Source organism: Zingiber officinale, chromosome 4B (assembly GCF_018446385.1).
Source record: "Zingiber officinale cultivar Zhangliang chromosome 4B, Zo_v1.1, whole genome shotgun sequence".
NCBI lineage: Eukaryota > Viridiplantae > Streptophyta > Magnoliopsida > Zingiberales > Zingiberaceae > Zingiber > Zingiber officinale.
The window spans coordinates 128024800-128095644 of NC_055993.1; the positions used below are offsets into that span (position 1 = coordinate 128024800).

At 37.6% G+C, this 70845-nt stretch overlaps 7 protein-coding genes across 10 annotated transcripts in view; 3 read left to right on the top strand and 4 right to left on the bottom strand.

Annotated features, from left to right (window-relative positions):
- Positions 1–2943, bottom strand: part of LOC121976618 (E3 ubiquitin-protein ligase RMA2-like) — a 3846-nt gene extending 903 nt beyond the window's left edge. Inside the window, exon 1 of the mRNA XM_042528862.1 lies at positions 2791–2943. The gene's annotated coding sequence lies outside the window, so the exon portion shown is untranslated. The remainder of the gene's footprint in view (positions 1–2790) is intronic.
- A 1453-nt stretch (positions 2944–4396) lies between these two features.
- On the bottom strand, positions 4397–13070 carry LOC121976619 (DEAD-box ATP-dependent RNA helicase 6-like). 2 transcript variants are annotated; one of them, XM_042528863.1, is made up of 10 exons: positions 12461–13069; positions 9525–9585; positions 8612–8846; positions 7976–8214; positions 7518–7769; positions 7258–7438; positions 6493–6581; positions 6044–6117; positions 5812–5961; positions 4397–4790 (listed from the first exon to the last, which is right to left on the bottom strand). In XM_042528863.1, the coding sequence occupies exons 1-9, from the start codon at positions 12715–12717 to the stop codon at positions 5883–5885; spliced, it is 1467 nt and encodes a 488-aa protein (XP_042384797.1). In that variant the 5' UTR covers positions 12718–13069; the 3' UTR covers positions 4397–4790; positions 5812–5882. The 2 variants fall into 2 exon arrangements, with proteins under 2 accessions (XP_042384797.1, XP_042384798.1); XM_042528864.1 differs by lacking the exon at positions 4397–4790 and having other exon boundaries at positions 5819–5961; positions 7253–7438; positions 12461–13070.
- Positions 13071–14096: 1026 nt separating this feature from the next.
- Positions 14097–20408, top strand: LOC121976620 ((+)-neomenthol dehydrogenase-like). Of its 2 annotated transcripts, none has more exons than XM_042528865.1 (6): positions 14097–14166; positions 14240–14483; positions 15690–15755; positions 16073–16255; positions 16341–18646; positions 19926–20408. In XM_042528865.1, the coding sequence occupies exons 1-5, from the start codon at positions 14120–14122 to the stop codon at positions 16722–16724; spliced, it is 924 nt and encodes a 307-aa protein (XP_042384799.1). In that variant the 5' UTR covers positions 14097–14119; the 3' UTR covers positions 16725–18646; positions 19926–20408. The 2 variants fall into 2 exon arrangements, with proteins under 2 accessions (XP_042384799.1, XP_042384801.1); XM_042528867.1 differs by having other exon boundaries at positions 16079–16255.
- On the top strand, positions 18334–20408 carry LOC121976621 (thioredoxin 1-like). Its single transcript, XM_042528868.1, has 2 exons — positions 18334–18646; positions 19926–20408. Exons 1-2 carry the CDS (start codon positions 18403–18405, stop codon positions 20237–20239), a joined length of 558 nt encoding a protein of 185 aa, XP_042384802.1. The 5' UTR covers positions 18334–18402; the 3' UTR covers positions 20240–20408.
- An 827-nt stretch (positions 20409–21235) lies between these two features.
- On the bottom strand, positions 21236–28758 carry LOC121976622 (SET and MYND domain-containing protein 4-like). Of its 2 annotated transcripts, XM_042528869.1 has the most exons (15): positions 28515–28758; positions 28312–28446; positions 27800–27886; positions 27027–27098; positions 26268–26478; positions 25892–26010; positions 25301–25702; positions 25066–25200; positions 24267–24404; positions 23158–23313; positions 22797–23030; positions 22550–22713; positions 22357–22471; positions 21915–21995; positions 21236–21596 (listed from the first exon to the last, which is right to left on the bottom strand). In XM_042528869.1, exons 1-15 carry the CDS (start codon positions 28641–28643, stop codon positions 21381–21383), a joined length of 2394 nt encoding a protein of 797 aa, XP_042384803.1. In that variant the 5' UTR covers positions 28644–28758; the 3' UTR covers positions 21236–21380. The 2 variants fall into 2 exon arrangements, with proteins under 2 accessions (XP_042384803.1, XP_042384804.1); XM_042528870.1 differs by lacking the exons at positions 28312–28446; positions 28515–28758 and having other exon boundaries at positions 27023–27098; positions 27800–27877.
- Positions 28759–29850: 1092 nt separating this feature from the next.
- LOC121976624 (pentatricopeptide repeat-containing protein ELI1, chloroplastic-like) lies at positions 29851–31863 on the top strand. The gene has a single exon (XM_042528871.1). The coding sequence runs from the start codon at positions 29980–29982 to the stop codon at positions 31861–31863; it is 1884 nt and encodes a 627-aa protein (XP_042384805.1). The 5' UTR covers positions 29851–29979.
- Positions 31864–31922: 59 nt separating this feature from the next.
- Positions 31923–32886, bottom strand: LOC121976625 (ethylene-responsive transcription factor ERF105-like). The gene has a single exon (XM_042528872.1). The coding sequence runs from the start codon at positions 32840–32842 to the stop codon at positions 32057–32059; it is 786 nt and encodes a 261-aa protein (XP_042384806.1). The 5' UTR covers positions 32843–32886; the 3' UTR covers positions 31923–32056.
- Positions 32887–70845: the final 37959 nt, after the last annotated feature.

Sequence of the window (70845 nt, forward strand, 5' to 3'; positions counted from 1 at the left end):
CATACATCTAACTTCTACTATTTCTAGCTTAAAGAAAAGTCGTTGAAACATATGGAACAATGATACGAACAAGAAGATGCTCAGTTATCAGACAATAATGAAAGAAGTAGGGTAAGCATTTATAACTCAAAATCTATGAATCAGACCCAAAAGAATAAATAAAAAATCATTTTATGGATTTATTAGTTTATCAATTTGATTTTCTAATTGACATGCTAGGTAAAAGTATTACCTTCAACTTCAGTTTAAACCTATACAAATTGTTCTAGCCGAGCCAAAATATTAAGGTTTAGCTTTAGCATAAATATATATAAAAATTGGTAAATGTTAGTAGGTTCTCTGTGATTATCTATTTTATCACTATAGTTTCAAACTCAGTTAAAACCTAACTTAAATTTCTTACTGAACTGATAATCAACCATATCCACCACTAGAAACCAAGATAAGAGTCAAACAAGTGGGGTTTTCTTACAGCATGAAACAGCTATATTTTTAGAAAAGACAATAAATTGGCAAAATAATGGGTGAGGTGAGAGCGACCTGCACTAGGACAAAATTTAATGGAGATCATAATGAGGAGAAGCGATAAGGCTGATGAGGGCAAGATGGAGTGATGGGAAAGGCTATTAGAAAGGTAAGAGAGCTTAACGTATGCAATGTTCAATGGCCTATATAAGGAGATAGATTAAAAAAAAAACGCCATCTATTCAATTCTATCCACTGGACTGCAAAAACAGGATTACCACCCACGAGAACAAGGATTAGACAGGCTAAAATCCAAGGAAGCCAGTGCTTTGTGCGATCAAAGTAGGGAGAAAAAGGAATAGATTCTTTGTACAAATCAACAGTTGAATTCAAGGCGAAGACCTAACTTGGGACCCTGCTAAGGATTCTGAGTTCAGCCTATTTGGATCCACTCCCATTCGGTATACCAAACTATTATTCTTCGTCAGTTGTTTCACCAGAAATATGCTTGAGGAACAATATTTTGGATCAAATTGTGCTAAAATTGGCCTAGATGATACTGAGACACGCAAACATGAGGACATGCTATCAGGAAAGTGAATCCCACAATTTTTTTGGTTCATAAAGTAGATTTTACCAAAAACACTCAAATATAATAAAGACAATTTGTCAAGAGTGTGAAATTCCTAAATCTTCAGTTCATCAAACTGTTTCACCAAAAAAATCCTGAGCAAGCATAAATAAGAACTGGATTGGCTCCTTATCAGACCTCAGCATCATGTTTAACAAAGATGCTAATAAGAACAAGGAAGATGAGAAGTTGATGTGCCGGAGATAATAACAAGTAATGCATCGTTGTTAACACAGGCCAAGGTAATGAAAACAGTTGTTTCTTTACTGCAAACAAATTAGTAAAGAAAAATCCAAAGAAGTTAGGTTTAGTCAAGGGAAATGAGAATGGTAAATTTACTCAATTTCTAATCTTGATAGCAACTTTGTTTAAAATAATAAACTCAGTTAGTCTCATTGACTATCTTTGGGTGACCGGCCCAGTCCCACGGAAATTTTCCACCGACCATCAAGGTAAATTGGGAAGCGCACATGGTGGTAGCCCAAAAGCCCAACATCCTTTGATTGCGTTCCTCATTTGGAGGAAAAATTTCAACAAATACACCATAGTTGGGTATCGAACCGCGGGTGCCTGGGTGACAACCTAGATGTCATACCATGGCACCATAACCCCAGGGACAGCAACTTTGTTTAAAATGAGTACATACTGTATCACTCAAGGACAGATTAATAAAACAAATCGAAGAGGAGAAAATTGCCAACATCAATGAAGAAAATTCTTAGATATAAATATAAAAACTATGAACTTATCTAGATTGAAGCATGCAGGAAGGATATAGTCAACTGTGAATATTATTTAGCTGAAATTCTTCATGCAAATTTACAATCAGTCACTTCTAAAGATGCATCTAGGAAATCAGATAAAAGGGAATGACCATTTTGAAAGCATCGATCTCCAATAGCAAAAGGTCTTAATTTATTCACTTACTAAATTAATTCACTGATTGATTGCTGGACTACATGATATAGGCATTCGAAAGATGTCTTATCAACAACGAAAAGATAAGCTTTAATTCCTAATATGACTCATTCGAGGAAGATAATTTCAAGTGGAAAGATTCATTTGAATAAATTTGTTTCTGGATCATATCAAAGTCTATCACCAAAACCAATAAAGCAGCTCTCCACCGTAAAGGAAGATCTGAAAGACAATGGGAAACCAAAACTGACTTCCACCACTTGGATTTGAATTCATTTTCATCTCTTAATTTACAAATCCAGATACTGAAATATTAACTTTGTCATTCTTTTGAAAGAAGAAATAATCTACGCAGTTAGAGATTTCAGACACAAACGAGAGAGCTTGAATCCCAGAGACATCATCAGACGAAAACACGGCAGCCTCAAAGAAATCAAATCCATGTATTAAGAACAAGATAACTTCATCAAAAGAAAGCCAAAGAGAAAACTGCTCTTGAAGAAAAATGAAATATTAACTTTCCCATTCTTTTGAAAGAAGAAATAATCTACGCAGTTAGAGATTTCAGACACAAACGAGAGAGCTTGAATCCCAGAGACATCACCAGAAGAAAGCACGGCAGCCTCAAAGAAATCAAATCCATGAATTAAGAACAAGATAACTTCATCATAAGAAACCCACAGAGAAAACTGCTCTTGAAGAAAAATGATAGAACAATGACGGAAAAGCTCAAATTTGGGAATTTTTTTCCGTCATGGCTATGCGAAATCTCTAACCTTATTCCTCCTCCTCGATTTCCCAGAAGAGTTGACAGTGCGACGATAACAGGAAGGAAAAGGGTTCAAAATTCGGCGATGAATGAAGCGGCGAATGGGAGATGAGGAGAAGAGTGGTTGATAGGATGCGGGCCGGTTCTTTGCCAGCTTCGCTTGACACACGATAATAACAATAAAGATAACTGATTAATTAAAGGTTTTAATGTTTTTTTTCTAAAAAAAATATTATTAAAAATATATAAATATCGGGCCGGGCCGGGCCGGGCTTTGTTCAGCGTGCCTTACCTGCATACGGCCCGTTAACGCATCCAGCTGTGGTTATAAAAACCCGTTCCACTTCAACGAAGCGCGCAGAACCGCCTCTGTCAACGGGAAAGAGGAAGACGGCGACGGAGAATGCGGTCTCGATTCTTGAACATCGACTACTCTTCTTCCCGATCCTCGATCGGAACCCTAAGCCGTTTCCAATTTCACCCCCTTCTCGCTCCGCTTCTTCTTCCCGATCTCTATCGAGGTGGCATTAGACGGTACGTCTCTCGACCACAGGATCACCTTGGTAGTAGCTCCCTTCGTAGTAGCCCTAGGAAGCAAAGACTTGACACAGGTGAGACGAAATCTTTATTATTGCCTTTTTCCCCTTGTTTTTTCTTTAATTCGCTTCTTTCGCCCAAAAGAATGGATCTGGATTCCAATTTCTCCACGTCTTCTAGTTTTAGTTCCTCTTGGTTTGATTTGGTGGGTTATGGTTTAGATCTGAGGCATAATGAAAAAAAAAACTATTGGGCAATGTTTTTCCAGTTGAACAGGATGTTCTCCCATTTCAACTGAAAAATCCTGCAAAAGGAGGCTAGTTGGGTTGCCAACCCTCGCCAGTCTTACAAGTACTCAGCGGCACCTAACTGAATCCAAGCAATATCAAACATCATATTGTTGAAGCGAATTCATATGATGGTTATTTGAGAGTGGTTTGTGTTCTAATTGATTAATGTATTCGATCGAATTCATATGTTTTTTAAAATTCTATAATTTTCTGAGAAGTTAATGTCAACACTGCAGGCTGTGCTTAGCATGACACAACTCTACTAGATCAAACCAAATAAGACAAAAGCGGAGTTGATACATCCTGAGGTTGCATGTCGACACCTCTATTTCATAGCTAACGTGAAATAGAGATGCAGCATATCCTCCGCACTGCAATTTTGATGAAAGAATTTAGGTTTTTGGTATCTGAATCCTTGTGCTTTGCATTGCCTTTGCGTTAAATAGAATGGCATGATAGTAAAATACCTGGTCAAGTGATGAAAACATACCAGCGTATTCTTTCATTTCTCTTGTTAGACCTTACAAAAGCAAGAGCCCAAAAACCTGACTCCTTAGCTTATACAAAATCGAGAGTTCAAACACACAAAACTTGATTGTTGCCTGAATTCGAACTTCTATAAGATGTGAAACCAATTCCGAAATCTGAAATTTCAAGTCGAAGCAATTTCGAAAGCAACAAAAATAGCTTAAACCTATTTTTCTTCCCCAGGCCCCAGCAAGCAATTCCTTGGAATATTAGACACAAAAAAACAATTAACCTATCAGCAGGAAAAAAAAAACACAGTAAAATAATATACAGGACTTCAAAATACAAAACAAAAACAGGTTCAAACAAGGGTTTATGTCATAATCCTACAAAGCAAGATAATATTCTAGTATTTCGGTATTCAGGATTTAACACACTACCCATTCAATCCACAACTTGGCGGTCTTTAACTGTCTGCATTTGACAGATAACATGAAGCAACAATCAACTCTTTGCCAGTATATGCACAACAGTTTAATGCCTTTTCCTAAACTGTGAGCTAAGAGAATCTATTTCTGAATACAACAACATATTAAGTTAATAATGGCCATGATCAAAGTTGCCAAATAGCCAAAACTACGAGGGGGGCATAGTATCGCCATTTAGCCATCAGATTCAACTAGGGCAGCAATACAAGGTGACAAAAGAAACCCTGTGCGTGCGCAAAGAATGAGTCAGGTAAAGTGGGCATGAAGACGAAGTTATCAAAGTTAATCGCAAAAGTCATCAAAAAGAGACTATCAATAATGCATGATTTATGATGCACAAGTAGTAGCAATAAGTTAATTCAGTGTTGCACCTTCATATATAAGATAACTAGGACTAGTGGGAAATAGGATAGATCTAGGGAAAGCAATGCGAAACTTAAAAATGAACCCAAGAAAGATTCATAGGCTGCAAATTTGAGATACGTTGATATGAGATGCATCAGATTATAAGCTAATTCTCCAGAGAAACAAATAACTAACTAAATAACCAAGATGGAATATAATAAAATTGAATTTGATGTTATTTTGCATTATGAACCTCAATGTTTAAACATGGAACTTCCAAAAATTAAATTGTTGTTCAAACGTGAAATATTTATTCCATTTCTTTACTGTTTTACTTATTATCTAATACTTAAAAATCTTTAAAAAAGCTTTGTTTTTAGTCTAATCTCAGCAACTTTCAACTAGCTAAACAATATGGGCTATTCTCAGCCAGAATCATCATCCACTTTGGATAAATTATGCTGACTAAGATATAATTAACGAGTTCTGGAAACTAAGACATCTTTTATGTTTGATAATACATAAAAGAGATTTACTGAGATAGAATAAGCCAATTATGTAGAAGTTGTATCTTTCACTGGCAAGATAGTTTTAACTATCAACGGCCACAAACATGCATGCTCCTCTAAATAGCCTTTAATATGAATTTTGCTAAAGGTAAAATATGATGATATGGAAGTAGTGGGACGTGAATGCAATAGCACAAAAGTAACACAAACAAGCATGCTAGTTTAAAAATGACTTTCAATAATTTTAAACAAAATTTTCATCACTCTTTTGTAAAATTTTAGTGGGATTATATTATCTTGCATCACTTTATTTTGGGAGAAAGCCATATGACACATGTATTCTACACTAATTTAATCTGAATGAGGAAATATCAGAGTTAAAGTTCCATACTTGATGTGCCAATGTATAAAGGTAGCTCTCTAATTATTCACCGTGAAAATGTCACTCATAACTGTTGCAGATCACCGGCAGTATATAGCCTGATCAATCTGTGGAGGAATCTGTTTTATTTCTGTTCCAAGTTCTTGTTCAATCCGATGCCTGTAGTCAGATTGATTTTCATGTCATGAAAATAAAATGGAAAAAATGCATTAGAATCTTGTGCATTGACAAATAACCATACAAGTTAAACCGGTCCTCATAGGTGATAAGATTGACAGCTAAACCAAGGTGACCAAACCTTCCTGAACGGCCAACCTGAAATCACCCAACTGTTAGCCTAGCAGAACATATTCCAGTACAAAAGAAAAACTTGTGTACACAGTCAAGTAGCACGACCGGTTTGATGATGAATCAATTCAAACATGAATGTCTAACTTGGGGCCTCGTATTTTTGGAGAAAATTAAGGCCAAATGTCATTCTCTTTAAAAATAAAAAAATAAAATAAAAATAAATAAATGAAATAGGCCACATAAAAATGTCATCTTAGATTGATAGTTCGTCTGTAATTTATTTATGTTTTCAGATGAATCAATAAATAAATGACAAGTAGTTCATGTTCCCTATAATATCTCTAAACGAATTGGTGGCATTTATAGTTAGCTAATATAAACACAGTATCAAGATCATACTCTGTGAAGATATGTTTCAGCGTTCTTTGGGAAATCAAAGTTAATGACAACATTAACAGCCTGAATGTCAATTCCCCTTGTAAAGAGATCTGCAACAGCAGCCAAAACATGTCAAAAGAGACAAGCATATTCAGACCAAGATATTGAACATGAAAAATTAGTCCAACTTCTCAGTATTGACTAGCATTTTAAGAAATATGCTCAATCTAGTTTTCCAGTCAAATATTAGCATGTTTTCCAAAAATCAATAAAACATTTCACACAGTGTATCAATCTTTATGATGCACAATATTAACCTATCCAAGAACTTTTAAAAAACTTGTAAAATCTAAAATTTCCATGTAAAAATATTTCCAAACAAAAAGTTTTTAATTTTAAACCACAACTTTCTCAAGAAGAATAATAAGATGAAGACCACAAATGAGGATAAGGCATTAAACTTGGGAAAGCATGACATGATATTGGACAAAACACAATTAGAATAAGGCTCCCCCTAATTTCCTTCCACTCCCATTAAACTTCTTTTTTTCAGCCAAGGTGGTACTTTTCTTGCTCCCCTTTGTCTAGATCTTAAAATCATGCGTGCATCACTCGAGATAACATGATTCAACAATGACCAATGCAGAAAATTATAAAGCCAAAAATTTCACTAGTTGTGCATGGAGTTGCCAAAAAACTGAGGTAATAGCAGTTATGATCATAACAATGAACATGCTTGATTCCAAACAAAAGCAAATGGCAACTCAAAGTAAAACATTACCATACCAGTGCAAACAAGATTCCTGCATGCACCATTGCGGAAGTCATGGAAAACACGATTTCTGTGATCTTGCAACATTTTAGCATGAATATAGAAGCAAGAATAACCCAGCTCAGTAATTTTCTTTGCTAGTAGCTCCACCCGGTTAACAGAGTTACAGAAAATAATAGATTGATTAATTTGAAGCTGTAAAAAACAGATAAACCCGTCATTCAAAGACTAAGGAAAATTTTGAAACAACAAAATAGTCCAAATAAGGATAAACCTTTGAAAAAAGGGTATTGAGGCAGTGAACCTTCTGCCTCTCTTCAACAAAAGCATAATATTGTGTTATTCCCTTCAGTGTGAGTTCGTCCATGAGATTGATAATATATGGTTTCGGAAGGTATCTGTCCTTAAAATCCTTAACAGTTACAGGAAATGTCGCTGAAAACATTAAAATCTGCCTATTAGCAGGAAGAAACTGAATAACATGTTCTATTGATGGCAGAAACTCTGGAGAAAGAAGCTTGTCAGCCTGTAAAATAAGAAATTTGGACTTGCCAATAAGAAAAGGGGATGAACAGGGAAAATCCAAAATTTGTTATTGCAAGAAACAGACCAGAAAGATGTCTGAGAAATATAGCATAGTCGTTAAGGATAAGGGAATATAGAATAAAATAATATCTTCAAACAATCAAAATTCCTCAATTAATCTAGCAAGATCAAACTTCAAAACATTACCTCATCCATGATAAGCATTGAGCAGTCCTTCAAGACACAGACCCCTTTTTTTGTAAGATCAAGTATTCGACCAGGAGTTCCAACCAGCAACTGGACAGGTTGATATAAACGCATAATGTCATCCTTCAGGCTAGTCCCGCCAGTAGTAACCATAATTTGAATCTTCAAATGCTTTCCAAGTTCCTTACAAACTTGCGATGTCTGAAGAGCTAATTCTCTAGTGGGAACCAATATCACAACTGAATAACAAAAGTTGTCAATTATTGGATGAAAAAACATTCAGACTACACAACTAACGTTAGTGTATAGTACATGAAGGGCTTCGTGGTATTAATGAGCTATATAGGTGGCTCTGTGTAGCATTTTATTTCCTTCATGTGCCGACAATGGAGATCAAGCACACTACGTAAAGAATAGATAATGCACAACAACGTAACAAAAATGGTGGACCGCATAAAGAATAGACAACGACTTTAAAACAATGATGTTAATGAGAACATAGAAAATATGAACTTGCAACTAGTAAGAAAAATGAGCAAGGAGAAGACTAATGATCACAACTACAAATGCTCATATCTGAGCCAAAATATAAACCAATTGCAGTTACAATTACTACAGTGGAAAAAAAAGTATGACCTTGAATTGCATTAAGATCTTGGTCAATTTTTTCAAGTGCAGGAATACAAAATGCAGCAGTCTTTCCTGTCCCATTTTTAGCTCTAGCAAGAATGTCGCTGCCAGTGAGTGCAATAGGAATGCTTTCTTCTTGAATAGGTGAAGGCCTTTCGAAACCCTTCTCGTATATGCCCATAAGAAGTTCTCGCTTCAGGAAATAGTCCTCAAACTCATTCCCTTTAGTTGCAGTTACATCCTGGCAATTATATACCCACAATTATTGCTAACATAATAGTCTTATAGACCAACCAAAAGATAACATAATGTATAGTTCATGGTCTACTTCATTGACAGATGAGGTGATGTGGGCAGTCAAACAATTCTAACAAACAAGATGGAGGAGTGTCTTTGAAAATTATAGAAAGGTGCTGCATATCATATACTGGCAGAATAGAGAATATCATACATTTTAATCATGCATTCAGTAATATGTCACATCTGGGAGGAAAAGAATTTATATATTAGTACAGAAATACATCTAATATGTAATACATAATCTTCAACTTGTTTAGATTATTACTTATGTTTATATATTTGAAATAACTGGAGATCCATTAGCATGAGGCGTTCCAGCAATTGGCTGCTCCAACAAAACACAAGATCAAGCTGGCTTTTCTTGTGAGTTCTCCAGGTGTCAAAAGCACACAGATAGTCTTGCCGCATCTAGAATTACAATATGGAAACTATCATACTAACTTGACAACGCTTGAGGATACCTAGCTAAGATACTAGCTCCACTATCCATACCTATTCAACTTTGTAAAACCATAGTAGCAATTCATTGTATTCATTAACTAGAAATGAACATGGAAACCAACTTCCAGTATGATATTCCTTTAGCCTAGTCATACAGCTAGAAGAACATAAACTTTACCTCTGTCTTGTAGCGTGTATCAGAAGGTGGTATGTTCAATTGTGCCTTCCAATCTTGGGAACTGAAATCAACAAGGATAAAATTAGTTTAAAATGTAAAGAAAATACGTGTTGAAATGATGTTGTGACAGTGACACAATGACTTTCCTAACTGAACTAAATAAGTGAAAAAAAATTCTTAACTATATGATACCACCAACTACATAGAAGACCATAGTCACTATAACTTACCAAAATAAGCTACAAATGATGCTCTAAACAATCACAAAAAATTGGGACAAATATGGCATGATAATGATGTTTATGTTTCTTAGAATGCTCTAGCATTATGCTCATAAGTTAAAAATAAGGAGCTGAGAAATTTTGAGAGCTTATTAGATCAAATGAGATTCAAATAGCATATGATCATGTTTTGTTTAGTTAAGTCATGAATGTGCATATTTAGTTTCCTTAAATATCGAAGTTGTTAATGATCTCAGCACAACTTTCCATATCTCAAATAGAAAAAATGGCAAATCAGGCCTGCTTGTTTAGCTAAAATTAAAAATAATTTGCATATTTAACTTCACTTAAACTCACAATTTCTCAAAATGCAGTCAAGGCCAACCGTCCTTGTCAATATAAAGTAAATTTTTCAAAACATAATTTCCGGAAGGAAAGAAGTTTTATCATCAATATACCCAACACCAAATAGTTGGGGCTAACACAGCTTTTATAAAATTGCAAATAGGTTTGTCAATATTGGATCATTTAGTGAAACCAAAATACTTATTTTAGTGTAATGTAATTCTATTAGTTTTAAGTATGTTGAAAAAATAAGCAGATCATGAAGGGAAAATATCAATTCATTTTCTTTTTTAATGATTCTTACTCATTTTACATCAAATGCAAGTCTAGATGAACTCATATAAATTCTATTCCTACCAATATGCTTCCACTTAAATTGAGGAGAGTATTTTATGTGACCGTAAAGGATCTCTAAAACTTAAAAAAAAAATTCTACAAAATGACAGTTAGACCTACTATGTTATATGGAGATGAATGTTGGGTTATGACTCGAGCACATTAGCAGAAAATGAGAGTTGTAGAGATGGGGATGTTATGGTGGATGTGTGGACATATGAGAATGAGCAGAATAAGAAATGAGAACATTAGAGAGAAAGTCGGAATTGCATCTATTGAGGGAAAACTCTGAGAGACGTTTAAGATGGTATGGATATTTACTTAGACGACCAATAAATGCTCCAGTTAGACAAACAAGCATATCAAACGAGAAAGAGGAAGACCAAAAAATAATTGATTAACAACAATAAAATAAGATAAAATTTATTTAAGTATAAATAATGATATAATAGTTGATAAAGCTCAATGACGTAAAAGGATCCATATAGCCGACCCCACTTAATGGGATAAGGCTTGGTTGTTATTGTTGTTGTATACTTCCAATGAAATTATTTACTTTTTAAATGATATTAGATTTTAGACAATATAACAAACAGCTCAGTAACTAACGTCTTTAGGCAAGTCATTGCTGATGTTAGCAAACTACATGGAATTTGATTTCAATTTTCAAATATAGTAGACAAATAAATGTACTATTACAGATTAATCAATTAGCATTGAATTTAAGTATAACAAATCCAAATCAATTTGATTATGTTGGCTAGGAAGAAGTTTGATTTCAAAGATCAACAAACTAAAAAACGAATTTCAGTTGATTAATTCAAAACACAGAACAAAAATTGAAAGAAAGGAAAAATAGAATATTATAAGGGGAGAAAAATGAAAAGGTGCTTCTAGAGATATAGAAGAATTTGTTGGTTTCTCTTAGTTCTCTAGATCAAGTTTTGCCACTAATGTAGCATTCGAAAACATGGGAAAATGCAATATAAATAAGGGGAGAAATGAAAAGGAGCTTCTAGACATAAAGAAGAATGTTTCAGGCTCTCTGAGTTCTCTACAAATGAGATTAGCCACTAATAGGAGGTAAAGAAATAGGTTAGAAGAAACATCTATTTTTTCTTTGCTCCTTGTTCCACTCTTCAAAAATTTTGATCTTCCACAGTACATTGCCTCTATAATTTTAGAATTTTGACATTTACTCCCTGTTCCACTCCTGAATATTGATAGAAAGATAAAAGGGTTGTCAATTACTAATTTTGGAGCATCAAGTGTGAGCTTATTCATAAAGCTGCGTACTCGTTAAATAGGAATACCTTTGCTTAAAAAATCCTAACTTTCACACTTTGTTGGGTTAGGCCCGGCCCCACAGAAGTTTCCCACCGGCTATAGAGGTGACCGGCCCGGCCCCACGGAAATTTCCCACCAACTATAGAGGCTCATTCAAATAGCCAACATTCTTGGGTCTGCTTCTCACTCTTCCCAGTGCGTCATAGCTGAGACTCGAACCTTAGATCCCTTGATTATCCATTGGAAGGCCAACACATAGTTGTTGGGTTCTTCCAATAAACTATGTAGTGTTATAGACTATATACGATCATATCAATTGCATAAGGCCTGACTCCTGAGGTAGATCTACCAATTATCCAGAAAAAATATTTTTTTTTTCAAATCATATAAGAATTGATCGATGATCCCAGTTTAGTAAACACTTAATTTCATGAACTGTTCACACTAGTCCTACCAACTCGAGAAGATACAACTTCCGAGATAACTGCATAAACACGTGACAGACACTTTCCAAGATATCCTAGCACAAATAGAAACAAAATCTTAGCGTATACCACATGAAGTATCAAAGAAAATCACCAAAATCAATAGCTGACATATATGCTTATCATCAGTGAAAGCAATTACTGAACTAAAAGAAGTAACTTCTAATTGATTTATCTAGATCTCCAAAAGAGTTGCGAGTGTTGAAACTGGCAAATTGCAGAAAAAAGAATCGAAAACATAAATGCTCGCTTTCTAGTTTACCTAGAATCAATCTCCTCGGATTGAACAGATTGCGCTGGTTCCCGATCACCGGAGTCACCTCCCAGAAGGTTCCTCCTCGACCACTGCTGCTGCTGATACTGGTGCTGGAACTGCGGACCCGGCTGCCCGTGCACATGGCTCCGCAGCACGTACTGCTGCTGCTGAGGAGTCCTCGGATAGAAACCAGGGTTTGCACTTCCGCTACCTCCTCGGCCATTCCCCATCCCAGGCGGAGGAAATCTACCACGAGGATTCATCTTCTACACAAAGCAATCCTCCCGCGCGAAGACGGACGAATCAAAGGCAAACCAACAAAAGATCTCTCCTTAAAAATCGAGAGATGAACAATACACTTAAAAACCAGAAAGCAACGACTAAATCTAGGGTTTTGCGATCGGGGAACTTCCCAAAAAAGCGCGAAAAGGGAGGAATTATCTGATTTTGCAGAAAGCGAGAGAAGAATAGCTTCCAGATCGAGGGTTTACTGCGCTAACGCAGTGATCTCTCTTCCTCTCGATCCCTCTCGAATCGAACTGAAGACGAGGCCGCGAAAGGAAATGGCGAAGCAGGTCTTCCAGAATGGAGACCAGTGGATGACACATATGCCCTTGTACATCATTTAATGAGACTATTTTTTTTTAAATATAAATGTCCCTTAAATCAATCTTTCAAATATTTATTCTATTTAAATTTTAAATTATATTTTTTAATTTATTTTTTCTTAATTCATATATTAAATAATTTTTAAATACATATTCAAAATATTTATTCTATTTCAAATTTAATTTTTCTTAATTTTTTTATTTTGGTTGACCTCGCATATATAATTTACATCGACTAATTTTATGGTGACTGATTTAATTATACAGAAATTTTTGTTAACTATTTTATTATCGAATATGTTCATCCCAAGCGGCCCAGTATCATTAATACCATGTTAAAATATAGATAAGTAAATCACAAAGGTATTTTTATCCTAATACAACGACAAAGATCCTTTATATAGAGGAGATCAAACATCTAATACGGTATTTTGCACCGATTAAGAATTAACTTTTAAATATATTAGAGCAAATACTTATGTATGTACCAACTGTGTCAATCTTGAGATAATTTTTTCATTATTATGTGGCATAAAGATGATAGCGCTCACACTAAATGACCCGATATCATAAGAATTTTTTTATTATTATATTATATATTCATAGGGTATTTTGATCCTCCGTAAAAGATAAAGTTATCACTTTAACAACCCCTATAGAATTATCCTATACTCTCTGAAAAAAAAAATAATGTAAAGTATTTACTCACAATAACAGTTTGTATAAGAGAAACCAGACACCCAATAAAATAATACCAATTGAAAATTCTGTACTAAGTGGCAATCATTTTGATCCTCTTATTATTTGTTAGGAAGGTCATAATTTTTAAATATTATTATAATTTTATCTTTATAATATTGTTGAGGTGAATTTAGAATATATAATAATTTAATATAAACTTTAAATTTAAATTTTGATTTTGAAAAAGTAAAATTTTAAAATTTTTGATTATCTGAATTTGAATATTTTTTTAAAAAAAATATTACAAATTGGGTGAAATTTATTTATTCGAATTAAAAATTAAAAATGTCAACTATTTGTAGTTCTAGCGACTCTGATGCGATACGGAAGAAGCGATGCGATGGACAACCCAACCCTGCAAAAGTTTGAATCGCTCCCTTGCAATCCCATTCGATCCTTGCTTTGGATCTCACCTCTCTACTTCTTTCTCCGGCAGGGTTGCAGTGGTGACAGGGGCCAACAAAGGAATCGGGCTCGAAATATGTAGGCAGCTCTCCGCCAGAGGAGTCACGGTGGTGCTAACATCCAGAGACGAGGAGAGGGGTCTCGCGGCCGTCCGCAAGCTCGAGGCCTCCGGCTCTGCCGATGTGGTATTCCATCAACTGGATGTCAATAAATCCGCTAGTATCGCTTCTTTGGGGGATTTCATCCATACCCGATTTGGAAAGCTAGATATACTGGTAAGAAGAAGAAAAACTGTTTTACTGTAATCTGAAGGTTACTCATCATCTGAAATTTTAATTAAATGTGTAATCAGAACAATTAGGGGTTTCCATGCTCATTAGCAGAAACACCCACGCTTCCACTGATTGGCCAGGATTTTAGACTGTATATTTGGTACTATAGTCATCAAGGATTTTGTTAGCATTGATATATGTAGTTGAAACATTATTAGCTCAGCGTTGTCATATCCTCCTTAACAAAACCCAGAAAGTAGCCACATCAATTTGCTCCAGAGTTAATTTTTTAGCTTCGCCAGCGGATATTAGAAAAGGTGATATAATCATAGGACTTACCTTGGAACATCCTAATAGCTACTTGTAGAGTAAGATAGAAGTAGTGCTCAATATTTCAGTATGAATTGCATTCCTTCTCCCTTTATTAGCAACTGTATAAAAGAACCTTTGTTCTTTGCATCACGTCCATAAAGCCATTTGTAACTTGGCAGTTACTGTCAAGTTCTGTTTTTAGAGTTTTGAGCTTCTTTCTCTCAGCTTCATTTCTGTCGTACAATTTTAGGAGTAGTAGTTGCTGATAGAGTTGCAGGTATTGAATCTTTGAGGTAGCCCTATAGACATTTTAGCTTCTCCACCAGGATGCAACATTTGCACCTAAACTGTGTTCTAAGAAACTCCTGAACTAGGGATGCTCAAGCCACAATTTTTTGGCTCTGAGAGGACAACGAGGGCTGTTGTAAATAGCAAGCAGGGAGTTGTCTGAGAGGACAATAACGAGGGCTCCCAAGGATCAGTAGAAATGGACAGCTCAGTAGACCAATCAAAGTCGTCTACTAGAGTGCTAAGCTCCCAAGGATCCGCATATGCTTAGGAGCTAAAGTTCAGCTTAGGGAAAGGTTATCTGTCACCCATGAGGAAGTCTTGCTTAGATAAACGTTGCGTTATTGGAGGCATTCCCCATGGGAAGAAGGACCAAGCCATTAGGGGAATTCAAGCTAAGAAAAACAGTATAAAAAAGTGGGATTCATCTATCAAATCTGTCTAACGCTTTGTAGAGTCTAATGTTAGAAGATGGCCAAATAATGTCGTGTCCAAGGGAAGAGTTGACCCTTACACTACTGAAAGAATACTGTTTGGAAAACATGAAAATTGAAAGGGTGGAATTTCATATCTCCTCTTTGACTATCTTGGTGACATTGTTTTTTCCAGGTGAATAATGCAGCTATTGGGGGAATAGCATCGAATACTCAGCTACTGGATTCCTCCAAGCAAGCGGTAAACCAAATCAATATCTTGAGACTTAAGGCACCTCAAGCATGTACAAGTACACTACTGGAACACAATTAAGACTATGTTTCATATTTTATTTTTTATTTCCTAAATTCAATATAGAAATAAAACCCTTAAAACACAAAAGACCACCAATTTCAGTCTTCCAATGGAAAGGGAAATAAAAACGCCAGATTGAATAGAGAAAAGAAATAGAAACATTATTGAAAGTGGTTTGTTGAACTGTATTTTTCTCTTATTTCTGAGCATTTGTGCTTTTACTTTGGTTGTGTATGATTCTTTCTCTGAGGAAAACGTTATAGATGCAGCCAGTTAGCTCATCAGGCCTGGCAAATGCAATTGTAGAGACTTATGAATTAGCCGAAGATTGCATCAACACAAACTATTATGGTCCAAAAAGAGTGACAGAGGCATTTATCCCTCTGCTTCAGTCATCCCAATCACCAAGGATAGTGAATGTATCCTCACTCTATGGGAAACTGCAGGTACAACGTCCATTATGAAATATACAATCTTTTTCCCTTCTCCAATCTGCAACTTACTCTACTGTATTGTTCTTCCCCATGTCAGTACATCCGCAGCGAAAGAATCAAAGAAGAGCTAAGGAATGTGGATACTCTTTCAGAAGATAGATTGGATCAACTGGTGCAGGCCTTCATGAATGATTTCAAGGAAGGGAAGTTGGACCAAAATGTCTGGCCAACGAGAAACATGGTGGCATACAAAGTCGCTAAAGTTGCTTTGAGTGCTTACACAAGAATCCTCGCAAAGAGGTACCCAAAATTCTGCATCAATTGTGTCAATCCTGGTTTTGTTAAGACAGATCTAAACTGGAACCTTGGAGTTCTGCCTGTTGAAGAAGGAGCTGAGGGACCTGTGCTTCTAGCCATGCTCCCTGATGGAAGCCCCTCAGGGCTTTTTTATGATCTGAAAGAAGTTTCCTCCTTTGAATGAAATGATTAACTCAAATGTTGCAACACTTAAAACTCTTGTTTTCTCTGCAAGAGCAAATGTTGATGGAAATTTTCCATAAGGCCAAACTGGTCATAATAGTTGAATATTTGGATTATCATAAAAAAAATGTACCTTAATTATTTAGTTATTATATATGGTGGCATAAAGGTGAATACGCTCATCCTCAGCGTCCCCGTCAATTCGTCCCAGAGCCAACACGGAGGAGGTAAATCACGGACGACTACTAGCCTTTAAAATAATAACTAGCATATAAGGGAGACATTTACCTCGGCTTTGCCGAGATTCGAACACCAGACTCATGGTGACAATACCTCATGTGCTAGCCACTAGACCCATCCGAGGGGACAATTTAGTTATTATATATGTTCCTACATGAGATCTCTGATAAACGAGCCATCAGACAGTTTGTTTGTCTTCTAAGTTGATGAAGTCACTGAATGCTGAGGAGGGTTGATCGTCTTGAAAGCTCGCAAAGTTGGAAAGAGAGAAAGAGAGTATTTGAATGGAGGTTAGGGGATGTCTTCGCTCAGTCACTCTGATGTTTAAGTAAAATCTCCTATAGGGGAGATGGAAAAAAAGAACAATAAATAAGAAGATGCGGGAATTTTTGAGTGTGTGCGCGGACCTCCATTGTAGGTGCACTCATTTTATATCACAACTGTCTAGTACCTCTTTGGTATTAATTGATGATGGGATGTCAGTCGTACTCCATCTTTTTAGAAAAGAAGACCATCCTTTGTGAGTTATCATACACAGGTGCACCATCTTGTTTCACAAACTTTGACATACGTGAGGTATGGGATCAGAGGATTTGATCATATTAGGTTATAGGATGTCAGGCTTACATAATTGAGCTAGATAGACTTGAGCATCGGGTCAGTAAGAGTTGAGTTGAACAACACAGCATCTCGTGTCAGTGGAGCTGATCCAAGCAAGATCGTTGAATCCTAATTATGCAGAAGGACACTGTTAGATCGGTAGGACTGAATGGAGATGTGCAGAGTGTCGGATCGAGTCGATAGAGACGAGCCGAATGGCACTGACCTGTCGGATAGGTAGAGCTAAGCTGAACAGGATAATGTGTCGAGTTGGGTCAATAAAGATGAGATCGCGGTCTTATAAGTCAACGAAGAACAAGTGTCATGGAGAAGATTGTAAATGCTGTACAAGGGGATTTACATAAGCCAAATCTCTGGGGTGGAGATAGACTGAACCAGAGGAATCAGGTCAGCCGAGTCCAAGATGTTGGAGTAGATTGGACTAGAGGAGTCGAGCAAGTTGAATCGAAGATGTTGGATAGATCCAACCGGAGGAATCCAGTAAGCCGAGTCAACATCGACTTGCTTGACCTTTGATCAGGTAGCGAAATCGAACGACTATGTGTCTATGTGTAGGCCACATGCTATCACCCCATCAATATATTTTATATTGGCAGATTAATTTACAAGTATTATTATTTCACTTTCTGATAGAATTTTCCTTATCTTTTCGATTGGTTGTTTTAGATATTGCAGATTCAATCTCCGCCACTCGTTTCGGTGCCAAAACTGCATCCATTCATTTTGTCCGTGCGTTTCCTTCCGCCAGTCTTATCACCCTGCGTCCTCCCCAGATTCCTCCGCCTCCAGCCCTCGACCGTGCACTCGAACCTCATCCCATGGCCGCTACAGTCCTCGAGTCGCTGGTCGTCCCCTCCCATCGTCCTCACACCACCGCGCCGAGGGCTGCCGCCGCGCTCTTCCCACTCGCCGGCGGCCGTGGGTTGGGCCTCATCCCCAGGTTCCGCGGACTTAGATGCGCGTCGCTTCCCCTGAGGGCCGCCGCCGCGTCCAGATCGAGGATGGTCGGGAGGAGGGCGGCCGGCGCATTCGTCTGTGAGGCGCAGGAGACCGCCGTCCAGCGTAATGTTTTCCTTCCCGATTCTCTTATAGGGTTTGGATTACGGTGTCGTGGTTTCGAAAGTTTAGCTCTTTTTTTAGCTGTGAAGGGTTTTATCAAGTTCAGCGAGGTTTTTGGTATTCTATACTCGAACTCGATGACCAAATTGATAAAAACTAAAGTAGAGGATTGAAGCAGTTGGAAGTAATGTACTCCTCGTCAGGTGCTTGTGCTTCCCACAAGTCGTATCTTGAACGAAGAGGAAGATGAACATGGCAGACGCTTCCTGCCTTCTTCCTTGACTCCTTACTCAGAAGCAGCATTAAGATGCCACACCATTTTGTTAAGATCTTTAGGTGCTTTCTTGGTCTTAACTCCTACTCCATAGCTAAAGCAAATAGACATATTGCCTCCCCTGGTGATGAATATTTTCTAGTTCAGGTATTCCTTTTCAAAAAGATCTTTAACCTAAACAACTTGATGGATTGAAAATTTGCCAATTTCTCATTCTTGACAGCTTTTCCTTATGTAATTATAAGTTGATATGTTTTAGTGCCGTTGTATTTATAGTCCAAGTTGAGGTTGATACAATTTTAATACAAAATATTCTTTATCTAACTGTTCGGGGAAACAACTTGGACTGAAATATGCCAATTTCATATCTTGATAGTTTATCAGCATATTTAAGTGTGTTGATATCATCTTAGGTTAACTTCTGAAAATTTTGATACAAAATTATAAGTTGACATGTTTTAGTGTCTTTGTATATATACTCCAAGTTGAAGTTGATACAATTTTGATACAGAATATTGTTTATCTGTCTGTTTGGTGGAACAACTCGACTGAAATATGCCAATTTCATATCTTGATAGTTTGTCGTCATATTTAAGCGTGTTGATATTGTCTAGGTTAACTTCTGAAAAGTTTGATGCAAAATATTGATTATCTAGTTGCTTTGTGAAACAACTTGATGGCTAGAGAAGAGTATTTTGGTACAATGGATACCTTTTATTATGGTGATCCAAACATAGAATTCTTCATTAGCTGGGTGTTGACCTTATATAAAACCTTTAGGATGGTTTTTACCCCGCCTAGGGGGATTAGGCTTGGTTTTTTATCATTGCCAACTCGCGCACAAATTTACGCCTATGTGAATTATCATTTGTTTTAGAACACAACTTTGTGATGCTAAATTTGTAGACTTGTTTCATCTTCATTCGTGCCTAGTTATCGTAAAGATGCATGGACAATGTTTACTTCTTTTTTTATCTATAATGAAGCACGCTTTTCATAACATTGCAGTTGCAGATGTATCTAAAGATACATGGCAGACACTCGTTCTGGGTTCAGACGTCCCAGTTCTGGTTGACTTTTGGGCTCCTTGGTGCGGACCATGCCGAATGATTGAGCCAACGGTTGCCAAATTAGCAAAAGTTTATGAAGGCAAGCTGAAATGCTATAAGCTCAACACTGATGAAAACTCTGAAATAGCTAATCAATACGGGATTCGCAGCATCCCAACCGTAATGATCTTCAAAAGTGGAGAGAAGAAGGATACTGTGATTGGAGCTGTGCCGGAATCTACTCTGGCCACATCCATCGAAAAGTTCATCTAGAGATGACTACAAGGATTGAAATTGGTTCAAGGAGTCTTTTTCTTAGTTTCATTAATATTTTTGCATTCAGCTCTCTGTGCTGTATATATTATGCTTTTACCCTTCAACCAAGTTATATTGCTCACTGCTGTAAGAAGCATTTGCTGAAATCTAAATTTCTGCTTAGCAATTTTCTGGTTTTACTCAAACTAATATTAATACATTATCTAATGTTCAATAAAAAAAATCATAATTGATCAAATTAATTAATTTTGTATATTTATTTCAATGAAAAAATTGATTCACACGGCATGGATTTTTACAATACAAGCATTACCCTGAGACTATAGTGCAATGAAGAGGGTTCAGTTGTTTCCTAAATATTCAGGAATCAGAAATCAGTTGTCTCCTAAATATTCATAGTGATTTCTAATTACGATATATTTACAAAGATTTTTCCTTCAAATGAGATTTATAATTAAGGGGTGCTTACAACTAGGGATATAAACGAATCGAATAAGTTCATAAGCTTTTCAAGACGATTCAATAAATATTTGATTTGTATTCGAATTTATCGAATTCAAATCGAATTTAAACATGTTCGAACTTTTTTCGAGTCGAATTCAAACTCAAATTATTTAGTTCGATAGTTTACATAGCCTTAATATTTTATTAATATAATATAATTATATATTAAATAAATAATTTTAAACCTTTCAAATATTTATATTTGAACAATAGCTTGAATAACTCATGAACATATTTGAATCTTCCGAGCCGAACTCTGACTCGAGCCGAATCCAAGTTAAAAATTTTAAACTTTTCGAACTTCAAATCAAGCTTGAACTCAAATATAACAAATTCAAGCCTTAAATTTTTCTTCATATTCGGCTAAATTCGACTCATTTACACCCCTACTTGTAATTAAAAGATGCTGTACTTCTGAATTGCCTGCCGCCTGATTTACCTTGATAGTCAGTGAAAAATTTTTATGAGACCAGTCATCCAGACTCGATGTTATCCAACCCAATTAACCATTTTTTAAGATACAAATATTGGTTCAACAAAAATCTACAAAAATGATACTTATAAATGGCCTGTGCAAGATGATATCCCCCACCTAATTCCCTTAAAAAACAGGATTTGTAGCAAGGGCATCTGTCTAAGAAGCAGATCTCTCAGCCTCTCTCTTGAGGAGCTTCAGGTGTGGAAATATACGATCCAAATGACATCCGTAATGAAGCGAGAGAATGGCTTCTACTTGTTCAACGCTGATTGATGCACCAGAGTAATCATCGGAGCAGAGTTGAACGGAGGCCAACTTCATTAGCTCGTGTCCCATGACGACGTGATTCGGAGGGTAAAGCTTCTCGAGGATCTAAAAAACGAGTACACAAGGTTCATATTTCCTGGAAATATAGATCCGCATCTCTTTGAATTGTATGTTACATTACAGCAATATAGAACGTTTTCTATGAGACATGTTAAAGTAGCGATCTAATTATGAGCTTGTTGAACTGAAACAGCTACAACTAAATCTAGTATTTCACAACACTAACTAAATTGCTGTGGTCACTTCAAGCTCATGTAGGAACTGAAACATCAAAAATCTTGAGAAATTTTCTATCTTGCCGAGTAATGCAGAGTGACAGAGAGTATCCAAGTTAATCATATATTCAAGGATAAAAAATAATACCTTAATGGAAGCGATACAGTGTTCTTCTGCCAGTTTGAATTCTCCGATTCTAACAAATGCCTCTGCAACATTATCCTCAGCCTGCATCACGGTGCAAATTCCTTCTATCAGCACAAAGTTAATCCTAATACCGATGGTTTAGTTGATTTACTATGTTTCTGCTAGTAATTTGAAAAATTCTTACACATTAATATGTCAAGAAATTCCACGGCCACACAATTAGAGTATTTTGCTAAGATAGATTTTGATTTACTCATTCTGATGTTTCTGCTAGTAATTTGAAAAATTCTTACACATTAATATGTCAAAAAATTCCACGGCCACACAATTAGAGTATTTTGCTGAAGATATATTCTTGAAAATTCCGGAAATCGAGTAGATAGGAAAATTTACGAGTACAAAAAAAAAAGGAAGAAAGAAAATGTCAGTGGGAAGAACAAACCTCAGCGACAATCTTACTATATGGATGCCTTACTGATCTGAGCTGAACAAGAGAATTCAGCATATCTGGAACAAAAGAATCAGGAACTTCGTCTGAATCCAAAGAATCCTTTAACCTGTGTGAATTTGAGGATTTCAGATTTTCCAAGATGCATGTCGATATGAAAATTAAAGAGGGAGGCTACATGCCATACCTCTGAATTTTTGCTGCATAGCTTTTAGATGCTGCAGATAAATCCTTCAAATTTCGATAGGAACCGCAACTCAAACACCGGCCAACAGCAATGTGACTCTTGGTACCTCTTTCACGAAGCAACATTCTTGCAACACTATATACTTCTTTTTCATGGCTCGGCAACTGACAAGTTGAAAAGGCTTCAAAACCATATTTGACGAATTCAACCAGAATTATAGGCTAGAGTACTAGAAGATTCGACATACACGTAAAGAAATTTTAAAATTGCAAAGTCCATTAGAAACTTGCAAGGACTTGTCCTCGAGCAGTTTGTCATAAGCAGCTTCTAGGACCACACCGAGACAATGAGGCTGAATACATCTGAAAGCATTAATAACAAGATCTGAAAGGCTCACTGTGGAACAACTAAAGCATTGGCATTGGAAGGAGTACTGCTCCTCGAGCAACTTCTGCCTATCTTGAAGATCTAACTGTCCCACCTGTAGAAAATAGTTAGTAGCAAAGTTTTTTCTCGGTATCAATTCGCTAGCAAAATAAATTACACTGAAAATTCACTGGGATGGAAATGTGAATATTGCTCAAGAGGGGAAAAAAATTAAAATGTACCTGAGGACCATAAGACAGCTCAAGTGGACTCCATGCTGGTACAAGTTCTATAGAATGTACAAAGAGCGTACGGGAAATAAAATAAGCATGAGAATTAGGCTGGCACGAGTGGTTAAACAAGCTGCCCTTTGTATATATAGCTTGCGCTACTCTAACCTGCCAAATGAATAGTTTGTCATGTACGAGAAGAGGAACATTCAATAACATTGCAAACAGCCAAACACACAAGCATTGAGTGGCTGGCAAATATACTACATAAGATAAAACATCGACCAAAATACTTTCTGATGTTTGCTTCTCGTTCACAGAAATAACATCCTTGATAAAGATTACTGACAAACACATAGCTTATAAGCTAACCCCGTGATTTACCTCCCTTCACATAACCTAGGGACGGACTGTGAGGGTCACCTAAGGTGATTGTAATCACCTTTTTGCTACAACTGACAAACACAGAGCTGCTCAGTCACTGGGCTAAGGCCATTTGAAGTGAAGGCTTAACTGATAATGCTTGCGTTGATTGTCTTAAGAAACAATCCAAACTTTTAGGAAACTATGAGATATCAGTATCAATTAGGCACATATATGCTTACCATGTAACACATAGGTGATACAAATAAAAACTACACACAATAAAATAAGCAGATGTATTAAACAGACCGGTTACAATCAATGTGGATATCAGTAACTAAAAAACAAATTCTATAAGAATGATTTAAGGATGGCCATAATCTGTTCGGCCATAACCAACTCCTCAAAGATGCTTCCACACAATCACTGAATTTCCATCAGTAGGCACACTCACTTGATAGTATTACCAGTGGAGCAGAGTAGACACCGTTAGACACAACTTCAAAACATTTCAGAGCTGAAATACATGTAGAATAGGCGCTTGATGATATAATTGAAAAGAGTTTACTAGAGCAATCAAATGTCAATATGGCACAATGTTTGCCAATAAGCAGAACAGTATTTATGTGAGAGAAAAATAAAACACTTTGTGATTGAACATTGAAGCCTAAATTGAACAGAGGAACAAAAGGGTCACAAGTTAGCTCATAACCAAGAAATAAGGGGCAAATAATAGCAAGGATATTTAATCTGCAAACCTGTTCAGTACTTTGAGTAATATAATTTTTGGAGGTTGAAGCATTTGTAAACTTCCCTAAAGCCTCATCTCCACATAACGATCTCATATGGACAACCGCCATCGAATTGACCTTAACCTGGGATATCACCAGAACCAACTGCACCAATGAAAAGAAGTTTCAAAAAGGTATAAATGGTTTCAATCCAATAAGCAAGATCAAGTGTTGTATAAGTTAGAATAATGAAACCGTTCATTATACACTGGTAAAAGTAAGCAAGAAACATACTACTCAAATTGCATATCAGCATCGCAGCACGATGTAATAGTCTCCAAAAATTAAAGGATTAGAATCCTTACAAATTTTCCTGAATTTTAGGATTCAAGTCATCCTTTTTTAAAATGATTTAAATTCTGCTTCATGTATCCCTTTTCCCGGGATAGTAGACAATTATATATACATAGAAACACCACATTGAAAGTCTCAAGATGTTAATCTGTGTTCCTCTATATCCAGGAATCCTACTCAGCTCAAATGAAAGCATACTGATTGTCAAACTAGCACTCCTTCAACAATGCATCATTTACATTTTTACTGAAAAAGGATATTTGTTTATACTTACGAATTAAGTTAGATAGTTTTTATATATAAAACAAGTAGAATAAACAAAGAACCAATTCTGGCACTAAGAATGTGATCTGAAATAATCTTTATTTAGCAATTGAATAGAAAATCTAATTTGGCAGATATTTCAAAAGACCAATCACCAGAAAATAATAATCAAAATCCAGAACCATGAGTAAGTTACATTTTATATCACCTGGGCAACAGAAGCCGCACTGAATGGGAAATCTGAATTATAGAAATGATGCAAACAGTGCAACAAGACAACTGCATAGACATGCGACTCCAACTTAGTAATTATAGAATTTTGAGCATAATGGTGGACAAAATCCTACAGAAACAAATATAATATATGAATTAGACAAGATAACAACTATCTCTAAGATAGTAATAGGAGAAGAAAAAAAAACAGTGCTAATATAAACATTCACCAAATAATCCAAGGGACTAGAGTTCCTCCCAAAAGCCTTCCATTTTTCGACAGAAATTGCAATTATTCGGGCAGCTAAAACTATGTCAGGTGGCAATACAGCAGACCAGTGCAGACCACCACATTCATGACGATGTTCTGGAATGTGATTATTGGGCATGTTGACTCTGATACTTCTGGCATCACTTGAAAATCTATCCATAGATTTCTCAAGATTTACATACACATTTTTCTTTGGATAATGATTGTCGACTTTACTTGATGATTCTTCTCCAACAGCTTGTTCCAAACAACAATTAGAGCAGTACACTGGTATGGTACAAGAAGGGCAGAACAAGAGATCAGTTGGTACTCCTTCGAAGCAAAAGTGGCAGCGAGTTTCACGGTAAGCCTTAAGTAAAATCTGTATATCAAGTCAATATTCAGTGAAGATGCAATAGTACTTCATCATCAGAAATTTTCTATGGGTTAGTGCATAGGCAACTAAGGGCCATTGCATATTATTTTAATCAAGGAATATGAACATGGAAAATTGAATAATCAATAAAACATGATAACCAATGATTGTTAGATGAAAACACCAAGATCCTACCGCAGCAAGAGGTTGTTCATGATGAACTAAGGAAGCTGGAGGAATGTCATTTCCAAAAGTTAGTCCTCTTCCTTTATCTGGTGTTGATACACATTGAAGTGATAGAGATTGTAACTGAGCTGCGACAAAGCCAATATTGTATCACTCCTTGAAAAATAAAAATGAAAATTAGATTCCTAGAAACTAACATATCAACAAAGTAATATTGAATACTTGGCTCAAGCAAGCAACACTACATTGGTTTTGTTATGACGTCAATATTGCCAGTGCAGTTAATCATTGGGTAAACTTTGCACTACCATGATCTGATCTCAAGTAAGCAAGATACTCATACAATAAAATAAAGTTGAAATCACAATGAATATAATATGCTTACCTGAGGAGTCTACATTCTCATTTTTTCCACCATTGTTTGCCATTGCAGTCACATTTAACTTATCAGATTCTTTTAACACAATACCCAGCTCGCCTTGAATTTGGTTCTTCCTAAACAAGTTCTCTTCCAAACTGGAAGCAACTTCTAGGTCATGTTTGGCATATTCATAATTTTTTAAAGAAGCATTTGCCTTCCCTCTTCTGTACCATGCCTGCTAACACAGAACAAGTGAAAAGGGAAAAGATAGAAACAGAAAAGCAAATTACTACCTAAGTTCCACAAGGTCATCAGTGCAATGGTAAAATTAAATAATTGCATGCTGATGCAATTAAAAGATATGGATCTAAGGAAAAACAGCATTCAGTTATTTGATAATGTTGCTCTTGTAGCTACAATAAAATATCCATCTCAGCTAGACATTGTAGCATGTAACATGCCACGGGTCATAAGGAAACAACTGTGACATGACTTATCTATCAGACTCTTTCTATATCTTGATTCCTTACTGCAGTGAAATTGTTGTACCGTACTAAACCCATCAATGCACACATGCGCTGTCAGAAAATGACAGCATATGCAATAGATGAAAATATACATGTATATGCCCGACAATAATACAATATAAAAAGTAACAACTTATTGAAGGAACAAAAATTTGCAACTTATTTTAGATGAAACTTTCCTTATTGCACATAACCCTTTGAAAAAGTAAACTTTCCTCCAAAAGAAATAGAATAAAGGCATGTTCTACTCACCAACCTTGACATAAGTAGGGAAAATCGCAATGGCTCGGTTGCAATCTCGAACGCACTCTTTTAGAAGGCCTAGATTCTGCAAGGAAAAAAAAATCAAGAGATATAAAAAATTATCAGATATGAGACAGGATATTAAAACTAGTCATCGCTCATAAGATACGAATGCCTGCAAAATGTATGGCTATTTCATCATGATTGTCCATACAACATGGAGCCTGATAGTGGATGTAGATTTGAACCAATCTATCAACAAAATTTAGGAATACTATAGAGGCAACTTTTCCAAAGTTCACACTTCAGGTAAATAAACCTAACCTTGGGATTTTTATTGGAAAATTTCATAGAGTGCTTCAGCTGACAATATTGTTATGAATATATAGTATTCTCATATGAACCAAGCATTTCATCACACTTCAAATTCAATTGGTGAGAAGTATTGATCAGGTGGTACTATGATTCTTCGAGGGGATCCTTCGTCCCACAAGTCAAATGTTCAAAAACGCCCCATGGATCAGTTATTTTCCTATCTTGTAAGATGTATAACAAGGTCTAAGACATGATAAAATGACCATAGAAGACAGTGCAAACCAATTTGATATAACAAACTTTTACAACTATAGCATAGAAAGTGAAGCTTGATAGCCAAATAGATTAAAAACAAGGCACAGTTACTTTTAGATATTACTCTACACAACTAAAAATTGAATGTGATGGTTCTATTAAGTTAACAGCATCAACTTGCTTCAATTAAAATGAAGGAGAGAAAATTGAACTTACATGCATAGCAGAAGCCCTGTTTACATATAAAGTGGCAACCAAATTTGCATCCATCTCAGAGGAACTTGCAGGGGCATAACGCAATGCCTTTCTCCCAAATATAATAAAAGTATTAATAGGAAAATTCAGGAAAAAAACATCAATATCATCAAATAAAATTATTTTTATAATCAAAACATACTCAATGGAGTTTGAATTATAAAGTAACACATCCAAGAGTTTTAGTTACTGTCCTATGCCTTATTGGCTGAAACGTTGAACGCCGCCCTGATTCAACAATAAGAGGGAAGGAAGAGGGTGCCAACTAGCTCACTCAATTGGTAAGGGCCTTTGAAAATTTTTGCATAGTTCTTAGGTTTAAAATCTGTTTTCACCCAAATGTGAGTGCTCGAGGGCTATCATAACTATTCTAAAAAATAATAAGAAGGAAAGAAGACACGCATACTATTCTAACGAAGAAAAATGACGTTATTAATCATATATAAGAAAAGAATTGAGGAAAAAGAACAGACCTGCGAGTAAAAGGTCAAAGCTTTAGCGTATTGTCCCTCGGTAAAACACTCGTTTCCTTTCTGCTTCGAATCCAAAGCAGCTTCCTTGTTCTTCCGACAGAGTGCCAGTTCAGGATCTGTCAATTCCCTAATAACCTAAACCAAGGAATTAACAGAAATAAATTCCACGAATTTCAAGAAATAGACGAGGATGCTGAAATTACTTGCTGAAACTGAGGCGAGGAGCGTAAAAAGTCAAGAATCAGAGAAGAAGAGATCGTCAAATTCTCCGGCGTGCTCTCGCCGATCATCCGCTTCAAGTCATCCGGGATTAGGGATTTCAGCCTCTCCATTCCTGCTACGGCGATCAAACAATACAAATGCACATTGCGAAAATCCCTAAACTACCACGCGAAAATCAAGAGATTTGACTGAAGCCAATAAATAGAAGATAAGAAAATGCTCAAAAACAGTCTACTAAATTGCATTAACTCTTTTACTATTAAAAGGATATTCTTATAAAAAGTAAATATAAAAATGTCCACGGCTCTGCATCAGATACCCTATTTAAATATTTTACCTTAAATTTTAGATAGGGTAGCTAAAAAATCTTTACATCAGCTACCCTATCCATTCCCTAAATTATGCATTTATGAACAATACTTCTCTAAATTTAGGGAATGGATTCCATTCCCTAAATATTATAGAGGAGAGAGAAGAAATAGGGAAGCTGATATATGATGTTTTGAAAAGTGGATATCCAAATTTAATAAAGTAACTTTTTTATCCTAAATTATGCATTTTGGATAGGGAAACTGGTGTGGATGCTCTTATAGTTATTTTAAATAAAATTATTTTAAAAATTAAAATACTTTTGACAGTTATATAATTAAATATAAAATAATTTTAAAAAATATACTAATTAAAAAATATATATAATTAATCAAGTTATAGAAGTATTTCCACATAATAATTTTAGTTAGAATTATAGTAATTTATAAGAAGAGAATTTTATATTAAAAAATAAAATAAAGTATACCTAAAATAGGTATAGGAATGATGGTACTATAAATATATAATATTTTTATTAAAATTAAAAATATCAAATCATCGTATTATTTATCAAATACTTTTTTCCCAAGCAAAAACATTAATATTTTTTCAATACAATTGATTCTTTAAATTAAAATATAATTAATCCATACAAAATTATGCAATCATATACAATTGAACTAATCGATTTAAGTTGTTTTAATCTTGTCGAATGCTTAAAAACATTTCCAATTGAAAGAATTTGTTAACACAAATAACATTTAATGAATAACAATATATTAATGCCTTGACTGTCCTCAAAACTAAGTGAAATAAACAAACATAAATAATAATAATACACAACATAGAAATAAAACTAATGATTTAATCAACTATCATTATTGTTAAATGTTAATAGTTTTTAAAAACATTGTATTTTTATTTTTTAAATTAAAATTAAGCAATGAAAATTGGAATAAAGTAAACATAAAATATAAAGTTAACACTACTATGGTTAAGTCTCCAAACCTTAGCTTAAGCGCCTTCCGCCACCGCCCATCGCTGGCCCTTCAACGCCGCTACCGCCCACCGCTGGCCCTTCAACGCCGCCACCGCCACCCGACTATCCTCCTCCTAAAATGCGCCGCTTCTCTCACCATGAGCCAGCTCCTCCAACTACACGCCCGCCTCATCACCTCCCCTCCTCCCCCCGAGGCCGTCGACCCCAACCTCGTCGCCGTCAAGCTCATCTGCGCTGCCGCCGAACGGTCCGACCCCCGCCACGCCGCCCTCGTCTTCCACGTCCTGCGCGACCCCAACATCGTCGCCTGGAACTCCCTCCTCCGCGCTCTCGCCCTCCACCGCCTCCACCCGGCCGCTCTCCACCACTTCCGCCGCCTCCTCGCTTCCGGCTCCCCCGCCCCCGACGAGTTCACTTTCACCTCTGTCCTTAAGGCCTGCGCTGGTCTTCTCGCCCGTTCGGACGGCGAGATGGCGCACGCCCTCGTCCTCAGGCGTGGCTTCGCCAGCAACGTCTTCGTCGGCAACTCCCTCATCGACATGTACTTCAAGTTCGGCCGACCTGATAATGCTCAATCCCTGTTCGACGAAATGCTCACAAGGGACGTCGTCACCTGGAACAGCCTCTTGTCAGGATACTGCTCCCGCGGCCATTTAACCACGGCGAGGAGAGTGTTCGACGAAATGCCCGAGAGAAGCATGATTTCATTGTCCGCCATGATCATAGGCTACGCTCAGACGGGCAACTTGGACGCAGCCCGTGAGATATTCGACGAGGCAATTGATACAAACGTTGGCTGCTGGAATGCCATGATTTCAGGATACGCTCAGAACCAGAAGTTCTCAAAGGCCATCGCACTCTTTCGCCAGATGCTCAACTCACACTCAGTGGAACCCAATGAAGTCACACTTGTGAGTGTCCTCTCAGCCTGCGCTCACTCAGGTGCCCTCAACTACGGGAGGTGCATCTACCGATTCATCGAGACGAAATCGATGAGGTTAAGCCTCTTCCTTGGCAATGCACTAGCAGACATGTATGCCAAGTGTGGATGTATCGCCGAGGCCAAAGCAGTGTTTGGCAAAATGAAGGAAAGGGATGTTATATCTTGGAACACGATCATCACTGCCTTGGCCATGCATGGCCATTCAGAGGAAGCAATCTCAATGTTCCACAAGATGTTGGATCGAAGTTTAAGGCCTAATGACATTACTTTCATGGGGATTTTATCAGCCTGCACTCATGCTGGTCTGGTGGATGCCGGGCTTCGGTATTTCGATACGATGATCAAGGTGTTTGAAGTTTTGCCGCAGGTCGAACACTATGGATGCATAGTGGATCTTCTCAGTCGATCAGGGCGGCTTGATGAAGCAGAGGATTTGGTTAATTCGATGCGGGTGGCACCAAATGAAATTGTCTGGGGTGCTTTGTTGGGTGGTTGCAAGATCTACAAGGACACAAGCAGAGGCGAACGAGTAGTTCAGCGCATACTCGAGTTAGACCCTAAGCACACCGGCAGCTATGTGTATCTGGCAAATTTATACGATAGGATGGGTAGATTTGACGATGCGGCAAAGTTAAGTTCGATGATGCGAAATAATGGAGTGGTAAAGACTCCCGGCTGCAGTTGGATTGAGGTCGATAACACGGTACATGAGTTCCTCATGGGTGATCGTTCTCACCCGCAAACCGAAAAGATTTACGCAATGGTTAGCACATTGAGCGTTAGAATGAAGCTAGTGGGGTATGCGCCCGACACAACGTTGGTAACTCAAAGGATAGACGAGGAGGAGAAGGAGAATGCACTCTCGATGCACAGCGAGAAGTTAGCAGTAGCTTTCGGGCTCATCAGCACAAAGGATCACAGCACCATCCGCGTCGTGAAAAATTTGCGGGTTTGTGATGATTGCCATCGGGCAATGAAGGTTATTTCAAATATTGTCGGGCGGGAGATCGTCTTGCGTGATCGAAGCCGTTTCCACCATTTCAAAGAGGGGCAATGCTCTTGTAAAGACTACTGGTAAGTCCAGAAGATGAGATCAATTCAGCCCTCTGAATGAGATAGGTCAATTAATAAGTATTTAAAAATATTTTACCTGAATTTTAAAAAAGTAATTTATTAGACACTAAAGCTATTTTTTTAGATAAAATTACAGGCTGAATAATGTATGGTATTTTATTTTTTTTTTAAATTTAATTCTGAGTTGCTTCCCACGGTCAGTTCACTAGCAATTGGGCCGCCAGGCCCATCGGCGACAGCGGCGGGACGGCGAACAAGCCGCTCTTCATCTCATCCACCTCCAAGTCCCACAGGCTGTTCCAGATCGACGGAGACAAGGGGCAGAGGAGGAGGTCCTCTGCCGCCTCCGACTCAGAGAATCGAGACATTTTGATGTCGCTTGATGTTTCCGTCTCCGTTCCTCTTTTCCTCTTACCTCCTGCTGCCGCCACCGCCGCAGCCGGGGCTGCTGGAAGAGGATGAGGAGGCGGAGAAGGAGGAAGGGGGACATCCGATTCGGCTGCGGAGCATCCGAGCTCGTTGGGGAAGTTGAGGATGGCCTTGCGGCCGCGCATCTGGAAGGCGGCGCGATCGTACGCGCGGGCGGCATCCACGGCGGTATCAAAGGTCCCAAGCCAGACTCGCGACCCCCGCCGCTTAGGGTCGCGGATCTCCGCCGCGAACTTCCCCCACGGCCTCTGGCGCACGCCGCGATATCGCCGGCCCTGGTCTTCCCCCGCGGCGGCCCAGTCCGGGTGTCGAGCCCGGGGGAGGGCGACGGCGAGGGACGGCCAGAGATCTGGAAGCGGGAGCGGCGGATCGGGGCCGAAGCGGATCATGGGGGCGGCCGGCGCGGGGAAGCAGAAAGCCGATTCGCGGGGACGAGCGACCGCAGGCGCCGGAGGGGGGAGGACGAAGGAGAGCGGAGTTAACGGGACGTCGGCGAGCAGGTGCTCGCGAATGAGGTCAAGAGTGGAGCCGCCGCCGCCGAGGAGTGATTCCATAACAAGGAACAGAAACAAAAGCAGGGAGAAATTAAACACGAAACACGAATGGAAAAAAAGGCTTGCGGAGGCGCTGGCTATTTAAAGGCAGGGACGAATATCTTCAGGTACGCTTTTACTTAAAATTTTAACGATTTCTTTTTAATGAAATGGAATAATTAAGGACATTATTTTAAAGACTGAATGTAAATTAGATAAGATCAAAATTTTAAAATTGAAATCTATATAAATATTATATAAACATTTGCATAAATCTATATATATATATACTTGACTCCATCTTTAGAGACAAACAAGAAAAAATATAGTAGAGATTTATTTATTTTCTAACTTATCAACTAGGATAATAAAGCAAGTAGAGGTAGTAGCTATAGCTAGGTCTCTTGATAATGAGTCCATCAACAAATAATATTGTTTTGAAAGATCAGTTAAAGAGAAGCTGACAATTGATGGGCAAACAGAGGAGAAGGAAGCAAAATGGGGAGACTTCAAGTTGATCGGCTTGGTCTCCATACGTTGAAAACGCGAGATCAAATAGTTTGATTATATAATAACCAAAATGATATAAATCTGAATCCTAAATTAGATTCTTTTTGGATCTTTTGTTTTAGAAATAGGAATATTATTTCAACTTTGACGATGGCGTCGCCAAGTCAACGCTCGGGAGATTAAGTTGCAAGAATTTGTTTCCTACAAGCAAGTTAAATGTCTGATTGATTGGTCAAAATTTACATGACTAAGATCGAATAATTTATTTGATGCATCACTAGAATTGTAATTAAACCAATAAAAATCATTGAATTGTGATTTAAAAGTGGATGATATCTTGTGGGAGTTGACGACTAACAATATTTGAAAGGGTTTCGCAGTGAAAGAAAAGAAGGAAGAAAGACGACTTCCGAGTAGTTCATCTCGATCAAGATGATTCCACCAACCTTGGCAAAGTAAGCATTGTTGTAGTCTCTGAAAGGCAAAAATAAAAAATAAAATAAAAATAGCTTAATGACTTGGTTTGCTAAATTGAAACTCTAAAACAGGTTGCATCCACTGGAAAAAGGTGTGCATTTTGACATTCATGCTACGATCGATAATTAGTATGCAGACGGCAGAAGATATATACAACATTCTAACAATCATCATAGAAGACCCGACCTTTTAAGAATATGATCTTGTCAGGAAGTTCATAGTCTCAAACACCAATGGAGGTCAGAAATCTAACACAACAAATGATCTTGATGGGAAACTTGTAATGAGGAGCAGAAACTAGGAGGAACAACTAAATTATTGCATGATTGGAAATGAGAATGATGCAAGAATTCCTCTGAAAGCATCTCCACCTTGTTTTTGGTGGCAAAAGGTTAATACAGTCGTCCCAGTGTCTTCGTCCCAGGATCAATACGGAGGAGGTAAATCACGGATGACTACTAACATATGGAATAGTGACTAGCATATAAGGAAGGAATTTACCTTGGCTTTATCGAGATTCGAACCCCAGATCTCATGATGACAACATCTCATGTGCTAACCACTAGACCGTCCGGAGGGGACCATCTCCACCTTGTTCTTGGTTGGCAAGAAGGTGGGTGATCCTCTCCAAAAATCATAGTGATGGTTGGTTGAGGATGTGACTTCTGTATTAACTGAATGTAGACCTCGTTCCGTTCTGTAATACAAGAAATGTCAGTGTCGAACTAGGGAAGAGGTCCTCGATGTTGGCCCTCCGACGTTCAAATCAGTCACTGGAAAGATGGAAGAAAACAAAGCAACAACGAGTACAGACATGAATGGTAAATAACGCGTACCTCCATCTCCCTTTATATAGTGCCCTTATGGGCAATGTGTTGGAGTGTATACTAAAAGTCTAGCTTTGGGTATAAACATTTATCTAGAAATAAGAATCACATTGGTCGAATGTCTACATTTATGATAAATATAGTTGTTCAATTAATTTATATTGTAGATGACATGGTGTGTGGTGTCACACACAGAAGATCATGTTATCAGTAGCTTATAAATTATAAACAGTAGCTCACGACCATGATGGAAAGGAACAAACCATTGGAAGGTCGTAGTGTAATTAGGTATTAGTTTATCTTGACTATATAATTACACTAGTACACTCAGAGTGTATTGAGTAGGACCATTTGAGGTCGTTTCTTTTATACTGACTTTATAAAGAAACAAAGACCTCGGTTATTATGGAAGTGTGTGCTCTTAATCCTAATGTAATAACAAGCACATATATTTGATATTTATTTCTTTAATTTATCAATGGGTGAGATTTAGTTCGTTGAATCAATAAACCCGATAAGTTGAGAAATGATATCACTTATAGTGTGTGTTGTTGATTATAGAAGGAAACTGTGTCCTAGAGATACTAGGTTGATAATGTCCTCAAGAGGAGCTCATAAAGATTGTCATGTTAAACCCTGCAGGTGGACTTAGTCCGACATGATAATAAGGTTGAGTGGTACTACTCTTGGACTTAGATATTAATTAAATGAGTTGTCAGTAACTCACTTAATTAGTGGACATTTGATATATTAAACACAGGGAGACTAACACACTCATAATAAGAAGGAGCCCAAAAATGTAATTTGGGATTGGTGCGGTAGTTCAATGATAATTCTCTAGTGGAATGAATTATCATTGATAAAATTAAGTTGTGTGTTCGGGCGAACACGGGATGCTAATTTTATCGGGAGACCAAAACCAATTCCTCCTCTCGGTCCCTATCGTAGCCTCTTATTTGTAGAAGTTTTATACCCACCTATACCCACCTTCTATACCCACTAATAAGGGGCCAGCCAAGCTAGCTTGGGAACCAAGCTAGGGCCGGCCTAGGTATATTATTGGGCCCTAGCTTGAACCCAAGCTAGTGGGGCCAAATTAAATTAAAAGGAATTTTAATTTTAGTTTTATTATGTGGAAGAAATAATTTTTAAAGAGAATTAAAATTAAAATATCTCTCTTGTAAAAGATCTACAAAAGATTAAAGAAAGAGATTAGATCTCTTTCCTTATTTGTAGATTGATGAGTTATTTTATTTTCTCTTTAAAAATTATCCACATGTTGATAAAATTAAAATTATAGAAATTTCCTTTATCAACCATGAAGAGATTTTTAAAGAGAAATTTTATTTTTAAAATTTTCGGAAACAAATTAGGAAGTTTTAATTTGTTGATTAAAACTTGTCTAATTTATTTCCTCTAGAAGTGGCCGGCCATTAGAGATTAAATTGGGAAATTTTATTTAATTTTTCTCAATTAAATCATGTCAAGGAAATTAAGGAAATTTTATTGTAATTAAATTTCCTAATTTGCCTAGGCCAAAGAATATAAAAGAAGGGGTGAGGGTGCCTTCACAAGAGACAACATCTATTATTCCTCTCCCTCTTTTGTTCCTTGGTGTGGCCGGCCAACCTCTCCCTCTCTTCCTCTTGTGGTGGCCGAACCCTACCCTTCTATTGGAGCTCTTGTGGTGGCCGGATACTACTCGGAGAAGAAGAAGAAGAAGGAGAGAAAGCTAGCATCTCTTGGAGCTTGGTTAGTATTTTGTTTTTCCTCCTTGGTGAAGCTTCCTCTTTGTTGGCCGAACCTAGCTAGGAGGAGAAGAAGGTGATTGGTGGTTTCTCGTCTCGGAAGATCGTTGCCCACACAACGTCCGAGGTTAGAAGAGGAATACGGTAGAAGATCAAGAGGTTTTTCTACAAGGTATAACTAGTAAATTTTATTTCCGCATCATGCTAGTTATTTATGGAAATAATACCAAATACAAGAGGCTTACGTTCTAGAATTTCGAATATGTTTTTCAAAGTTGTGTTCTTTTGTTTCTTTCTTTTCCTTGTGATTTGATTGTTCTCTTTGGTTAACCTAAAGTTATTTTAGGAAATTAAATATTAGCTTTCTATTAAAGGTTTTGTCTAGTCGGTGGTGGTTGCTCCCATATCCAAGAAGGCCATGTGCCTCGCCACGTCAAGATGGGAACCTTTATGGAAATTAATATTTAATGGAATTAATAACTTAAGGAGACTTGGGTCGAACGTGTTAAGTTCCGCAGGAGATCCAAGTCAAAACCTAAAAGAACAAATAGATTAAGTTTTGGATCAAACGTGTTAAGTTCCGCAGGCGATCCAAAATTTAATTTAAAAGAACACATGGTAGCTAGGAAAAGGCTCGGACCTTTGACAAAATTTTTATGCAGTGGAACCTATAGGTTTCGAGTAGCAACCAACAATTGGTATCGAGCTAGGGTTTTGCCTCTGAGTATTTGGTTTTAGTTTAATTACGCACGTCATACATAATTTAGGCGGGTTAATAGTAGGATGTGCTAACTTTGTGGACGCAGGATCCAACTATTATGGCTTTTAGTTATTATGTGTGTGATTGGACCCTTGGACATGTCAAGGGCATTTATCTGTGTGCATGATTGTATTAAAATACAGCAGGAGTCGTATTTAGTTTTATTAGGATTTTATTTTGATCTAGATACATGTACATTCCTTTTATGGAATATAGGATCAAAATGTAAAATTCTATGTATGTCATGGATCGAATCTTGCAAAGCGTGGAACCTTCTAAGGACCAGAGGCGCAGTGGAACTAGTAGCAAGATGGATGCGACAGCTAGACCCGGTGGCCAAATATGGCAGAGCTTGGGATGACAACACACGGAGGACAACTAGAGATAAAAGCCATAATAGTTGAAAATTAGATTTTCTATTTATTGCTTTTATATTGTGCGTGTGCATGTTAGTATACATGACTAGTAGGCTAGCATAGTTAAAATTCCTCGCTTATAAATAACTAAGTGGGAGAGAGATTTTTAAATAAATCACATGGTCTCCATTACTGGTTTGTAAGTGATGCAAACAAGCTTGCGCGTTGGCTCGAAGTGCCTTCCTCCATAACGGATGAGCTTGTTTGTGGATCACTAGAACAGACTTCCATTTTGGATGACTATAGGAAGTTAATTAAGAGCGTGTGATCTTCCCAACGGAAGGCATAATCTTATTAATGGACTTAGTGTCAAGTAATGGTATACACTTAGACACATCTAATAGTATCCTCCCATCGGAGTCACCTGCTATTATTTGTGTGACCAAATGAAACCAACTATTAATTTGTCATAAAACTAGGTTGACAAGATAATAAAATTAAAGGGTTAAAACCCCTCTTACAAATGATTGATTTTGTATACGTCCACACTAACGTGGCATACAAAATTAACGGTGTTTGAGATAATTTTATTTGTCATAAAGTTACGTTGACAAGATAGTTAATGGGTAAAACCCTCCTCTCACAAATGTTGATTTTGTATACGTCCACACTAACGTGGCATGCAAAATTCACGGTGTTTTGAGGTGTTGGTAAATTTAAATAGTATTGTTAGAGGAATCAATATTATTTTAAATTTAGAGTCTTGACCAAATATTTGATTAAAGATAGATCAACTATTAATTTTATTCGTCATAAAGTAAAATTGACGAGATAATAAAATTAATGAATAAAATCTTCTCTTTGATTTTGTATACACAAAATTCATGGAGATTTTAAGGAGTTGATCTTGACCAAATATTTTTGTGATTCTTAGGATGTTTGTCAATCCCTAGTAGTCATACTATAGAAAAAGACTTAGTAGTCCCAATTGTAATGATTGGAAATAGGACTTGGACATTAAGGTAGACTGTTTTTTTTTAGAACTAAGAACAATTTAGGTGTATTTAATTCATTAGTTGAAACATGTCTAGTGGTGTTATCTACCAGAACCTGGAGTGTAGATACAAGATGCCATTAATCATGTCTGCAATTCATTGCAGGGTTCCGGGAAACCCGACAACTAAATGAAAGGTAAATCACCGTCCACATGGGCACTACTGTAAAAGTGGTAGCTGTTGCAGTGGGAGATGTTTATCCTTTGATAAGAATAAAATATGGATTTTAAGTAATTGTCTTTACGTACCAAGTTTAGAAAGAACCTGATTTCAGTTTCTAAACTATTATAGATATTGTGTCTATTTTGATAACAAAGTTGTTATCAAGAAAAATAGGAAAGTTATTTATTCTAGTATGATGGTTGACAATTTATAATCCAATAACTCCCACGATGCAACAAATGGAAATTAGTAACACATCTTCTAATTTTAAGAGAAAGCAACCTTCGGAAATGAACCAATTATATCTTTGGCATATAAAGCTAGGTTATACTTGAGTAGGATTCATTGGTAACTGATGAACTTTTGGGTTCATTGGTAGTGGAAATCTTTCCAACCTGCGAGTCTTACTTGGAAGAAAAATAACCAAGAAGCTTTTAAGTCCAAGGGGTATGGAGTCAAAGATATGTTGAAATCGGTTCATTCTGATTTGTGTGATCCTATGACTATCCAGACAAGAGGTAGTATTGAATATTTTGTCTAATTTATAGACAACTATTCAAGATACAAATAAATTTACTTAATGTACTGCAAGACTAAGTACTTTGATTAGTTCAAAGAGTACAAGGTTGATGTGGAGGAATAAAGTAAAAAGTCACTATGGAAGATCGTAGTGGCAAGTAACTCTTGAGAGATTTTAGGAGTCACTTATCAGAAGTTGATTTCAATCCCAACTAACTGCATCTGGTACACCCCAACAGAATGGTGTAGTAGAAAGAAGGTAAAGAACTCTTATGGAATAATTAGATAGATGATGAGTTATTCAGAAAATTACCAAATTTGTTTTAAGGATAAACTCTGAAAATGAAAGTGAACATAGTGTCTTCCAAGTCATAACTCTCTACTCATATAGAATTGCTGAATAGGTGTAAGCCTATTTTGAAGCATATTCGGATTCAGGTAATCCAACATATATGTTAAAGAGAGATAATGATAAGTTGGATAGGAGTTCACTTGTTTGTAAGTTATCCTAGATAAACAAAAGTAGGTTTATAGTCTTAAAAATCAGAAGGTCATTGATAACATCAATGACTGATTTTTAGAAAAGGACTATATAATGAACCACGTGCTCATAAGTAAATTTGTTCTTAAGAAAATAATAAAAGACATGTCTAAATCTAGTACCAACTGTACAAGATACTACAAGAAAACTGCAACACGTATCACAAATGATACACAATTGCAGAAAATGTCTTGTCGTAGTGGGAGGGTTGTTAAGCAACCTTAAAAGATTCATGTTTTGGGAGAGTTTTTGAACTCGATCCCTGAAGGACATGAACCTGATCTCCGGACATATGACGAAGCACTCCAAGATAAATATGAAGCATCTTGGCAAAGAGTAATGAATAATAGAATTAGAATATATGTATTCTAATAAAATCTGGAAGCTTGTAGAACCACCAAGTGGTGTAAAAGCCTTTGGGTGTAAAAGGTCTATAATAGAAAAAGAGGGATAGACAGGAAGGTAGAAACCTTCAAAGCAAGGCTTGATGAAAAAGGAAACCTTTTTCACTGGTAGCCATGCTTAAGTCTATCCGGATTCTTTTATCTATTTGGCAAGTGGATGTCAAGACAGCATTCCTTAATAGAGGTCTTGAAAAAAGCATCCATATAAAGCAACCAGAAGGGTTCATTGCAAAGTGCTAAGAGCATCTTGTGTGCAAGCTCAATCAGTCTATGGACTGATACAAAGCTTCAAGGTCTTGGAACATCCAGTTTATCAAAGTAATCCACACCTATGGATTTATTGAGTAAACGGATAAAGTTTTGTGTATACAAAAGATGTGATGGAAACGTGGTGGTATTTCTTGTACTATACGTAGATAACATTTTTTGTAGTTGGAAACAATATCAAAATGTTGTCAGAAGTAGGGGTATGGTTGTCCAAATAATTCGATATAAAGGACTTGGGAGAATGTATATATTTTTAAGATCAAAGTAATAAGGGATCACAAGAAAAAATATATTTATTCCAAGCTTGATACATCGGAAAAATCCTTGCTCGTTTTAAGCATGCAAAACTCCTCAAAAGGTTTCTTACCTTTTAAGCATGGAGTGTCTTTATCTAAAGAGATGTCTCCGATGACATTAAAGGAGATTGAGGACATGTAGGCAGTTCTTTATGCTTCGGCAGTTAGACAACCTAATGTATGCTATGCACGAGATCAGAAATCTGTTTTGCTAAGAGCATAGTTAGCAGATATCAAAGTAACCCTAGACAAGGACATTGGACTGCAGTAAAGTATATATTAAAGTACCTTAGAGGCACTAAAGATTATATGCTAGCTTACAAGGCAGTTAATTTGGTTCCTATGGGTTGTATGGATTTTGACCTCCAATCGGATAGGGACAATAATAAGTCAACCTCAGGGTTTTTGTGTTTATTTTAGGAGGTAAAGTCATAACTATGGAAGAGTGATAAGCATAGGTGTTTTTCTGGACTCCACCATAGAAGCTTAGTATATGGCAAGCCTCTGAGGTAGCCATTAAAAGCTGTATGACTCAATAACCTCAAGATAGACTTAGATATGATTTCTGGTTTGTCCAAAGATTATTACAATTTATTGTAATAATGTTGGTGCGGTAGCAAACTCAAGAAACCATAAGTCTATAAGGCAAGTAAACAAAATAGAGCGCAAGTACCACCCAATACGAGAAATCGTATAAACGAGGAGAATTTGTTGCCGCCTAGATTGCATCAGTGATGACCTATTGATCCTTCCACCGAGGTCCTTAAGGCAAGAGCTTTTGATGGGCATGTTGAAGGGTTAGGAATCGATGTATGGCAGCAGATATAGCAGCTTAGTCTTTTAGTATAAGTGGGAGATTGTTGGAGTGTATACTAAAAGCCTAGCTTTGGTATAAACATTTATCTAGAAATAAGAATCACATTGGTCGAATGTCTACATTTATGATAAATGTAGTTGTTCAATTAATTTATATTGTAGATGACATGGTGTGTGGTGTCACACACGTAAGATCATGTTATCGGTAGCTTATAAATTATAAACATGAGCTCACGACCATGATGGAAAGGAACAAACCATTGGAAGGTCGTAGTGTAATTAGGTATTAGTTTATCTTGACTATATAATTACACTAGTACACTCAGAGTGTATTGAGTAAGACCATTTGAGGTCGTTTCTTTTATACTGACTTTATAAAGAAACAAAGACCTCGGTTATTATGGAAGTGTGTGCTCTTAATCCTAATGTAATAACAAGCACATATATTTGATATTTATTTCTTTAATTTATCAATGGGTGAGATTTAGTTCGTTGAATCAATAAACCCGATAAGTTGGGAAATGGTATCACTTATAGTGTGTGTTGTTGATTATAGAAGGAAACTGTGTCCTAGAGATACTAGGTTGATAATGTCCTCAAGAGGAGCTCATAAAGATTGTCATGTTAAACCAAGTGGACTTAGTCCGACATGATAATAAGGTTGAGTGGTACTACTCTTGGACTTAGATATTGATTAAATGAGTTGTCATTAACTCACTTAATTAGTGGACATTTGATATCTTAAACACAGGGAGACTAACACACTCATAATAAGAAGGAGCCCAAAAATGTAATTTGGGATTGGTGCGGTAGTTCAATGATAATTCTCTAGTGGAATGAATTATCATTGATAAAATTAAGTTGTGTGTTCGGGGCGAACACGGGATGCTTAATTTTATCGGGAGACCAAAACCAATTCCTCCTCTCGGTCCCTATCGTAGCCTCTTATTTGTAGAAGTTTTATACCCACCTATACCCACCTTCTATACCCACTAATAAGGGGCCAGCCAAGCTAGCTTGGGAACCAAGCTTGAGCCTGCCTATGTATATTATTGTATGATGGTCTCTAGCTTGAACCCAAGCTAGTGGGGCCGGCCAAATTAAATTAAAAAGGGATTTTAATTTTAGTTTTTATTATGTGGAAGAAATAATTTTTTAAAGAGAATTAAAATTAAAATATCTCTCTTGTAAAAGATCTACAAAAGATTAAAGAAAGAGATTAGATCTCTTTCCTTATTTGTAGATTGATGAGTTATTTTATTTTCTCTTTAAAAATTATCCACATGTTGATAAAATTAAAATTATAGAAATTTCCTTTATCAACCATGAAGAGATTTTTAAAGAGAAATTTTATTTTTAAAATTTTCGGAAACAAATTAGGAAGTTTTAATTTGTTGATTAAAACTTGTCTAATTTATTTCCTCTAGAAGTGGCCGGCCATTAGAGATTAAATTGGGAAATTTTATTTAATTTTTCTCAATTAAATCATGTCAAGGAAATTAAGGAAATTTTATTGTAATTAAATTTCCTAATTTGCCTAGGCCAAAGAATATAAAAGAAGGGGTGAGGGTGCCTTCACAAGAGACAACATCTATTATTCCTCTCCCTCTTTTGTTCCTTGGTGTGGCCGGCCAACCTCTCCCTCTCTTCCTCTTGTGGTGGCCGAACCCTACCCTTCTTGGAGCTCTTGTGGTGGCCGGATACTACTGGAGAAGAAGAAGAAGAAGGAGAAAGCTAGCATCTCTTGGAGCTTGGTTAGTATTTTGTTTTTCTTCCTTGGTGAAGCTTCCTCTTTGTTGGCCGAACCTAGCTAGGAGGAGAAGAAGGTGATTGGTGGTTTCTCGTCTCGGAAGATCGTTGCCCACACAACGTCCGAGGTTAGAAGAGGAATACGGTAGAAGATCAAGAGGTTTTTCTACAAGGTATAACTAGTAAATTTTATTTCCGCATCATGCTAGTTATTTATGGAAATAATACCAAATACAAGAGGCTTACGTTCTAGAATTTCGAATATGTTTTTCGAAGTTGTGTTCTTTTGTTTTTTTCTTTTCCTTGTGATTTGATTGTTCTTTTTGGTTAACCTAAAGTTATTTTAGGAAATTAAATATTAGCTTTCTATTAAAGGTTTTGTCTAGTCGGTGGTGGTTGCTCCCATATCCAAGAAGGCCATGTGCCTCGCCACGTCAGTACTGGGAACCTTTTATGGAAATTAATATTTAATGGAATTAATAACTTAAGGAGACTTGGGTCGAACGTGTTAAGTTCCGCAGGAGATCCAAGTCAAAACCTAAAAGAACAAATAGATTAAGTTTTGGATCAAACGTGTTAAGTTCATGCGATCCAAAATTTAATTTAAAAGAACACATGGTAGCTAGGAAAGGCTCGGACCTTTGTACAAAATTTTTATGCATGGAACCTATAGGTTTTCCGAGTAGCAACCAACAATTGGTATCGAGCTAGGGTTTTGCCTCCGAGTATTTGGTTTTAGTTTAATTATGCATATCATACATAATTTAGGCGAGTTAATAGTAGGATGTGCTAACTTTGTGGATCGCAGGATCCAACTATTATGGCTTTTAGTTATTATGTGTGTGATTGGACCCTGGACATGTCAAGGGCATTTATCTGTGTGCATGATTGTATTAAAATACAGCAGTATTTAGTTTTATTAGGATTTTATTTTGATCTAGATACATGTACATTCCTTTTATGGAATATAGGATCAAAATGTAAAATTCTATGTATGTCGCGGATCGAATCTTGCAAAGCGTGGAACCTTCTAGGGACGTCAAGGTCGCAACAAGCTAGACCCGGTGGCGGTGGCCAAATATGGCAGCAGCTTGGGATGACAACACACGGAGGACAACTAGAGATAAAAGCCATAATAGTTGAAAATTAGATTTTCTATTTATTGCTTTTATATTGTGCTGTGTGTGCATGTTAGTATACATGACTAGTAGGCTAGCATAGTTAAAATTCCTCGTTTATAAATAACTAAGTGGGAGAGAGATTTTTAAATAAATCACATGGTCTCCATTACTGGTTTGTAAGTGATGCAAACAAGCTTGCGTTGGCTCTGAGTGCCTTCCTCCATAACGGATGAGCTTGTTTGTGGATCACTAGAACAGACTTCCATTTTTGGATGACTATAGGAAGTTAATTAAGAGCGTGTGATCTTCCCCAACGGAAGGGGCATAATCTTATTAATGGACTTAGTGTCAAGTAATGGTATACACTTAGACACATCTAATAGTATCCTCCCCATCGGAGTCACTGCTATTATTTGTGTGACCAAATGAAACCAACTATTAATTTGTCATAAAACTAGGTTGACAAGATAATAAAATTAAAGGGTTAAAACCCCTCTTACAAATGATTGATTTTGTATACGTCCACACTAACGTGGCATACAAAATTAACGGTGTTTGAGATAATTTTATTTGTCATAAAGATACGTTGACAAGATAGTTAATGGGTAAAACCCTCCTTTTACAAATGTTGAATTTGTATACGTCCACACTAACGTGGCATGCAAAATTCACGGTGTTTGAGGTGTTGGTGAATTTAAATAATATTGTTTGAGGAATCAATATTTTATTTTAAATTCAAAGAGTTTTGACCAAATATTTGATCAAAGACAGATCAACTATTAATTTTATTCGTCATAAAGTAAAATTGACGAGATAATAAAATTAATGAATAAAATCTCCTCTTCGATTTTGTATACACAAAATTCATGGAGATTTTAAGGAGTTGATCTTGACCAAATATTTTTGTGATTCTTAGGATGTTTGTCAATCCCTAGTAGTCATACTATAGAAAAAGACTTATTAGTCCCAATTGTAATGATTGGAAATAGGACTTGGACATTAAGGTAGACTGTCTTCTTAGAACTAAGAACAATTTAGATGTATTTAATTCATTAGTTGAAACATGTCCAGTGGTGTTATCTACCAGAACCTGGAGTGTAGATACAAGATGCCATTAATCATGTCTGCAATTCATTGCAGGGTTCCAGGAAACCCGACAACTAAATGAAAGGTAAATCACCGTCCACATGGGCACTACTGTAAAAGTGGTAGCTGTTGCAGTGGGAGATGTTTATCCTTTGATAAGAATAAAATATGGATTTTAAGTAATTGTCTTTACGTACCAAGTTTAGAAAGAACCTGATTTCAGTTTCTAAACTATTATAGATATTGTGTCTATTTTGATAACAAAGTTGTTATCAAGAAAAATAGGAAAGTTATTTATTCTAGTATGATGGTTGACAATTTATAATCCAATAACTCCCACGATGCAACAAATGGAAATTAGTAACACATCTTCTAATTTTAAGAGAAAGCAACCTTCGGAAATGAACCAATTATATCTTTGGCATATAAAGCTAGGTTATACTTGAGTAGGATTCATTGGTAACTGATGAACTTTTGGGTTCATTGGTAGTGGAAATCTTTCCAACCTGCGAGTCTTACTTGGAAGAAAAATAACCAAGAAGCTTTTAAGTCCAAGGGGTATGGAGTCAAAGATATGTTGAAATCGGTTCATTCTGATTTGTGTGATCCTATGACTATCCAGACAAGAGGTAGTATTGAATATTTTGTCTAATTTATAGACAACTATTCAAGATACAAATAAATTTACTTAATGTACTGCAAGACTAAGTACTTTGATTAGTTCAAAGAGTACAAGGTTGATGTGGAGGAATAAAGTAAAAAGTCACTATGGAAGATCGTAGTGGCAAGTAACTCTTGAGAGATTTTAGGAGTCACTTATCAGAAGTTGATTTCAATCCCAACTAACTGCATCTGGTACACCCCAACAGAATGGTGTAGTAGAAAGAAGGTAAAGAACTCTTATGGAATAATTAGATAGATGATGAGTTATTACCAAATTTGTTTTAAGGATAAACTCTGAAAATGAAAGTGAACATAGTGTCTTCCAAGTCATAACTCTCTACTCATATAGAATTGCTGAATAGGCGTAAGCCTATTTTGAAGCATATTCGGATTCAGGTAATCCAACATATATGTTAAAGAGAGATAATGATAAGTTGGATAGGAGTTCACTTGTTTGTAAGTTATCCTAGATAAACAAAAGTAGGTTTATAGTCTTAAAAATCAGAAGGTCATTGATAACATCAATGACTGATTTTTAGAAAAGGACTATATAATGAACCACGTGCTCATAAGTAAATTTGTTCTTAAGAAAATAATAAAAGACATGTCTAAATCTAGTACCAACTGTACAAGATGAGATACCACAAGAAAACTGCAACACGTATCACAAATAATACACAATTGCAGAAAATGCCTTGTCGTAGTGGGAGGGTTGTTAAGCAACCTTAAAAGATTCATGTTTTGGGAGAGTTTTTGAACTCGATCCCTGAAGGACATGAACCTGATCTCCGGACATATGACGAAGCACTCCAAGATAAATATGAAGCATCTTGGCAAAGAGTAATGAATAATAGAATTAGAATATATGTATTCTAATAAAACTGGAAGCTTGTAGAACCACCAAGTGGTGTAAAAGCCTTTGGGTGTAAAGGTCTATAATAGAAAAGAGGATGATAGGAAGGTAGAAACCTTCAAGGAGATTATGAAGGAAACCTTTTCACCGGTAGCCATGCTTAAGTCTATCCGATTCTTTATCTATTTGGCAGTGGATGTCAAGACAGAGATTCCTTAATAGAGGTCTTGAAAAAGCATCCATATAAAGCAACCGAAGGGTTCATTGCAAAGTGCTAAGAGCATCTTGTGTAAAGCTCAATCAGTCTATGGACTGATACAAAGCTTCAAGGTCTTGGAACATCCGGTTTATCAAAGTAATCCACACCTATGGATTTATTGAGTAAACGGATAAAGTTTTGTGTATACAAAAGATGTGATGGAAACGTGGTGGTATTTCTTGTACTATACGTAGATAACATTTTTGGTAGTTGGAAACAATATCAAAATGTTGTCAGAAGTAGGGGTATGGTTGTCCAAATAATTCGATATAAAGGACTTGGGAGAATGTATATATTTTTTAAGATCAAAGTAATAAGGGATCACAAGAAAAAATATATTTATTCCAAGCTTGATACATCGGAAAAATCCTTGCTCGTTTTAAGCATGCAAAACTCCTCAAAGGTTTTCTTACCTTTTAAGCATGGAGTGTCTTTATCTAAAGAGATGTCTCCGATGACATTAAAGGAGATTGAGGACATGTAGGCAGTTCTTTATGCTTCGGCAGTTAGACAACCTAATGTATGCTATGCACGAGATCAGAAATCTGTTTTGCCAAGAGCATAGTTAGCAGATATCAAAGTAACCCTAGACAAGGACATTGGACTGCAGTAAAGCATATATTAAAGTACCTTAGAGGCACTAAAGATTATATGCTAGCTTACAAGGCAGTTAATTTGGTTCCTATGGGTTGTATGGATTTTGACCTCCAATCGGATAGGGACAATAATAAGTCAACCTCGGGGTTTTGTGTTTATTTTAGGAGGTAAAGTCATAACTATAGAAGAGTGATAAGCATAGGTGTTTTTGGACTCCACCATAGAAGCTTAGTATATGGCAAGCCTCCGAGGTAGCCATTAAAAGTGGATGACTCAATAACCTCAAGATAGACTTAGATATGATTTCGGTTTGTCCAAAGATTATTACAATTTATTGTAATAATGTTGGTGCGAGCAAACTCGAAGAAACCATAAGTCTATAAGGCAAGTAAACAAAATAGAGCGTAAGATACAAGAAATCGTATAAACGAGGAGAATTTGTTGCCGCCTAGATTGCATCGGTGATGACCTATTGATCCTTCCACCGAGGTCCTTAAGGCAAGAGCTTTTGATGGGCATGTTGAAGGGTTAGGAATCGGATGTATGGCAGCAGATATAGCATAGTCTTTTAGTATAAGTGGGAGATTGTTGGAGTGTATACTAAAAGCCTAGCTTTTGGTATAAACATTTATCTAGAAATAAGAATCACATTGGTCGAATGTCTACATTTATGATAAATGTAGTTGTTCAATTAATTTATATTGTAGATGACATGGTGTGTGGTGTCACACACGGAAGATCATGTTATCAGTAGCTTATAAATTATAAACAGTGCTCACGACCATGATGGAAAGAATCAAACCATTGGAAGGTCGTAGTGTAATTAGGTATTAGTTTATCTTGACTATATAATTACACTAGTACACTTAGAGTGTATTGAGTAGGACCATTTGAGGTCGTTTCTTTTATACTGACTTTATAAAGAAACAAAGACCTCGGTTATTATGGAAGTGTGTGCTCTTAATCCTAATGTAATAACAAGCACATATATTTGATATTTATTTCTTTAATTTATCAATGGGTGAGATTTAGTTCGTTGAATCAATAAACCCGATAAGTTGGGAAATGGTATCACTTATAGTGTGTGTTGTTGATTATAGAAGGAAACTGTGTCCTAGAGATACTAGGTTGATAATGTCCTCAAGAGGAGCTCATAAAGATTGTCATGTTAAACCCTGCAGGTGGACTTAGTCCGACATGATAATAAGGTTGAGTGGTACTACTCTTGGACTTAGATATTAATTAAGTGAGTTGTCAGTAACTTACTTAATTAGTGGACATTTGTTATCTTAAACACAGGGAGACTAACACACTCATAATAAGAAGGAGCCCAAAATGTAATTTGGGATTGGTGCGGTAGTTCAATAATAGTTCTCTAGTGGAATGAATTATTATTGATAAAATTAAGTTGTGTGTTCGGGGTGAGCACGGGATGCTTAATTTTATCGGGAGACCAAAACCAATTCCTCCTCTCGGTCCCTATCGTAGCCTCTAGTATATAGAGATTTATACCCACCGCATACCCACCTTCTTACCCATCCAATGGGGCCGACCAAGCTAGCTTGGAACCCAAGCTAGGGCCGGCCAAGACCAAGTGGATGAGCCATGTAGGTGGCCGACCATTAGAATATTAAAAAGGATTTTTATTAAAATTATTTCTTATGTGGATATCATGATTTTAAAAGAGAGTTTAAAAATTAAAAATTTCCTTTTATATCTTTCTACAAAAGATTAAGAGAAGAGATTAATCTCTTTCCTTATTTGTAGTTTAAAAGGATGGTTTTAATTTTTTTTTGGTAAAAACTTTCCTTATTTGTAAATCATCTACATGTTTAAAAGAGAGTTTAAAATTTGAAATCTTTCCTTATTTATTGATTAAAGGAGGATTTTAAATTTTAAGAAAACTTTCCTTTTTAATCATGTTCATGATTTAAAAGAGAGTTTAAAATTAAATATTCTCTTTTATAAGTTTCTACAAAAGATTTGATATCTTTCCTTATTTGTAGATTAAAAGAGATTTTAATTTATAGAGATAACTTTCTTTTTATCCACATGTTTAAAAGAAATATTTTAATTTATTAAATTTCCTTTTTATAAACCAATCATGAAGGGATAAAAATTATTGGAGAAATTTTTATAAATTTCCGGAAGCAAATAAGGAAGTTTTAATTGGTGTTTAAAATTTTATTTGCTTGGAGATTTTATTTGTTATGGCCGGCCATTGTAAATTGAAAAGAGAAAATTGTTTTAATTAAATAAATTTTCCTTTTCAATGGCAAAAGAATTAAGGAAGTTTTTATTAAATTTTCCTTATTTGCCAAGACCAAGGATTATAAAAGAGGGGAGGCTTCAAAAAGAATGACTCTATTCTATTTTTTCTCCCTCTTTTCATTGGTGTGGTGGCCGGCTCTTTCTCTTCTCTCCTCTTGTTGTGGCCGAAATCTATCATCTCTTGGAGCTTGGAGGATGTGGCCGGATCAAGGAAGGAGAAGAAGGAGAGAAAGCATGCATCCTTTGGAGCTTGGTTGGTGGAAAATACTTCATCCTTTGGAAGTTCTTGTGCTTGGCCGAAACTTGAAGGAAGAAGGAAGAAGGTGCCTAGGTGGTTCTCATCTTGGAAGATCGTTGCCCACACAACGTCCGAGGTTAGAAGAGGAATACGGTAGAAGATCAAGAGGTTTTTCTAAAAGGTATAACTAGTAATTTTTCTTTCCGCATCATACTAGTTATTTTTGGAAATAATACTAAATACAAGAGGCATACGATTCTAGTGTTTTGAATTTGTTTTCGATATAGTGTTTTTTTTTTTTCTTTTCCTTGTGATTTGATTGTTCTTTTCGGTTGACCTAAAGTTATTTTAGGAAATTAAATATTAGCTTTCCTTAAAAGGTTTTGTCTAGTCGGTGGTGGTTGCTCCCATATCCAAGAAGGTCATGTGCCTCGCCACGTCAGTGCTGGGAACCAATTTTGGAAATTAATATTTAATGGAATTAATAACTTAGGTGACTTGGATCAAACGTGTTAAGTTCCGCAGGAGATCCAAGTCAAAACCTAAAAGAACAAATAGATTAAGTTTTGGATCAAACGTGTTAAGTTCCGCAGGCGATCCAAAATTAATTTAAAAGAACACATGGTAGCTAGGAAAAGGTTCAGACCTTTGTACAAAATTTTTGTACAGTGGAAGCTCTAGGTTTTCCGAGTAGCAACCAACAATTGGTATCAGAGCTAGGGTTTTGCCTCTGTGTATTTGGTATTAGTTTAATTATGCACATGTCATACATAATTTAGGCAGGTTAATAGTAGGATGTGCTAACTTTGTGGATGCAGGATCCAACTATTATGGCTTATAGTTATTATGTGTGTGATTGAACCCTTTGACATGTCAAGGGCATTTTATTCTGTGTGCATGATTGTATTATAAAATACAGCAGGAGCTGTATTTAGTTTTATTAGGATTTTATTTTTTGATCTAATTACATGTACATTCCTTTTATGGAATATAGGATCGATGGATGTAAATTTTATTTTATGTTCGATCTAGTTTACATGTACATTCCTTCGAGGAATATAGGATCGAAAAATGTAAAATTCTATTTATGTCGCGGATCGAATCTTGCAAGGCGTGGAACCTTTTGAGGACCAGAGGCGCAGCGGAACAAGGAGCAAGATGGATGCGACAACTAGACCCGGTGGCGGTGGCCAAAGATGGCAGCAGCTAGGGTTGGCGACACGGAGACAGCAATAGATAAAAGTCATAATAGTTGAAAATTAGTTTTTCTATTTATTACTTTTTATGCTGTGATGTGTGTGCTTGTTAGTATGCATGTTAAGTAGGCTAGCATAGTCAAAATTCCTCACTTTAAATAACTAAGTGGGAGAGGGATTTATTTTTAATAAATTTCACGGTCTCCATTACTGGTTTATAAGTGATGCAACAAGCTTGTGCGTTGACTCTGAGTGCCTTCCTCCATATCAGATGAGCTTGTTTGCGGATCACTAGATTAAACTTCCATTTTGGATGACTATAGGAAGTTAATTAAGAGTGTGTGATCATCCCCATCGGAAGGGGCACAATCTTATTAATGGACTTAGTGTCAAGTAATGGTATACACTTAGGCACGTCTAATAGTATCCTCCCCATCGGAGTTACTGCTATTATTTGTGTGACCGAAGAAAACCAACTATTAATTTGTCAAATAAATAGGTTGACAAGATAATAAAATTAAAAACTCCTCTTACAAATGTTTGATTTTGTATACGTCCACACTATCGTGACATACAAAATTCACGGTGTTTGAGGTAATTTTATTTTATCATAAAGATTTATTGACAAGATAATTAATGGGTAAAACCCTCCTCTTACAAATGTTTAAATTTTGTATACGTCCACACTATCGTGGCATGCAAAATTCACGGTGTTTGAGGTGTTGGTGAATTTAAATAATATTGTTTGAGAAATCAATGTTATTTTAAATTCAAAAAGTTTTGACCAAATATTTGATCAAAGACAGATCAACTATTAATTTTATTCGTCATAAAGTAAAGTTGACGAGATAATAAAATTAATGGATAAAATCTCTTTTTTGATTTTGTATACGTCCACACTATCGTGGCATACAAAATTCATAGGGATTTTAAAAGAATTGATCTTGACCAAATATTTTTGTGATTCTTAGGATTTAAAATGTTTGTCAATCCCCTAATTGTTATACTATAGAAAAGACTTAGTAGTCCCAATTGTAATGATTGGAAATAGGACTTGGACATTAAGGTAGACTGTCTTCTTAGAACTAAGAACAATTTAGGTGTATTTAATTCATTAGTTGAAACATGTCTAGTGGTGTTATCTACCAGAACCTGAAGTGTAGATACAGATGTCATTAATCATGTCTGCAATTCATTGCAGGGTTCCAGGAAACCCGACAACTAAATGAAAATAAAAACACCGTCCACATGGGCATTACTGCAAAAGTAGCAACTGTTGCAGTGAGAGAGGTTTATTCTCTAATAGGAATAAAATATGGATTATTAGAAATTGTCTTTACATACTAAGTTTAGAAAGAACCTGATTTCAGTTTCTAAACTATTATAGAATAGATATTGTGTCTATTTTGATAACAAAGGGAAGTTATCTATTCTGGTATGTTGGTTGACAATTTATAATCCAATAACTCCCACGATGCAACAAATGAAAATTAGTAACACATCTTCTAACTTTAAGAGAAAGCAACCTTCGGAAATGAACCAATTATATCTTTGGCATCTAAAGCTAGGTTATATTAACTTAAGTAGAATTCATTGGTAGCTGATGAACTTTTGAGTTCATTAGTAGTGGAAAATCTTTCCAACCTGCGAGTCTTACTTGGAAGGAAAAATAACCAAGAAGCTTTTAAGTCTAAGGGGTATGGAGCCAAAGATATGTTGGAATTGTTTCATTCTGATTTATGTGATCCTATGACTATCCAGACAAGAGGTAGTATCGAATATTTCATAGACAACTATTCAAGATACAAATACATTTACTTAATGTGCCGCAAGACTAAGTGTTTTGATTAGTTCAAAGAGTACAAAGCTGATGCGGAGAAACGTCAAAGTAAAAGTATTAAGACACTACGGTGAGATCGTAGTGGCAAGTACCTCTTGGGAGAATTTAGGAGTCACTTATCAAAAGTAGGGATTCAATCCCAACTAACTGCACCTGGTACACCCCTACAGAATGGTGTAGAAAAAGGAAGGTATAGGTCTCTTATGGAAATAAGTAGATTGATGATGAGTTATTTGGAAAATTACCAAATTCATTTTAAGGATATACTCTGGAAACGGAAGTGAACATAGTACCTTCCAAAGTCAGAACTCTCTACTCATATAGAATTGCTAAATAGGCAGAAGCCTATTTTGAAGCATATTCAGATTCGGGTAGTCCAACACATATGCTGAAGAGAGACAATGATAAGTTGGACAGGAATTCACTTGTTTGTAAGTTATCCTAGAGAAATGAAAGTAGGTTTATAGTCTTAAAAATCAGAAGGTCATTATTAACATCAGTGATCGATTTTTAGAAAAGGACTATGTAATAAACCACAAGCCCATAAGTAAATTTGTTCTTAAAGAAATTATAAAGGACATGTCTAATCTAGTACCAACTGTACAAGATGAAATATCACAAGAAACTGCAACACGTATCACAATTGATACACAATTATAGACAATACATCATCATAGTGGGAGGGTTGTCAAACAACCAAAAGGATGTTGGTGCAACCTTAGGTCAAGGTTGACCTGGTTGACCCGACTCGAGTTGACTTGACTCGAGTTGTATTTTGATGTTTGACTTGGGAAGATTCTTGATGCAACTTTAGGTCAAGGTTGACCTAGTTGAGTTGCATGTTGATGTTTGACACTCGTGAGAGAATTCTATTCTTGATATGGGACAAGAATAGATGTTTGGGAGATTATTGGTGCAACCGTAGGTCAAGGTTGACCTGGTTGACCTGATTCGGGAAAAAGTCCAAGTATGGAGACTTGGCACTGGAAAAGTCCAAGCAGGGAGCTTGGCACGCGAAAAGTCCAAGTATGGAGACTTGGCACGGGAAAAGTCCAAGTATGGAGACTTGGCACTGGAAAAGTCCAAGTATGGAGACTTGGCACGGAGAAGTCCAAGCAGGGAGCTTGGCACGAGGAAAAGTCCTAACTGGGATGTTAGGCAGTGTGGAAAGTCCTGGTGAGTAAAGCCAGGCAGTGGAAAAGTCCTAACTGGGATGTTAGGCAGTTGGAAAGTCCTGGTGAGTGAAACCAGGCAAGGGAAAATCCAGATGGATCAGGGATGATCGGACTTCTGGTGTTGGAAAATCCAGATGGATCAGGGATGATCGGACTTCTGGTGTTGGAAAATCCAGATGGATCAGGGATGATCGGACTTCTGGTGTTGAAAAGTCCAAGTAGGTCAAAGGGATTGACCGGACACTTGGTGGGGAGTCTTAGCAGGTCAAGGAAGTGACCAGATGCTAAGCATGATGAACCAATAGGTCAAGGTTGACTGGATATTGGTTTGGACTTGGTTTGGGCAAAAACCAAGCTCTGGATCGGTCTCGGACCGATCGGTGATCTCGATGTTTCTGATCGATGCGGTGACCGATCGATTCCACGATATCTTGTGGAGTTCTTGATCGGTCCACGCCGATCGTGCAACGATCGAAGCGGAGAAAAGCTCTGATCGGTCGGGGACCGTCCACATCTGATCGGTCCCCACGACCGATCGGAGACAATCGCGATTCTGCATGCAGAGCCGGGAGGCGGGATCGATGCGGGACCGATCAGAATGAGCTGATCGGTCCGCCGATCGTGATTGATCGCGACACCGATCGGTGCCGGGACCGATCGGTGTCGAACTCTTGCGCCTGGGATCGGTGCAGACCGATCGAGTTCTAACGCCGGCTAGTTTCTGTTCTTCTTCGCAGTATAAAAGGATCAAGGGCATCTTCTGTGTGACAACTCTTCTTCCTCCTTCCTTGCTAGGCTCTGTGCTTGAGCCTTGTTGAGCTCGTCCAAAGCTTCGCGTGAGCTTCCAGCTGCTGCTGTTAGAGTTTTTGAAGCTGCTTCATCCGGACTCCAGTCGACGAGAAAGCAAGATTGGTAGAGTGCTTGAGTATTCTTATTTGTATTTCTTGCTTATTCTTTGTACTTGTACTCTTTGTTTGCTGTTGCAAACGTTTGTGGCGAGGTTTCTCCACCCACAAGGAGTATATTGTATTAGCCGGTTCTCCGGGGACTCATCCACCGACGGATTGACTGGACTCGTCCACCTTACGGACACGCCGAGGAGTAGGAGCCCTAATCTCCGAACCTCGTTACATCCTTGCGTTGAGGTTTGATTTCTTCTCCTGTTTTCGTTTCTATTTGTATTTCCGCTGCACTAACCTAATCGTAGGAAGAAACGAGTAATTTGGGGTCGGCTATTCACACTCCCCTCTCTAGCCGTACGAAGGATCCTAACAAGTGGTATCAGAGCGAGGCCGCTCTTCGACGGATCAACACCCGTGGGAGCAAAGCTAGAGAATGGATCTCTATGGAGAAGACGTCACCATTCCACCCTTCTACGAATGCGGCGACTTCGCGTATTGGAAGGTAAGGATGAAGTATTTTCTTATGACTAACATAATGAATTGGTTTTGTGTACAAGAAGGATTTACTCCTCCGGTGGATAAGGAAGGAAAACCACTTGAGAAGAAGGAGTGGACAAGAGAACAAATTCACAAATCCGAAATCAACGAAGAGGTAACGAAAATAATTGAATTTTCATTGCCTACTAACATCTTGTGTAAGATAGGTTACAACAATGCCAAGGAATTATGGGATAACTTGGCCAAGTACCATGAAGAGAGCTCCACTTCAAGCCATGAAGAGGAGCCTAGTGAGCCAAGTAGCTCACATCATGAAGAGAGCAAATTGGAAGTTGAGGGTTACTCAACATCTAAAGAAGAAGAGGAAGTGAGTTCTTCTTCAAGATCGGAGCACGAAGAAGAAGCTTCTACCTCCGGGAGGGATGAAGAAGAGAGCATCCATTCATCCTCAACCCTAGGTAACTCAAACACTTTAAGTTCAAGTAAATTGCATATAATGTGTTTTGAGTGTAGGGAATTTGGGCACTACAAGAGTAAGTGTCCAAAGAGGGTAAGGAAGACTCCACCGGCGCCAAAGGTCAAGGTAGCCGGAGTCCCGACACGCAAGGGCAAGGAGCACGTGGTGTGCTTCCAATGCAAGCGAAGGGGACATTATCGGAGTCATTGTCCGAGGGGGAGGCAACCTCACAAGGGCAAGAGACCGAGCACTTCTATAGGGGGAGCTAAGGCAAACCCTAAGGTATCATTTAAGTCTCATTCGTGCAATACTAGTAAGATGCATGCTAGAAATTTTATTGCACTAGTCAATAATGATAAGCATGATAACATTAGAAATCGATACACATGCTTAGGTGCCAAACATGTGAGCCTAGATAAGGATAACACTAGGAAAGCCAACCCTAGAATTACCTCATCTAAGGTTAAGGAGAACCTAGGTAGGAATCCCAAATCAACTAGACACATGCCTAGGAATGCCTCAAAGAAAAATGACAAATCAAAAATTGAGGTACTAGAGAAGGAGAATCAAGTCTTGAGGTCAAGACTTGATACTTTGGAAAATGCTCTTAAGAACTTGGAGAAGTCATCTCTAGGGTTTAAGGGTCAAAAACCAATGTCCAAGGACAAAAAGGGTTTGGGTCACAAACCTAAGTCCCAAATGGTCAAGCCCACCTATCATAATGTTCCATTCGATTATGGAACAAAACCTAAGGCTAGGAAGACCATTACCAAGGTCACAAGGGGAGTCACCCCTATAGTTGACCTTGATGAGACCCAAATGACCAAGGCTTCAAAGCCTAAGAGGGTCATTAGGAGGGTTGCTAGGGAAGTCATCCCTAGTGAATATTTAGTGAACCCAATGAGCTCAAGTAGGTATTGGGTTCCTAGGAGTATCTTCTCTATCCCATAGATGGGTTAGAGAGTGTCAACTCCAATTAGAAGGGTAGTTAACCCAACTTTGAGGAAATTGACACTCAAGGAGCATTTTCAAGGTTTTGATAACCTTTGAAAATGAAAAAGAATTATTATTTACTCCTTGAAGAGTAAATTGTGCCATATTTGAAAAATATCGATTTTAATCTTATTTGGCACAATTTAAGAAAACCTAGAGAAATACCATAATTGGGATTTTGGTTTTCTCTTAGGGATATATAGGCAATCTAGGGTTAGATTTTAAGTTAGCTAAGGCTAAGGATACTTAGATAGGGAATTTAGGTATTTTATTTGTGCTAACTTGCCATGATTGGTTGCCATATGTCATGCCATGACATCATATTTATTTTATTATCATTTGAAATGTCATGATAATGCTTAGGCTAGTTTATATGTCATGCTTTATTTAAGTTTTCAAACTTTATGCTATGACATCATGACATTGGCACATGTTTTTACTTATGATATCATTATATGCCATGTCATCATCTCTTGCATTAATGATCAATGAAATTGATTTAAGGATGAAAAACACATTTTGATATTGAGATCAAATTTGTGTTTAGAAAATGCATGAGAACTTAGCCTAAGTTGACCTTAATCCATATCTCACATCAAATTGACTTGAATGTGGTTTGATACACCTTAGATGTGTGTGAGATATTAGGATAATGAGTTAGGATCAAGGTGCATTGTCCTTGTACCTAGATGACCCTAATTCAAGAAATTAAGGATCATAGGGAAAGCTTGTGTACAAGTCATGTACATCTAGCCCTAAGATTATGGTCCTAAATTCAAATGGTTTTAAAAGCATTTTAAAATTGATTTGAAAAACCTTGATGAAGCTTTCCTAGTGATAGCATTCATCATTGAACATTGTGATACAAAGTTGAGTTAAACTTGAACTATTTCAAAGTTTTTGAACTTTGTATCAAGATTGAAAAATGGAAGTTATTTTCATAGAAAACTATTTTTCCATGATAGTGTATGATATGAGGAATGTATCCTCAAAGTTTCGTAATTTTTGGAATTTTCTTGAATTTATTAGGAGTTTCTGATTTTCCGGAAGGGGAAATCAGAAGTTCTGATTTCAGTGGCTGGATCGGTCCGGGGACCGATCCAGGGAAGATCTGATCGGTCTGCGGACCGATCCAGAGTATTGTGGATCGGTCTGCAGACCGATCCAGTGAGTTCCAGTAGCACGAGTGCGATCTGGTGAAGGGCTGATCGGTCTGGGATCCAGGGGGCTTCGATCGGTCCGGGGACCGATCAGGGCGTGCCGAATTTCTGATTTTTCAGCTGGTGTCTGAAATTTCAGTTATGGAAGTGGTGTTTTTGGATTTCTAAAGGTTTGGAACTCTCTAAGACATTGTTGGTGCAATGGTCAAGGGGGAGTTGACCTTGAGGGGAAGTTTTACCTAATTGTCAAGGGGGAGTTGACTTTTAGGGGGAGTTTTTACTCCAAAAGACTTTTAAGGATTAGTGATATGGGATTATCACTAAGTTGATTGTTGAGTTTAGTATCAAGGGGGAAATTAAGAGTTTCAAATGAAAGGTATGAGACTTTCATTAGGAAGAAACTCTTGACCTTGATACCCTCCTTTTTCTTTTTGATGTGTGTCAAAAAGGGGAGAGTGTTCATTGGAGAATTATTGAAGAATCCAAGCTAGGTTATCGGGTTAACCTAAGCTAGGGGAAGAATGTCAAGGAATGTTCGAGGAAGAACATTGGAATACTTTTTGATGTGTGTCAAAAAGGGGGAGAACTATTGGAGAACCCAAGTTAGGTTATCGGGTTAACCTAAGGGGAGAATGTCCAGAGAATGTTCAAGGAAAGAACATTGGACATTGGAAGATGGTTGGAAAACCTAAGTTAGGTTATCGGGTTAACCTAACTTGATTATGATTTTGTCAAACATCAAAAAGGGGGAGATTGTTGGTGCAACCTTAGGTCAAGGTTGACCTGGTTGACCCGACTCGAGTTGACTTGACTCGAGTTGTATTTTGATATTTGACTTGGGAAGATTCTTGATGCAACTTTAGGTCAAGGTTGACCTAGTTGAGTTGCATGTTGATGTTTGACACTCGTGAGAGAATTCTATTCTTGATATGGGACAAGAATAGATGTTTGGGAGATTATTGGTGCAACCGTAGGTCAAGGTTGACCTGGTTGACCTGATTCGGGAAAAAGTCCAAGTATGGAGACTTGGCACTGGAAAAGTCCAAGCAGGGAGCTTGGCACGCGAAAAGTCCAAGTATGGAGACTTGGCACGGGAAAAGTCCAAGTATGGAGACTTGGCACTGGAAAAGTCCAAGTATGGAGACTTGGCACGGAGAAGTCCAAGCAGGGAGCTTGGCACGAGGAAAAGTCCTAACTGGGATGTTAGGCAGTGTGGAAAGTCCTGGTGAGTAAAGCCAGGCAGTGGAAAAGTCCTAACTGGGATGTTAGGCAGTGTGGAAAGTCCTGGTGAGTGAAGCCAGGCAGTGGGAAAGTCCTAACTGGGATGTTAGGCAGTTGGAAAGTCCTGGTGAGTGAAACCAGGCAAGGGAAAATCCAGATGGATCAGGGATGATCGGACTTCTGGTGTTGGAAAATCCAGATGGATCAGGGATGATCGGACTTCTGGTGTTGGAAAATCCAGATGGATCAGGAATGATCGGACTTCTGGTGTTGAAAAGTCCAAGTAGGTCAAAGGGATTGACCGGACACTTGGTGGGGAGTCTTAGCAGGTCAAGGAAGTGACCAGATGCTAAGCATGATGAACCAATAGGTCAAGGTTGACCGGATATTGGTTTGGACTTGGTTTGGGCAAAATCGCTCGGATCGATCTCGGACCGATCGGTGATCTCGATGTTTCTGATCGGTCGGTGACCGATCGATTCCACCAGCATATCTTGTGGAGTTACTTGATCGGTCCACGCACCGATCGTGCAACGATCGAAGCGGAGAAAAGCTCTGATCGGTCCAGGGACCGATCGGTGCTGATCGGTCCCCACGACCGATCGGATAGACAGACCGATCATGGTGATTTCAGAGGCTGGATCGGTCCGGGACCGATCAGACAGAGCTCGATCGGTCCGCACGATCGTGATTGATCGCGACACCGATCGGGGGACCGATCGGTGTCGAAACTCTGCGCCTTAGGGCGATCGGTGCGCCGATCGAGTTCTAGCGCGCGGCTAGTTTCTTCTTTCTTCTTCGCGGTATAAAAGGATCAAGGGCATCTTCTGTGTGACAACTCTTCTTCCTCCTTCCTGTTGTGCTGTGCTTGAGCCTTGTTGAGCTCGTCCAAAGCTTCGCGTGAGCTTCCCCTTTTTGAAGTTGCTGCTTCATCCGGACTCCAGTCGACGAGAAAGCAAGATTGGTAGAGTGCTTGAGTATTCTTATTTGTATTTCTTGCTTATTCTTTGTACTTGTACTCTTTGTTTGCTGTTGCAAACGTTTGTGGCGAGGTTTCTCCACCCACAAGGAGTATATTGTATTAGCCGGTTCTCCGGGGACTCATCCACCGACGGATTGACTGGACTCGTCCACCTTACGGACACGCCGAGGAGTAGGAGCTCTAATCTCCGAACCTCGTTACATCCTTGCGTTGAGGTTTGATTTCTTCTCCTGTTTTCGTTTCTATTTGTATTTCCGCTGCACTAACCTAATCGTAGGAAGAAACGAGTAATTTGGGGTCGGCTATTCACACCCCCCTCTCTAGCCGCGTACGAAGGATCCTAACAAAGGATTCATGTTTTGGGAAATTTTTTGGACTTGATCCCAAATGAACATGAGTCTGATCCCGGAAATATGATGAAGCACTCCAAAATAAAGATGTAGCATCTTGGCAAAGAGCAATGAATACAGAATTAGAATATAAGTATTCTAATCAAATCTGGAAGCTTGTAGAACCACCAGATGGTGTAAAAGCCATTGGGTGAAAATATGTCTACAATAGGAAAAGATGGATAGACAGGAAGGTGGAAACTTTCAAAGCAAGGCTTGATGAAAAAGAAAACTTTTTCACTGGTAGTCATGCTTAAGTCTATCCGGATTCTTTAGCAAGTGGATGTCAAGACAGCATTCCTTAATGGAAGTCTTGAAGAAAGCATCCATACAAAATAACCAGAAGGGTTCATTGCAAAGGGCTAAGAGCATTTTGTGTGCAAGCTCAATCAGTCTATGGACTGAGGCAAAGCTTCAAGGTCTTGGAACATTCGGTTGATCAAAGGAATCCTGACCTATGGATTTATTTAGTAACCAGATAAGTCTTGTGTATACAAAAGGTGTGATGGAAACGTGGTGATATTTCTTGTACTATACGTAGATAATATTTTTGATAGTTGGAAACAATATCAAAATGTTGTCAGAAGTAAAGGTATGGTTGTCCAAACAATTCGATATGAAGGACTTGGGAGAATGAATATATTCTTGGGATCAAAGTAATAAGGGATCGCAAGAAAAGAATATTTTAATTATCCCAAGCTTCATATATCAAAAAAAAAAATCCTTGCTCGTTTTAAGCATGCAGAACTCCAAGAAAGGTTTCTTACCTTTTGGGCTTGGAATAGCTTTATCTAAAGAGATGTCTTCGAAGACATCAAAGGAGATAGAGGAAATGAAGGCAGATCTTTATGCTTCGGCTATCGGAAGCCTAATGTATGCTATGCACGAGATCAGAAATCTGTTTTGCCAAGGGCATAGTTAGCAGATATCAAAGTAACCCTTGACAAGGACATTAAACTACAGTAAAGCATATATTGAAATACCTTAGAGGCACTAGAAATTATATGCTAGCTTACAAGGCAGTTAATTTGGTCCCTGTGGGTTGCACGGATTTTGATTTCCAATCGGATAGGGACAATAGTAAGTCAACCTCGGGGTTTTGTGTTTACTTTAGGAGGTAAAGTCATAACTATGGAAGAGTGATAAGCATAGGTATTTATCTGGACTCCAACATAGAAGCTGAGTATATGGCAAGCCTCTGAGGTAGCCATAAAAGCTGAATGACTCAATAACCTCAAGATAAACTTAGATATGATTTCTGGTTTGTCCAAAGATTATTACAATTTATTGTAATAATAGTGGTGCAGTAGCAAACTTGAAGAAACCATGAGTCTATAAGGCAAGTAAACATAATAGAGCGCAAGTACCACCCAATACGAGAAATCGTATAAACGAGGAGAAGTTGTTGCTACCTAGATTACATCAGATGATGACCTATAGATCTTTTCACTAAGGCCCTTAAGGCAAGAGCTTTTGATGGGCATGTTGAAGGGTTGGGAATCAGGTGTATGGCAGCAGATATAGCAGCTTAGTCTTTTAGTATAAGTGGGAGATTGTTAGGATGTATACTAAAAGCCTAGCTTTTGGTATAAACATTTATCTAGAAATAAGAATCACATTGGTCAAATGTCTACATTTATGATAAATGTAGTTGTTCAATTAATTTATATTGTAGATAACATGATGTGTGGTGTCACACACAGAGGATCATGTTATCAGTACCTTATAAATTATAAACAGTAGCTCACGACCAAGATGGAAAGGAACAAACCATAGGAAGGTCGTAGTGTAATTAGGTATTAGTTTATCTTAACTATATAATTACACTAGTACACTTAGAGTGTATTGAGTAGGACCATTTGAGGTCGTTTCTTTTATACTGACTTTATAAAGGAACAAAGACCTCAGTTATTATGGAAGTGTGTGCTCTTAATCCTAATATAATAACAAGCACATATATTTGATATTTATTTTTTTAATTTATCAATGAGTGAGATTTAGTTCGATAAATCAATAAGCCCGATAAGTTGGGAAATGATATCACTTATAGTGTGTGTTGTTGATTATAGAAGGAAACTGTGTCCTAGTAATCTAGGTTGAGAATGTCCCCAAGAGGAGCTCATAAGGATTGTCATGTTAAACCCTGCAGGTGGACTTAGTCCGACATGACGATGAAGTTGAGTGGTACTACTCTTGGAACTAGATATTAATTAAGTGAGTTGTCAGTAACTTACTTAATTAGTGGACATTTGTTATCTTAAATACAGGGAGACTAACACAACACTCATAATAAGAAGAAGCCCAAAATGTAATTTGGGATTGGTGTAGTAGTTCAATAATAGTTCTCTAGTGGAATGAATTATTATTGATAAAATTAAGTTGTGTGTTTGGGGCGAGCACGGGATGCTTAATTTTATCGGGAGACCAAAACCAATTCCTCCTCTCGGTCCCTATCGTAGCCTCTAGTATATAGAGATTTATACCCACCGCATACCCACCTTCTTACACATCCAATGGGGCCGGCCAAGCTAGCTTGGAACCCAAGCTAGGGCCGGCCAAGACCAAGTGGATGAGATTATAGGTGGCCGGCCAAAGCTTGGGTCCCAAGCTTAGGTGGCCGGCCACTAGAATATTAAAAAGGATTTTTATTAAAATTATTTCTTATGTGGATATCATAATTTTAAAAGAGAGTTTAAAAATTAAAAATTTCCTTTTATATCTTTCTACAAAAGATTAAGAGAAGAGATTAATCTCTTTCCTTATTTGTAGTTTAAAAGGATGGTTTTAATTTTTTTTGGTAAAAACTTTCCTTATTTGTAAATCATCTACATGTTTAAAAGAGAGTTTAAAATTTGAAATCTTTCCTTATTTGTTGATTAAAGGAGGATTTTAAATTTTAAGAAAACTTTCCTTTTTAATCATGTTCATGATTTAAAAGAGAGTTTAAAATTAAATATTCTCTTTTATAAGTTTCTACAAAAGATTAAGAAAAGATTTGATATCTTTCCTTATTTGTAGATTAAAAGAGATTTTAATTTATAGAGATAACTTTCTTTTTATCCACATGTTTAAAAGAAATATTTTAATTTATTAAATTTCCTTTTTATAAATCAATCATGAAGGGATAAAAATTATTGGAGAAATTTTTATAAATTTCCGGAAGCAAATAAGGAAGTTTTAATTGGTGTTTAAAATTTTATTTGCTTGGAGATTTTATTTGTTATGGCCAGCCATTGTAATTTGAAAAGAGAAAATTGTTTTAATTAAATAAATTTTCCTTTTCAATGGCAAAAGAATTAAGGAAGTTTTTATTAAATTTTCCTTATTTGCCAAGACCAAGGATTATAAAAGAGGGGAGGCTTCAAAAAGGACTCTATTCTATTTTTTCTCCCTCTTTTCATTGGTGTGGTGGCCGGCCCTTTCTCTTCTCTCCTCTTGTTGTGGCCGAAATCTATCATCTCTTGGAGCTTGGAGGATGTGGCCGGATCAAGGAAGGAGAAGAAGGAGAGAAAGCATGCATCCTTTGGAGCTTGGTTGGTGGAAAATACTTCATCCTTTGGAAGTTCTTGTGCTTGGCCGAAACTTGAAGGAAGAAGGAAGAAGGTGCCTAGGTGGTTCTCATCTTGGAAGATCGTTGCCCACACAACGTCCGAGGTTAGAAGAGGAATACGGTAGAAGATCAAGAGGTTTTTCTAAAAGGTATAACTAGTAATTTTTCTTTCCGCATCATACTAGTTATTTTTGGAAATAATACTAAATACAAGAGGCATACGATTCTAGTGTTTCGAATTTATTTTCGATATAGTGTTCTTTTGTTTTTCTTTTCCTTGTGATTTGATTGTTCTTTTCGGTTGACCTAAAGTTATTTTAGGAAATTAAATATTAGCTTTCTTTAAAAGGTTTTGTCTAGTCGGTGGTGGTTGCTCTCATATCCAAGAAGGTCATGTGCCTCGCCACGTCAGTACTGGGAACCAATTTTGGAAATTAATATTTAATGGAATTAATAACTTAGGTGATTTGGATCAAACGTGTTAAGTTCCGCAGGAGATCCAAGTCAAAACCTAAAAGAACAAATAGATTAAGTTTTGGATCAAACGTGTTAAGTTCCGCAGGCGATCCAAAATTTAATTTAAAAGAACACATGGTAGCTAGGAAAAGGTTCAGACATTTGTACAAAATTTTTGTACAGTGGAACCTCTAGGTTTTCCGAGTAGCAACCAACAGGACCCCCTTTATATGTAGCCCTAGTGGGCGACGTGCACGCTTCTTGAGGTGTGGACACATTCTTCAATATGTCCTATGAAAGGATCTGTCAGGAAAGTACCTCTGACAACATACCTTAACAGGGCATGCATATCCCTGACAAGATAGTAGAAGCTTTCATCGTATGATCTGCCTGTCGACCATGCCTCGTGTCAGCGGCACTATCTCCTAAAAGGATGTCGAGAGATACCACGGTGGTCCCGTTGCTTGGCCGAGCGGGGTAGTCGCTCAGCCGGGACTCCTCCGCTCTGTCGGCCTTAGTTACTCTTCCCTGCGGTGACTGTATAGTAACATGTCTTCCCCCATTCGGATAAGCTATTCGGTCTCCTCAGCGTTCCGTTGCTCCACACTGAACATCGGATTATTTTATCATATTATCCTCGAGTTGGATGAGTGGTCCGCTCGAACATGTCTACCGCCGGTCGGGCATTAAATGCCCCAACCAGTCGTTACAATTGCCTTCCGTTCGACCCCTTGACACCTTGGTGTTGACCACCCTGATTTTGACCTCCACTTTAGAAGTTGACCCCGTGCCAGGTGGGCCTCCCTATATCACCCCATCATAAGTCTCCCTCTCAAGTCTAGTCAAAGAATGCTACAAGTTCAAATGATTGGACAAGTAGCATCTCCAGTGTCTTACACGGCCGATCAGAACCTACATATGTTCCCCGGTTTCTAATCAGCACACGTCTTCGTCGTTCGGCTTCCTTTCGCCAAGCTGGGCCGTAGCTGTCGCTCAGATCACGTCTCCCCAAGCAGATGGTGCCTCGGCCATTCGGCTATGGCACTCTATTATCTGTGCCCGGTCAGGACGATGGGTGACAACACTTGGTGAATTTTCTCCTTTCCTCGTGCTTCCTCGGCTGAGCGTCCTGACGTCACCCAAATTTCTTGAAGATCGTGCAAATCTATGATCATTATGGCTGAGCACTTGGCCATACCTTTTAATTAAGTTGTGCTAAAGTCTTCTGATAGCTGAACGGTACGTGTCCACTTTCTGCCACCGCATGTTTCACGTGACAGGCAAATATCTGCTGGCAATGTGATAGGCGTCTTTTCAAATTCGACGACTGGATCTTCTCCTAGTTTTTCGCAACTTTGGATCAGAAGGTTCAAGTCAATCGACCATGAGGTTTATAAACCTCACTTGTGTAGCTGTCTTCTTCCTTCCTCATGCTTTTGCCTTCAAGCTTTCTCCGCGATGCTTCACTTCTTCTTCCTCTCTGGCATCTTTCTTGTAAGCTCCTTCACTTTTTCTCATTTGAATCTGTTCGTTGTTCTTCCTCAACCCCGTTTTCGATGGCCAACTCCTCGTAACCCCCCGTCCCCGTCCCTGGGTTCTGGTACACTTCCACCGAGTCCAGGTTCGATGGGGATGATGTCGAGAGTCTGAAATATGCATACCAATTTCCTTCTGGCTATCAAATTGATATTCTTTCTGCCTTTGACCGACCACATGAACCACCACCGGATTTTTTTATGTTTCTTTAAGGATCAATTCACCGTCGGTCTGTGGTTCCCTGTTCATCCTTTCTTTTCCACAGTCTGTAAATATTTCAATATTTCTCTTAATCAATTAATGTCGAACTCCTTTAGGTTGTTATGCGGGGTCGTAGTTCTGTTCTGCCTACACAACATTCGTTTGACTACTCAACTCTTCTATTACTTTTATTATCTAAAATTGTCCAAGCTAGGGACCTTTTTGTTCCAAGCCCGAGTGGGATTGGTCTTCTTTGACAAAATATCATCCTCCAATAAGCATTGGGGGGCCACTATTTCTCTGTTCGCTTTCTCGAGCAGCCAGACTTCCCGACTGGCTGAAAGCTAGAAGTGACGAGCCCACCATCACTCAGGAAGTACAAAAGTCGATCGGACTATCACCAGGCAACTTTAAACTTGGCCGGTCAAAAGTACGACATTCATAAGTTGCTGCTGGAGGGCGCCCTTTACGTATTCAGCTTGAGCCCGATCCGCATGAAGCTTCCGTCAAGCCTAGGTATGCTCTTTCTTTCCCCAATCTTTGAATTTAACTGATTTTTCCTCCTCTTTTGCCGCTCAAATCATGTTGCGATCACATTTGGACAGTAAGTGCAAGCTCGCGAAGGTAGAGATCAACGCTGCGACCGTGGTCGAGTTGGAGAGTCACAGCCTACAGCCAGTTAGCTCCCACGAGGATCCGCTCGGTGACGAAGAGGGAACGCAAGCGCTGGGGAGCAGAGGGTGAGCCATCCAGAAGGTTGCTAGTGGAGTGGCAGCTACAGCGAACCTTCCTCCCGAACGACCGTCGATGACTCCAATCACGATGGCTTCGGAGTCAGCCACTTCCGGTGAACCCCTGCGACAGCGCAAGAGACGCCACGTGAAAGCTTCCTCCCGTTCTGCCACTTCCACCCTGCAGACTCTAACACGAGACGGTTCGAGACGACCCTCTAAGAGGGGCGAGACATTTATGCCTGCTCCTCCCGAACAAACAAAGGCAGCACTTCACACCCCCCTTCATCTGACCGGACACCGTCCTTGTCCGGGCTGCCGAAAGGGACCATTTGTGCATCGTCGGACGCCTTCATGCTGCCTCAATCCTTGCCAGTGACCCAAGTGTCTCGTATCTGACCAGTTCCCACGTCCCAGTCTTCGGGCAGGGCGACTTCAGACCCCTCTGGCCCGAGCAACCAGAGACAAATAACGGTGATTATCCATTTGCTGACCGATGAGTAACGCAATATAGACGACCCGACGTCCCGCACCCCTGAGCATCAGATAAGGATCCAGGGACGGCTTACACAAATATGGGTTGATGTCCGAGCCCGTACAACGGTCATCTCTCCAGGAGAGCTCGCTAGCAGTCACACCTAGATGTCCACTGGGTATGCGTTGGTTGCTACTCGAAATATCGTACTGATTCCCCCGTACAAAAATTTTGTACAAGTCATGAACCATTCATAATAACCTATTGTGTTCTTTAGAAATTAAATTTGGAATCGCAAATAGAACTTAACATTATTGATTCCAAATTCAACTTATCTGTTCTTAGTGGTTTAGACTTGGATCGCAAACGATGCTTAACATTATTGATCCAAATCCACCCATGTTACAAATTCAATTAAATATTAATTTCAGAGATCGGCTTCCAGGTTAAACATGGCGAGACACTAGGCCTTCTTGGATATGGGAGCATCCACCACTTCCTAGACAAAACCTTTCAATGAAATTTAATATTTAATTTCCTTATAGTAACCCTAGGTTTAACCAAAAAGAACAATCGAATCACAAGTTTGAAAAATAAAAGAAACACAAAATTGAAAACATAAATTCGATTACCTAGATTCATTAGCTTCTTGTGTTTGATATTTCAAAATATAAATAAAAGGATGAACTAGTTATGATGCGGAAACTAATAACTAGTTATACCTTTTATAGCTAATAGACCTCACGATCTTCTGCCGTATTCCTCTTCTTATCTCGGGCGTCGTGTGGGTGACGATCTACCGAGACGAGAATCCACCCAAGCCTCTTTCTTCTCCTTGCAAGTTTCGGCCACCAAGAAACTGCTTGAGATGAAGAACTTTGGCCACCAACCAAGCTCCAAGGGATGCAAAGAAACAAAGCCTCCTTTCTCTACTTCTTCTCCAAGTAAAATCCGGCCACCAAGAGTCTCCTAGAGAGTTGATGTCGCCCGCCAAAGAAGAAGAAAAGGAGGAGAGGATGAGGATGAGGGTCGGCCACCACAAGGAAGAGAAGAGAGGAATACTAGATGTATTGTTGTTATGAGGTGATGCACCTCTACCCTCTCTTTTATATTCCTTGGTCTTGGCAAATAAGGAAAGTTTTAATAAAAACTTCCTTATTTTCTTTATCATAGAAAGGAAAATTTAATTGATTAAAAAAATTTCCTTTTCTCTATCAATGTGGCCAGCCACCTCAATTCCTCCAAACAAGGAAAGTTTTAAACACAAAATTAAAACTTCCTAATTTGTTTCCGGAAATTTTTAAAATAAAAATTTCTATTTAAAAATTCCCTTCATGGTTGGTTATAAAAGAAAATTTTTATAAATTAAAATCTCTCTATTAAAACATGTGGATGATTTCAATAAGAAAAGTTTTCTCAAAATTAAAATATTTCTTTCAATCTACAAATAAGGAAAGATATCAAATCTTTTCTCTTAATCTTTTGTAGAAACTATAAAAGGAAAGATTTAAATTTTAAAACTCTTTTTTAAAACCATGAGGATGGTTACAAAAAAGAAAAGTTTTATCAAAAATTAAAATCTTCCTTTTAACTACAAATAAGGAAAGATATCAAACCTTTCTCTTAATCTTTTGTAGAAAGCTATAAAAGGAAAATTTTAAATTTTAAACTTTCTTTTAAATCATGGCTTCCACATGAGGAAAGATTTTAAAAATTAAAATCCTTTTAATTTTATTGTGGCCGACCACCTAAGCTTGGGTCCAAGCTAGGGCCGACCACCTACTTGACCCATCCAACCTTGGTTTGGCCGACCCTAGCTTAGGCTCCAAGCTAAGCTTGGTCGGTCACCTTAAGGTGGGTAAGAAGGTGGGTATGAGTGGGTATAATACTTTATAAATAAGAGGCTACGACAGGGACCGAGAGGAGGAATTGGTTTTGGTCTCCCGATGAACTTGAGCTTCCCGTGTTCGCCCCGAACACCCAACTCGAGTTCATCAATAATATCTCATTCCACTAAAGAGTTATTATTGAACTACCGCATCAATCCCATATTACTATATGGGCTCCTTCTTATCATGAGTATGTTAATCTCCCTGTGTTTAAGATATAGAATGTCCACTAATTAAATGAGTTACTGACAACTCACTTAATTAATATCTAGCTCCAAGAGTAGTACCACTCAACCTCATTGTCATACCGAACTAAGTCCACCTACAGGGTTTACATGACAATCCTTATGAGCTCCTCTTGGGGGCATCATCAACCTAGATTACTAGGACACAGTTTCATTCTATAATCAACAACACACCATATAAATAATATCATTTCCCAACTTATCGGGCCTATTGATTTATAGAACTAAATCGCACCCTTTGATAAATTAAAGAAATGAATATTGAGTATATGTGCTTGTTATTATATCATGATTAAGAGCACACACTTCCATAATAACAAAGGTCTTGTTCTTTTATTCAGTCAGTATAAAAAGAACTTACCTTAAATGGTCCTGCTCAATGCACTCAAAGTGTACTAGTGTAATTTTATAATTAAGATAAACTAATACCAAATTATACTATGAGTATTCTAATGGTTTGTTCCTTTCCATCTTAGTCGTGAGCTACTATTTATAATTTATAAGGAATTGAAAACATGATCTTCTGTATGTGACACCACATACCATATTATCT

Bases quoted from the DNA above. Each gene is read 5' to 3' on its own strand.
- LOC121976619 (XM_042528863.1), bottom strand. From the start codon at position 12,717: ATGAATCCTCGTGGTAGATTTCCTCCGCCTGGGATGGGGAATGGCCGA. The intron at 9,586-12,460 runs GTAAACTAGAAA...TGTTGATTTCAG, and splicing joins TCCGAGGAGATTGATTCTAG to TTCCCAAGATTGGAAGGCAC. The intron at 7,439-7,517 runs GTTTATCCTTAT...TGTTTTTTACAG, and splicing joins TCAATACCCTTTTTTCAAAG to CTTCAAATTAATCAATCTAT.
- LOC121976620 (XM_042528865.1), top strand. From the start codon at position 14,120: ATGCGATACGGAAGAAGCGATGCGATGGACAACCCAACCCTGCAAAA. The intron at 14,167-14,239 runs GTTTGAATCGCT...TTTCTCCGGCAG, and splicing joins GACAACCCAACCCTGCAAAA to GGTTGCAGTGGTGACAGGGG. The intron at 14,484-15,689 runs GTAAGAAGAAGA...TGTTTTTTCCAG, and splicing joins TTGGAAAGCTAGATATACTG to GTGAATAATGCAGCTATTGG.
- LOC121976621 (XM_042528868.1), top strand. From the start codon at position 18,403: ATGGCCGCTACAGTCCTCGAGTCGCTGGTCGTCCCCTCCCATCGTCCT. The intron at 18,647-19,925 runs GTAATGTTTTCC...ATAACATTGCAG, and splicing joins GCAGGAGACCGCCGTCCAGC to TTGCAGATGTATCTAAAGAT.
- LOC121976622 (XM_042528869.1), bottom strand. From the start codon at position 28,643: ATGGAGAGGCTGAAATCCCTAATCCCGGATGACTTGAAGCGGATGATC. The intron at 25,703-25,891 runs GTAGGATCTTGG...CTTGATATACAG, and splicing joins ATGAACAACCTCTTGCTGCG to ATTTTACTTAAGGCTTACCG. The intron at 21,597-21,914 runs GTATTATTTTTT...CTCGTTTTTTAG, and splicing joins ACTGTATCGCTTCCATTAAG to ATCCTCGAGAAGCTTTACCC.
- LOC121976624 (XM_042528871.1), top strand. From the start codon at position 29,980: ATGAGCCAGCTCCTCCAACTACACGCCCGCCTCATCACCTCCCCTCCT.
- LOC121976625 (XM_042528872.1), bottom strand. From the start codon at position 32,842: ATGGAATCACTCCTCGGCGGCGGCGGCTCCACTCTTGACCTCATTCGC.